The sequence below is a fragment of the Nicotiana tabacum genome, chromosome 5 (genome assembly GCF_000715075.1).
Source record: "Nicotiana tabacum cultivar K326 chromosome 5, ASM71507v2, whole genome shotgun sequence".
NCBI lineage: Eukaryota > Viridiplantae > Streptophyta > Magnoliopsida > Solanales > Solanaceae > Nicotiana > Nicotiana tabacum.
The window spans coordinates 40,513,339-40,585,427 of NC_134084.1; the positions used below are offsets into that span (position 1 = coordinate 40,513,339).

Consider the following 72,089-nt stretch of genomic DNA (forward strand, 5'->3'; position numbering starts at 1 on the left):
GTATGTTTAAGTGGAGGAGGATGTAGCGACCCGACTAGTCGTTTTGAGCGATTGCACCCGGCTTGGTAGTTTGAGCTCACGAGCAGCTTTGTATTATGTATATCGACTTGTGTGCATGGTTGGATTCAGTTTCCGGATTAATCGAAGTTGAATTTGAAGAAGGAACCTAGTTTTGGAAGCTTAAACGGTGAAAATTCGACTGGAATTAGACTTTTGAGTAAATGGCCCCGGAATGGGTTTTGGGTGATCTCAATAGCTTAGTATGGTGATTTTTGTACGTAGGTAAGCGTTCTGATTGTGTTTTGGAGGTCCATAGCTAATTTAGGCTTGAAATGCCGAAAGTTGAATTTTTGAAATTTCCGGTTCGATATTGAGATTTTGATATCGGAGTCGGAATGCAATTCCGAGCATTGGAGAAGCTCCGTCATGTAATTTTAGACTTGTCTACAAAATTTGGCATCATTCCGGGTTGATTTGATCGGTTTCAGCACAAGTTTTCGAATTTGGAAGATTTGGAAATTCATAGTTCGATTCATGCTATGATTCGTCATTTTGGCGTTGTTTGATATGATTTGGGACCTTAAGCGAGTCCGTGTTAGGTTATATGTCTTGTTTGTGCGTTTAGACGGGGTCCCGAGGACCTCGGGAGTGTTCCAGGTGGGCTGCGGGTATTTTTCCCCTTATTTTGAACTGCTGTTTCTACCTCTGGTATTCCTCTTTCGCGATCGCGAACCTCATGTCGCGTTCGCGATGTGTTGTTGTTGATCGCCTCTTTTTCCCTTCACTTCATTCACATAGAATCTCACGCGACTGTAAAGGTCTATTTTCCTCTACTTCGCGATCGCATCTGTATTCCCGCGTTCGCATTGTAAAAATTAGGAGCTGGGGGCGGTTGGCTATTTTCTCTTCGCGTTCGCATGAATTACCCCGTGATCGTTTAAGCCCCACCCATTGTTCATCGCGTTCGCGGCCCTTTTCTCGCGATCGTGAAGGGTATTTCTTGACAGCTTTGAATCTGTTCTATGCGATCGCGTCTCTTCTCCCACGATCACGATGCACAAAAATCTGGGCAGACAGAATATATTCCAAAATCAAGGGTTTCACCATTTTTATCACATTTTGACTTTTAGAGCTCGGTTCTTGGCGATATTTGGTGGGTTTTTCACGAAATTTAATTGGGTAAGTGTTCTTCAACTATAATTAAATATATTCCATCAATTTTTGTTTATTTTTATCATTTAAATTGTGTTTAGGGTTGGGGAAGGAGTTGGTTTTGAAGAAAGTTTCTAAAATGAAAAATCGTGATTTGAGGAACCAAACGGTATCAAAAGTATTGTTGAACTCGTATCGGAATGGGTATTCAGTTTTTGTATAATTTGTCAAGTTCCGAGGTGAGGGCTCGTGGGTCAACTTTTGGACCGATTTTTAGAATTTGATCAAGATTGAGACTTTATGATCCGGAATAGTCTCTTATGTGTTTTATTTATGCTTTGAAGTTAATTTGGTTAGATTTATGTTGTCCGGAGGTTTTTTCAACCGAGAAGTGTATCTTAGAGTATCAGTTTGTCGTCTTTGAGGTAAGTATCTTGCCTAACCTTGTGTGGGGGACTTCCCCTTAGGAATTGAGTCTTATATGCTAATTGTAGTCCATGCATGCGAGGTGACGACTGTGTGCTCAGACTTATTTGTGGAAAATTTGCCTCTAAGATTCTCAGGTCCTTATGTGGAAAGTATCCTATTATGATTGGGTTTCCTAGTTGTTTAAATTGCCTCTATATGCTCCATATGACGTTGATAGATTTTCTCTAATTCTTACGTGTTACATTGACCCTTAATTGCCTTGATTGAAGTGATTGTCTTCCTTATTGTTTTGATACTTCTTGATTGTGAGTTCCTCTATGACTTCGTGCAAATAGGTTACATGTCCAATTGTTGTTGTTGCTGGTGTAGTCATCACGTGCTTATTATGTCTTGTTGTTTAATTGAGGTTTCATTGTGAAGTTAATTATTGGTACAAGTTTGGTTATAGTTGATTCCCTTGCCGGGACATATTTAATTCTTATTGTTGGTTCCCTTGCCAGGACGTGTTTATTCTTGTTGTTGACTCCCTTGCCGGGTTATTGTTGTTTTCTTATTATTCCCTTACCGGGATTCTTTCGTGATTGGTGTTTATTTGTATATTAGGATCGAGTTACACGCCACAACAATATTATATGGATCGGGTTGCACGCTGAAACAATATTATATAGATCGGGTTGCACGCCGCAACAATACTATATGGATCGGGTTGCACGCCGCAATAATATTATATGATTTGGATCAGGTTGCACGCCGCAACATCACTATATGATTTGGATCGGGTTGCACGCCGCAATAGTACTATGTGTTTCTGATCGGGTTGCACGCCACAACAAGAAAGAATAAAAGTGAATATTGATTCTTATGGAGAGAACGAGAGTAAAAGCACGAAGGGTGATGTCGTGCACTTTTTGCTGTTGTGTTTAGGTTGTTATCAATTCAAATGTTTAAACTGTTTAATTCCTTTATTGCTGTGATCCTTGGTGTTAGAACCCACAATGTTTTCAATACCTTACCGTATATGTATGTATGTATGTATGTATGTATGTATATATGTATGTATGTATGTATATATATATATATACACGTCCCAATACTTCAAACTTCAACAATTGTTACATCCTTAATTCAACTAGTTTCTCAATTATATCCCCTTAAACCGTCGGAGGTTGTATTTTCTTAAAAGGGAATTCCTACTAAGTTTTACGTTGTTAACTCTCATGTTAAAGGCAATAATCCATTCGATGTTTTATTTTAAATTAAAAAGAGGTACTTTCTTTACGCAAAGGATTCCTAAAGAAATAACTTCATCTTTTCTCGCTGGCTTTTCCTAATTAGCTTAGAAATTGTAATTTTACTTATATTAGATAAATAGGACTTCTTGGACATATTGTATGCATTGTACGGACGTTATGTATTGTATTGCATGAGGATTTTGTTGTCAAAAGTGAAAAGAGAAATGAAATATGGGCGCATAAGGTGTCGTGTGTGCTGAAGTTCGGAAGTTAAGATTATGATATAGGAATCGAGGGTTGAGATGGTCGGGATTGTGTACTAGGCATGATGTGATCGATTTAGTTGCCATTGTTTTCTTTATTTGGATACATTCTTACTTGTCTCTGTTCTTGTTATGACAGTGTTGATTTACTTGGATATCTGATTTACTTGGTTATCTGATTTACTAGGTTATCTGATTTACTTGATTATCATTCGTTATTACCCGTGTTCTCCCTTATTGTTCTTATTGTTTGTATTTTGATTTCTCTTCGCTGTTGGTATTATCTCGTTAACAATATCTCAATATTTTATTATCATATCCTGTTCGTTTCATTTGACCAGTGTCTTGACTGTTCCTCGTCACTACCCCACCGAGGTTAGTCTTGATACTTACTGGGCACCGCCGTGGTATGCTCATACTATACTTCTGTATATTTTTGTGTATAGATCTAGGTATTGATCTATAGTAGTTGTTCGGATCGTCGCAGTGGAGACTTACGGTAACTTGCTGCTGCGTTTGCAATTCTTAAAGTCACCTTTATTTGTATTTACGTTTCATTGATTCCTTCTCGTTCTGAAACAATGTTGTATTTACTTTGTATAATTACTCTTAGAAAGGCTTATGACTTGTACCACCGGTTTTAGGAGTTGTAATTTGTTTAGAGTAATGTAATTTAAAGTTAGTAAGCATCAATGTTATTTCAGTTTATGTTAGGCTTACCTAGTTTAGAGACTAGGTGCCATCACGACTCCTTCGGAGGGATTTTTGGGTCGTAACAATTTATTTGCGTATCATATCTCAGTCTGTATTATTATTCACTGGTACATGATGTTTCATTGTTTGGGCTGAGTTACATGAGATATGTAAGCCCATGAGACTTAAGAGAATAATGACTGAGTTTGCCTGAGAGTCGTGTTGTGAGTGATGTTGTGGATCGGGTTGCACACCACAACAGGCCATATTGGCTTTATATATATTATTATTATGGATCAGGATGCACGGCGTAGTAGGTCTTATAGGCTTTATCTATTATTATGGGATCGGGCTGCACGCCGTAGCAAGCCATATTGGCTTTATATTAGCACTTGGGCAAGATCTGCCTCCCCCCCCCCCGGGCATCTGATGTACCATCAGTAAGTGTAGATACCATGCAATGCTGAGTGATTGAGTGTGATGAGTGGGAGTTGAGGCAGACAGATTGAATACGCCGAGAGCGTGAGTACCTGAGGTTATCATTATGATGCATTTCGCTTGACATACGTATTTGACATCTAGTCATAGAGATGCAACATTCCTAATGTTGATTTTATGCCTTTTGTCCTTAGCATGTTTCTTTTCTGTCAAAGCATATGTATGACTATTTTTTGGCCCCATCCTATTCATTGAACCGGGTCTGCTAAGCATTGACCCATATGGATAAATTGTAGTCGATTAGTTTGTTGTCCATTATACTTAATTCATCATACTAACTCAATCTTAAAACATGTTGTAAGCTATGTGACTACTACTATAAGAACATGTTTTAAGATAATTATAAGAGCTAAATAGATTTATTGCTTGCTAAAATGTGTGTTTAAGTAGAGGTAATTAGTAGTATAATTTCATCTTAGCATGCCTGCTTCTGGGAACATAATTATTGTTGGGCTGTTTTGAGGTGATAAATATGATTGGTGATAGCTAGAAATTATGGAAAATAATTTGATTATGATATGGTTTCTATATTATACATGTCTATATAGTTTTCAAGTTAATTGATGAAAGAAACATATGAAACTTGAGATTGAAATTGAAGATTAAGGTGTTTGTGCGTTTGTACTGTTTTGCAAGGGTTTTGAGCTAAGTTTTGATCTGATATTTTTGGAATATCTTTGATACATTATTGTTGATGTTGATCCTATTGTTCTGGTACTGGTTTGAGTTGGATGGAAGTGGAATCTTATATGAGAAATGTTGTATGATTTTCTATAGGTGACCTACTAACTTAGAAGCATGTTTGTAAGTCCTTCTATGGCATTAACTACAAGTGTTACTGTCTTAATGTAGATTGAGGTCTTCGGGAAGATATATGTTGAGTCGTTAAGAAAACAACATAGGTATGTTAAGGCTTATTCTTTCTTTCTTTTGGCATGATCTATATAGAACATAACTACAATGCTATTACTTTAAAAGGAACTCTATTCTCAGGATTAAAGCTTATGAACCTCATTGTTTCATATTGTTATAGTTCATGACTCTTATTGTTATTTATCGGGATCACTTCCCTCATTGATAGCCTTTGAATCCTATGTCTTCTTATGATCATTGTTGACTCTCAGGTAATTGATACAGACACCGTTACATAATGATAATCGGAGGATAACAACCTTTGAGTGTATATATATATATATATATATATATATATATATATATATATATATATATATATATATATATATATTCATCTTACATGCCGTGCTATAGTCGGACGGGTACGACACTTATATATGTACATTGTTGTAGTTGGTTTTGATATTACCGAGTTCTATTAAGGTCGGGTACGACCGAGTCCTCTTCTTGGTCGGGTACGTTATGATATGACATGAGACATTACCGAGTCCTATTAAGGTTGGGTACAACCGAGTCCTCTTTGAGGTAGGGTACGTTATGTTATGACATGATTTTCCCTAAAAAGTGGCTTGATACTATATTATATGGCCCATTGAGTGGCTTGATTTTTACAAACATGCATATATATTCATGATTGTGCTAGTGTAGGCCCTCAGAGGCTTGTTATGAGTTTCAGGTTGACTTTTGTACTCTTACTTCACATTCCATATTTTATTGTGTTACATGCTTTACATATTTAGTACATCAATCATACTGAAGACCTCTTAATGGGGAACGACGTTTCATGCTCGCACTTACAAATAGAGATTCAGATAATATTCGCAGTATGTGACTCGATTTAGTTGAAGGTTGTCACGCTCCTTTCTTTTGGGGTTGTTTAGTGAGCTGATAGGTTTGGTGGTTGTATGTATATACATAGTTGGGTATGTCGCGGTCATGTCCCGACCTTATGTTATTTATGTACTCTCTAGAGTTAGTTACGTTATGAATGTACTTAAGATTTTGGAGTATTATACATGCAGCATCTATGTTGACATTCTTACAATTATAGAAGACTCCGATATAAGTTTAAAAAAAATTGAGTCCACTTCACAAACAAAGGCCTAGCTTGTTAGAATATTAAAACATGGATGTTCCATAGCATCCATGAAAGGCTAATATAATAGCTAATACCCTGAGCCGTAGATAGAAAGATAGCTTAAGCCTACTTAAAGGCTGAGAGAGAAGATGAATCTTGAGAGTTACATCAGCTAAGTAAATCAGGATTCCGAGTATTAGACCCAGATGGTTATAGAAATCGAGACTCAATATATTTCTTAATAGCAAAAGTACAAGAGAGATAGTACAACAGCCATATTCTGTAAAGCTCTACGATAAAGTCAGTTGGAAGAGTACCAGCTTTAGAGATAACAAAAGATGGAGTGAAAATGACAGGCTAAATATGTGCCCCCACTGTTGCGGGACTCCGAGACATTATCAGGGCGAGGGAGCATCATTTTTACCATTAGAGTAAAAAACATGATCGCCAACAGAGTCGTAATTTAGAATATTGCAGAAATAAGAAGACATGATCTGAGACAAGCGACATCATGTGGTTGGTACTTCAAAGATGATCGCAGACTATAAAGTATAACACATATGAACAACTCTCCAGATCGACCGTTCAGTTTAAAAGTGTCCATTAGGGCAAGCTATGCTAAAAATAAAAATGTGCTAGCTTTTACAGAAGTACAATAATTTAAAGGATCAAGAATGTAAGTGAACTAAGATGGCAAGTCAAGTATAAATTTTTAAGAGACCGGGATAAGTCAGGAGACTAGAATACGAGGTTGAGAAGTTGAAGCCTCTCCTAAATCACTCACTTTTCAAGAGGATCAGAAATATATGTATATCTCTATACAAAGTTCGATAGAAGGGTTGAATAGCAATGTTACAAGTACCAAGCTGATAACTAAGCTTAAGAAAAGTAAAGCAAGAACTATTAGAGCCAAGGCGAGGATTATATTTGGTTCTAAGATCATCTGAATAAAAAGTATATGATGGACAAGGTCGTAAAATAAGAACTCCTAAAGTAAGAACATATGGAAAGTCATAGACGACTAGGTATTCCTAGATATATCGCTTAAGAAAGGCCTCATGAGATCCGGTAAGAAGGGCACACTTAGTCTGAGATATATGGGGCCTTACAAAGTCATTCAACGGATAGTCAGAGTAGTATATAAGCTTGAATTGCCTCCGGAGTTAGAGTCAGTGCATGAGAGACCCTTCTCAGGTTATCCCAGTAGATAATGTTCAAATTACAGAGGATCTATCCTACGAGGAAGTTCCAGTGGCTATCTTAGATCGACAAATATTTAAGTTAAGGACCAAAGAGGTAGCCTCCGTGAAGGTATTATGAAGAAATAAGAATGTTGAAAAAATAATGTGGGAGGACGCAGAGGAAATGAAATCTGAAATCCCACTGATTTCCAATTGAAGATATGGCTCGAGATGGAATATTATAGCACAGTTCGGTTCAAACCAGAAGGTCGTGGGGTGAGATCTTATTTTTGACTTGCAACACTTATGATTGACGGCCGCGTGACGCCAAGTATTGCTATTTATAGACTTTGGCCCTGTGTGGCATGTATAGTATGTTTTTCAGCTGCGTGTAGGTTGATTTTAGTCCAATGTACAGAGGAGACTCTATCAGAATTTTCACAAGTCTCTAAGAGTTAAAATCCAAGGATGAAAGTTCCTAAGATAGGAAGGATGTTACACCATGTACTTTCATGTTGGAATGCATATTAAGTGAATTAATATAAGCCAGAGAGTTTAAGACTTTACAAAGATAATGATGAATTAACACATGTGTAAAATATCATGAGAGTTGGAGGCTAAACAAATTAAAGATGTTATAACCCGTACATTTTGGGTAAAATAAGGAGTACTTAATAAGCTAAGGAGGTCATGTTTTAAGGTATTTGAATCATATAATCTTTGCATGTTAAGTTTCGAAGTTAAGCAAGTTGTAAAACAAAATTCGACAAAAATTATTGCAAGATACGTTCATAATCTTAATGAAATTTGGGTTTAATGTCACTGAGCTTTTCTCTCAATATCCTTGGACTTATGGGGTGATCCACCAGCCAAATTGAAGATTTACGAGTTTAGTGGCCGACCTTCACCTATTTATATCTCATTTTTGGGATGAGCTTTGCTCATTTTTTGACCTCCTTCCATACTCACACTCACCAAACCCTCCAAGAAGTTCCCCTAAGGCTCCAAACAAATTTCCAAAAAAAAATACACCATAATCGAAGATCAAGTTAGCTTAAAGAAGGAAGAACACCTCTACAAGATTTTGTTGTCACATTAGAGGTTGTTGTGAGCTAAGAGAAGCTTGGATTTCAAGTTGTAGTTGTTGTATAAGGTAAGTATATTATCTTCTTGCTTGTTCTTAAGTTCAATTCCATGTTGGTGAGGCTATTTGAAGCAACATACTACAAGATAGCATTGGAATAGCCTAAGATATGGCTGCTATTTTGTTGGGCTATTTTGAGGTGAAAAATATGATTGGTGATGGATAGAAATAATGGAAAATAACTTGATTATGATATGATTTATATTGTTATGCATGTCAATATGCTTATCAAGTTAATTGATGAAAGAAACATACGAAACTTGAGATTAGAAGTGAAGATTAAGGTGTTTGTGCATGTGTACTGTTTTGCAAGGGTTTTGAGATAGGTTTTGATCTGATTTTGTTGGAATATATTTGATACATTATTATTGATATTGTTCCTATTGTTTTGGTGCTGGTTTTAGTTGTATGGAAGTGGAATTTAATAGGGGAAATAATGCACGATTTTCTATAAGTGACCTACTATCTTAGAAGCATGTTTGTAAGTCCTTCTATGGCATTAACTACAAGTTTTACTGTCCTAATATTGATTGAAGTCTTTTCGGGAAAATATAGGTTGAGTTGCTAAGTAAACAATAGGGGTATTTTAAGTCTCGCTCTTTCTTTCTTTTGGCATGATCTACGAAGAATGTAACTATAATGTCGTTACTTTACAAGGAACTCTTGCTCAAGATTAAAGCTTGTGAATCTCATTGTTTCATATTGTTATAGTTCATGACTCTTATTGTTATTTGTAGGGATCACCTCCCCCTTGATAGCCTTTGAATCTTATGTCTTCTTATGATCCTTGTTGGCTCTCGGACAATTGATACAAACATAGCTACATAACGATAATCGGAAGATAATGACCTTGAGTCACTATGAGCTAAAGTAAGGATGTGATGGAGCACCCCGAATAGGCTGTGGTGCTAAATACATGGGCCTGCTAGGCTAGCCCCTCACAAACTGACCTTTTCCCCTAGGTGGGGCACTACTAAACCCACCAAATTGCCGATGCTTTTTATCCGTCGACGTGAACTTTCTGCCTTATTTGCGTATACTCTTGATCCTTCGATCTATCTCCATAACCTAGTAGTAAGGAGTACCTATCTCTACCTCTCGAGTCATAGAAACCTTAATCTCATAGTGAAAGCCCACAGTAACCTCCGCACTGTCTCTTTATCTGTGGGGAGTATGATAGCTGCATGACAAGACAACTCAGTGAATCTCACTTTATAGTTGGTCTCAGACATTTGACCAGTTGGAGCCGCTCGAATTGAACCTGTAACTCCTCCCTATGAAGCTGGGATATTCCTCTCCAAGAAGAGGTGTGGGAGTTGATCCTAAGTCAAAGGAGGTGAAACTCCTGGCCTACTCAGGAGACAAGACGGCTACCATCTATGGACCTTCCCTTCTAGCTGAAATGTGGTGAAGTCCGCCTCGTTGGACTCCACTAATCCCAAATTATGCAGTCTCTCCCTGCAATAGTCAATGAAATCATGTGGGTCCTCTGATTATTCACCGCTAAAGCGGGGAGGATGAATCCTAGTAAAATTTTCCAACCGATTCTACTCCTCAACGGTCACGACAATCTGGTCTATACTCTAGCCACTGCAACCGGCTGAACCACGACCACAAGTAATGCACCTAAGGTCTGATAAACAGTAGTATTGTACACTAACGCTTCAGGGGTAGGGGTCTGTGCTCCCCCTCTCGCCTAAGATGTTGTCGGGTCCACCGGAAAGAGTCTGCCCTGAGTCATAGAGACCACAAACCACAACATACGACCCATGACCTCCTAAAAGCCTGGTGCAATCATAAAATCTATTAGGGCGTGCTCGGCTGCAGGTACCTTATCATACTCCTCAATAACAGGATCCTCCAATGAATCTACTAGCGGTACCACTAGGGCAGCTCTAGGATGCCCTCGCCCTCTAATAGGAGCTCTGGCCCTTCCTCAACCTCTACCTCTACCTCTGACAAATGGGGGAGTAGCCCCTCTGCCGGCGGGTGATACTGTCGCGCGCGTTCTCACCATCTATGAGAGAATAAGAGAAAGATTTAGACTTAGCAAAATATCGACTGCACGATAGGAGATGAAGAAAGAGAAGTTTCCTAACACCCTATAACCTATAAAAGATAGATACGGACGTCTCTGTATCGATCCTTAAGACTCTACTAGGGCTGCTTATGACTCGTGAAACCTATGTGAACCTAGTGCTATGATACCAAGCTATCATGGCCCAATTTCCACCATTGGATGTGATGGCGTCCAACGCTGCCGTTAGGCAAGACAACGGTAAACCACCAACACAATCATCTGTTCATAACACTTTGAAAATTAAGAATTTCATTAATAAAGCATAACTAAGTTTAGAAGCCATGGAAAAATACTTCTATACCTACTAAGTCACGAAGTATGAACAAAATATAAAGTGCAATGATATAAATATTAGGTACAACCATGAACATCTACTAAAAATTCCCAAAAATCGGTGTTAGCCGAACATAAACATAAATCTAGCTAATGCAAAGACGCTCGTCACCTCGTACGTACGTAGCACCCATAAGATGAAGCACATAACAAATAAAATACCTACAGGGATAATTCCCTCTTACAAGATTAGGCAAGAGATTTACCTTGCTTCCAAGTCCACTACTCGGGTCCACAACCTAACTAATCACCTCAAATCGACGTCGAGCAACTCAAAACTACTCAAAAGCACGTACAAAACAATCAATAGATGCTCAAAAACTCATAATTCAACTATTAGAATCAATTCTCAACACCACTTGGAAAGTCAACAAAAGCCAACCCCAGGCCCACGCACCTAGATTCTGAAATTTATTGAAGATAACTATTAGCCATGGCATCATGAAGTCAAATATATAATTTATGCCGGAATTCATAGCCAATTTCGTAGTCAAATCTCATTTTTATAAAATTCTAGGTTTTTCAACAAAATTCTAAAATTCTACTAATTTTCATGTTAAATACCTCATCCATGTACTAACTCACAATAGGTATAAATCACTTAACTAAAGACACTTAGTGAAAATGGTCCTTCAAAGATCTCCCAAATAGCTCAAGAGGAAATAAGGTGAAATGAGTTTAAGTCTCGTATTACAAATCACATTCTGCCCAGGCGTTCTTCATCGCAATCGTGGTAGAACCCTCACAATCGTGAAGACCAGGTTGCCCCATGCCTAGAAATCCTTCATCACATTCGCGATAACCATGCCCCATTCACGATGCACACTGCCCCCAACCATTCGCATTCACGGTCCACCCAGTCGCACTTGCGAAGGCCTAAGCCTTCCAGCCCTTCCTTCCTCTTCCTTCTTCGTATTTGCGAAGGCAGCTCTGCGTTTGCGAAGAGGAGCCATGTCCTCCATCGCATTCGCGGGGACCTCTTCATGTTTGCGAAGAGAAAACTATTTCCCCTTCCAAAATCCTTCTCTGCGATCGCGGAATCCTCTTCACGATCGCGAAGCATACTAGCACCAGCAAAATTTACCAACCTTTACATTGCTCTGGGTGGTCCAAAACTCACCTGAACCACCCGGGTCCTCGTCCAATTATACCAGCTAGTCCATAAACATAATCCGGACCTACTCAAGGTCTTGTACCATATAAAATAACACCGCAACCAATAATCACACCTCAAACCAAATTAATCAACTTCTAATCTTCAAAGTCCTTCCAACTAACTCCGAACGCGGCGAGTCATACTTAGACAACTTGGAATAAAACCAAATTTCATACACAAGTCCAACATAACAAAATGAACTCTACTACCACACTTGGAATGACAAATAGGATTCGATAACACCAAAGTCCACCTCAAGTCAAACTTAGAAAACTCTAAAACCTTTAAAATGACAACTTCCAATAATAAGAGCCGAAAAGCTCTAGTCCAACCGAAACTCAATACAAACATATGCCCAAGTCCAAAATCACCATACGAAACTATGAGAACCTTCAAATTTCGATTCCGATGTCGTTTACTCAGAGTGTTGACTCAAGTTAAATTTGGCCACCTAAGGCCACTATTATGGAACTAAGTGTTACAAATTCATCCCGAACCCTTCCAAAACCAAACCAATCACCTCCGCAAGTCATAAAACAAGAAAAACACATACTGGATGTCTTAAGTATGGGAAAGGAAATCTATAATTCAAAACGACCAGTCAATTCATTACAGCCAACTGGTTTAAAACCATTAGTTGTTTGCACTACGTGCTCAATACAATTTTATTTATCTCATTTTTTTCTTACAAAGACCCATTTACAGTCAACTGGTTTACAATGATTAAGTGTTTGAACTACGGGTCCAAATACCTCACGCTTTGCAAGTGAATGAAATTTTGATTGAATTGCTTCTTGCCATTTTGGCCAATCACATCTGTGTCGACATTCTTCGAATGATCGAGGTTCAAGATCCTCAATGTCTTGCATAATGTTAAGGGCAACTTTATATACAAAAACCAACACTATATGCAAAAAGAATTATCTATAACTATCTTCGATTGATTTAAATTTATCCCATCATCAGTGAAACTCATTAATAATTCCTCATTCACTTATCGGATCTTGAATCTCATTATGAGTTCCTTTTATTCTTCCATCTTGATCATTTACCTTTTTCTTTTTCCTAGGATTTCTATCCTCGGAGCCCAGTGGTCTACCATGCTTCAGGAGTGCATGAGATTCATTAGCTATGGAAATAGAAGATAGTCCTGCTAACATTAATTCGGATAGGCACATTCTCTGCAAGAATATGTGTCATAGTTATTCTTTTCAAATCAGTAAATCGTCTGGCATTCGATTGGCTATATTCTGTAAATTGATGATCTTCTGGACCCCCTGATTACATATAGGGGTACGTGGATCAAAATGAGATAATGATGAAACTTTCCACATAATTTCTCTTTTGATTTCCTTTTTCCCTATCCCTAATTGTAGGAAATTTATTTCATCAAATCAATAATATGTAAATCGAGCAGTAAATAAATCTCTCATCAAGGGTTCAAGATAGTGAATAATAGAAGATGATCTAAATCTAACATATATTCCTAACCTTCTCTGGGAGCCTGTCTTACTGTGTTGTGGTGGTGTTACTGGCACATATACAACACATTAAAAAATTCGTAGATGAGCAATATTTGATTCATGACCAAAACTAATTGTGACAGAGAATATTTATTATTATGCATCGATCTAAGACGAACAAGTAATGTTGCATGCAAGATAGCATGACACCAAACAGTAGTCGGCAACTTTATTATCATAAGTAGTAGTTTGGCTATCAATTGCAAGCACTTAATAAATGACTCTGCAAAGCCATTTTGAGTATGAACATAAGCTATATGATGTTCAATTTTTATCCCAACTGATAGGCAATAACAATCAAAAGCTTGAGATGAGAATTTTACCGCATTATCAAGGCGAATAGCCTTCGAATTATTTGTGCTGATAATAATAGGCACATATAAGACCATCTTGAAGATGCATTTATTAGCACCATAATATATCTAAACAACTCACTGGGTGGGTGAATAGGTACAAACCAACACCAACCTTTATTGGTGATCGTCTAGTGATCATATTGCTTTGATAACAAGCATCACAAATAAATTCATCATTTGTAAGAAGCTTCATGTTCTTTAATAGATGCCCATCTGATTTTTCAATAATTCATGTCATCATTATTGATCCAGGATGGAGCAAGCGGTCATGCCAAAGCACAAAAGTATTTGAATCGCTAAACTTCTGGTTTACGATAGAGTGTACTTCAACTGTACAAATCTTTGAATAGTATAAGTCAAAAGATAAAATTGGTAACTTTTCTACGGTGTATTTTTTGCCAGAATCATTCTTTATACTACAAAGATATTTCACATTCACTTCATCTATTGTTTCAACATGATATGCATTCTGGCGGATAACTTTAAAACTTAACAAGTTTCTTCGGGACTTGGAAGAGAACAATGCATCGCCTATAATAAGCTTTGTTCCCTTAGGCAAAAATATAGTGGCTCTTCCGTAGCCTTCAATAAAACTTATATTACCAGAGATTGTGGAAACATTTGCCTTTTTCTTATGCAACTAAGAAAAGTATTCTGATCTTTGAATATAGCATGTGTTGTTCTACTATCAATTACACAAATATTTTCATGAATGGTCTTTAATCCAAACATAATTTGAGGAATATCCATTTTCTTCAAAATAAAATGATATAAATAAAATAAATATTATGGTAAATATCATTATCAAAGTATGACTTTTATTTAAGTACAAGAATTACATTAACATGTCCATACTATCAATACAAACAACAAAAATTAAACATTCAAATTCTAATTCATCACCAATCACATGATTGTTTTTTCTCTTTTTGGGAGTGCAAAGAAATCAGCTACATCCAAATGCATAAAATCAATATTATCTTCAGAAATAAAATTTGTTTTAGCAAATTTTCCTGTCTTCTTTAGGGAGGCTTGATAAAATTTAACCAGGTATTTTTGCATATAACATGTACGGGACCAGTGGTCTTTTCCTCTATATTTATAGCATGCACTTTCTGTATTTGTCGCTTACACCGCTTCATGCTTTTGTTCCTTTCTTTTCCACTGCTGGTGGTGGGGAGGATCCTTTGGTGCATTATAACTACCATGATTAGAATTTCTTCCTCGATCACGGCCATGACAACGACTGGGGCCACGACATTTTCCACGCTTAGCTTGGTGGAAGCTCGTTTCATTCACTTCAGGGAATGGAAAAGAATCAGTAGGTCAGCTTTTATGGTTTTTCATTAATAACCCATTATGTTGCTCGGCCACAAGAAGATGTGAATACATTTAGATATTTTTTGAATCCTATCTCTCGATATTGCTACTGCAGGAGCATGAAAAGTGGTAAAAGTTTTCTCCAACATATCATGATCGGTGATATTATCACCATATAATTTCAGTTGGCAAATAATTCTAAACATATCAGAATTATACTCACCGATAAATTTAAAATCTTGTATCCTTAAATAAGTTCAATCATAACGTGCTTGTGGAAGAACGACCATCTTCAGGTGGTCATATCTATCTTTTAAATTATTCCACAATATGCGTAGATTATTTTACAATGAGATATTCCATTTTCAAGCCTTCATCGAGGTGATGACGTAGGAATATTATTGTTTTGCCACGATCTTAGTTTGATGTCTGCTTTTTATCTTTGATGGTGTCTGCCAGACCCGTCGATAAATTTCAGCATCAAGCACCCAAGACATGTAGTTTTTTCCCGATATATCCAAGGGTACAATTTCAAATTTAGAAGATTTGTCATTATTTAGAAAAATAAAGTTCGAAGCTTTGTATTTTCAAAGCATTTGCTCGAGATAATAGAGTCTCGTGCTAATAACATGTTATAAAATAAAGACTAGAAGTAAATAAATTAGAGACAAGTATAGAGAGACAGATATATTATTCAACTTCGAACTGATGTACATAATAAACTAAAACCTCCTCTATTTATAGAAGAAAGGAACCAGCTGCAAGGTTTTTCAGGAAGTAGTTGTGAGGCTTTCTTGAGCTGCTTGTAAGTTTTCTACATGAGCTGCTAGTAACCTACTTGTTTAATAAGAAGTTGCTACAAGTCATTTTATTGAGTTGCTTGCAACCTATCTGCATCAACTGCTTGCAACCTACCAGCTTCTTATAGATAAACTTCAACGGAGTACTAAATAGCTAATCTTTTTCAGAAAAATTATCTATAACAAAGTATTAAATGAATAAGCTTCTTCAGAAAGATTATCAACAACAGAATATTAAATGGACATCCTCAATATAATATTTTCAAAACATCAAACACATAATGGAAGAGCTCTACTTATAAGATGAAGGTAAATATTAGTTTAAGGATAAAGTGCTTAAAAGAGGCAAAATGGAAAGAAGGCTCTTTGCGAAAAAGAAATCAGAAATTTTGGGTTAAAAAGAAATTGAAAATTTAGATGGCAAACTAAAAAGTCCCAATGCTCTTTTGGATAGGAACATCAACCAATTGACCACGTAAATGCTAATATCGTCAATAAAAAAATTAACAGTAAAACAGATTTTTGCAAATAGAAACCCGTAGAAAACCTATGCGATCAGGGGAAACCTGAGAAGTTTCTGTAACTAACATCAAAAAGAAACTCTTAACTTGGTAATGAATAAGCATAAAGCTAAACCACATCTTATAGCATTAATGTGTCTGTTTAATTGGTACAACACAAAGATCAAATGATTTTCATACATTAAGAAATATTTAAGCTTTGTTCCAGCATAACAACAAGCTGTACATCAACCTGCAGAAGAATGGAGAGAATACAGGAGTACATGAAAATGCACGATGACTCACATTTGCCGTTTACCATCGCCAGTTCTTACAGGCAAGTCCTACAATGCTGGATAAGTTCCCTACTTCTATACAATTGACAAGAGAAATGATACAAGAAATTGGAACATAAATTTGCAAGAGATGGAGGCAGGAGTTATTCGTTGATCACACACACCATCATTTATACTACCACACTACCTTCAGGCTTCTTGTACCTCGAAACCAGCTTCCCGAAACTCAACATTTTGTTCAATGCACCAATATAGGCTCGGACACTAGAGATGACAACGTCCATATCAGCTCCAGTTCCACTGGAAGAAGAGAGAAGACAACATTCCACGTCAAAAAGAAAAACTGATGAATTTATTCCGGTAAGCGTGGGAGTCGCCTAGAAAGATGATATTCATGTATCAACATACATGCTGGACACATGCATAGGCAGGACATGTTTTGATATACAGTCAAGTACGTAATTACTTTGTTGAGCATTTGACTCTCCTGTTTGTTGGACACACTGGGACTGGAGTTTCTTAGAGTAAGTCAACCGACAAAAGAGGAGTAGAAAGAACACTCAGGTTGACAGTTGGACGTAAACAGTGTTCGAAAGGTCCCTAATGCAGTTGTACATGAATGAGGGTTGCAGTAGCATAAACAAAAATGTGATGTCAATTTAGGATTCTGCTTAAAGTATAAATTATATTAGTTTATATTGTTTGACATTTAGCTCCTGAGATTCATCACCTGTGATATATTTATATTATATAAATGTCTGACAGATACCAAATTTTGTTACATTTCATATTTTGTATATAATTTTCTATTCTCATGTTGGCCCTAGATTTATAGCATTGGCTACATTTCACTTCCATACTGTGTCATTCTTTGGAAAATGTTCCATGTAAACACTTATCTCTGACTCGCTGTCATGTCCATGTTCCCCTATTCTACATGAAAGAACTGAAAGGGATAAAGGCAAACAATATTTCAAGTAAATCTCACACCTAAATATACGGTGATGAGTCGGTCCAATTGAACCATTGGTTATAGCATGGTCATCCTCCCCGCGGATTAATACTCTGGTTGAGGCTATGGCATCTATACCTTCTGTGACTGCATTCATGGAATACTCGAGGAGTGTTATAGGTACCTGCATAATGAGGAACAGCATATTGATGCAGTAGACGAACATCATAAAGCACAGCATAAAAGGCAAAGTTTCACAACTAAAAGTGCATTTTTTTTCACATAAGTACCGAATTGCAGGATTCTGGCTTGAAATGCATGTCTAACATAGTTTTTTCCCCACTATGACAACTTTTAGGCTTCTATGGAGAGGAATTACCCTTTCCAAGAAAAGCAAACCTAATAATTAATTCACTGACCAGGATGCTTGTAATGAAAATGAAACAGAACCCAGCTAATATGTCTATCAACAAGAACAATCCTACTTCAAATGCTTGTCCAACAAAAACTCAAACCCGATGCATTAACAAGCCAGGGAGACCATGCAATTATTATCTGTGTGGTCTTTGAATATGACTCAGCCTTACGGAGGCTTTTACCAATCAAAGCAACTGCAAAATTGGATAACATTCCTATAAAGCTGCTAGCAATAAATTGTGTCCTACTAGGGTGACAAACTACACCATTATGAGAGTTTCAGTTCCATTTTAAACCTTTACAATGAGGTCAACTGCCTTATAAGCTGCATCAACTGGTCCGGTTCCAACAGAACAAGCAACATGCTCTTGACCATCACTGTCAATAAGCTTAACAGTTGCTGTAGAGAGGCCAAGACTTCCACAGGCAATCTGTACATTGAGCAGTGAATCATTCGAATCAGCTGAACTATTCTCTTCAATCCAGAACGCGGAAATTAAAAAGACCAGCAAAAACAGAGGAAGAATTTCATGTACCTGTACATCTGCAAGTTGCCAAACAACTTGAGGCTGGAAAACTTCATCTGACATCAGTGCTATTATGTCATCATCTGTAATTTTCTGAAAGAGCAGTAGGGAAGATCAACAAATGGACAAAACATTTCCTCTGCTCCAGCTTGTATATTGCTTTCAGCCCAGATAACGTTCATGAATGAACGGAAGAAACTATGGACAACACAAATTCTAGCGTCGGGTAATGAAAATATGAACAATTCAGTTACCTTTTTCTTCTCAGCCACCGACTTAAATCGCCAGAAGAGGTCCTCCAGTTCTTTTCCCTCAATGTCATATCCAAGCTGGAGTAGGATTAAAACGATTGATCCCTATATTTATAATATACGGAATATGCAATTCATAGGGAATGTCACTTACCTCAAGCATTTTGGATTTCAATGCATGGCGCCCACTGCAAAAACTTTTCAAAATGTTATCAATCTCTTAAAAGGAAGGATGTAGTAAATAAGAAGTTACGAGGGCAAGATGGAGAATGGTAAAGATTATAAAGTTTTTGTGATACGATAGTGACAAACACGAAATTCTAGCAAGAAAATCTCAACAAGATTTTAGCTCAACATAAAAAGGAGATACTAAAGCCTGAAATACTACTTAATAACAATGGAGGACGACTTACTGTCGAAAATAACAACACTATGGAGTTCATGGAGCACTATTTCAGTACTAAAAGAAATATTTGCATGATAGCGACTAGACGGAAATAGTAAATGTAAAAGCAAAGTCTAACGGCATGGAGTTCATGGAGCTAGATTCCAGTACTAAAATATTTTCCCATATTACCAACTAAAAGGAAATATGAAATGTAAAAGTAAAGTAAAGAGCATATAATAAATATAGATGGAAGCAAAGAAATTGAATGATCTCTATGACATTACAATAATAATTATTGGCTGGAAAACAAGAGCATACCTGAGCTTCCCAAGGACAATACCGGCTTCATTAGCACGACTAAGCCCAATATCTTCAGGAGATATAATCTCATATGTATCTTTGTGTTTTAACATTCCATCCTACAGCATATAAAAAGATAAGTGAAAAGACAAAAGAGACTTAGATTATTATCGCTTCTTCTTTTAGTTGAGAACGGTACGATTATTTTTTATTTTATTTTTTGATTTGCACCGGGTGTCCGAGTCTCTTCGAGCCCCGACTAATCCCGGGGGTGCACAGGCCCTCGGCAAGAGTTTCCCGCAAGTGCACCACGGTTAATTCAGGTTTTACCCAGTCCAATGGCCCTCAGAAATTGTTTGCACCCAGTGGGTTTCGAACTTGAGACCTTGAAAGGGAGCAAACCCCAAGGCTCAAGTCAATTGCCACCAGGCCAACCCCCGAGGGTTTGAGAATGGTACGATTATTGAAAGTTAGAAAAACTAATCATTAGACAAGGAAAAAGACAGATGGACCAATGGCGAACTTACTACAAATAATCAAAGAATAATAACAGAAATAATTCAAGTCCAAGATGCATCTGAACAGTCAGCCGAAAAAATCATTGGATTGAGCTATGACGGACATGTTGAATATACATTGATAGATTAAGAGAGAGAAAATAACAGCAAATATGCACCTTTAAGTGAAAAGGCCAAAAACTAAATGGAAAATCTCAGAGATAAAAGAGTGGTTAGATCTCTTGAAGTTAAGCCCTTTATGTTGGGAGCTAAAAGCTATCTTAACCTCCTGGACTATGAGCACCAATGGTATTCTGTATATAATGGCCAAAAAATATACATGTAGGCTTCTAATGGGATGATTTGTTTCGGACTTTGGGGCTTCTCTCTTTGATGGATGAAAAGTCTCTATACTGGTTTGGCAAGCCATTGTAAGGCTTACATTCTTAAATTCGATATCGTCCTGCAGGACAAATATCATATAGGGATTGTGTTTGATACCAATAGTAGGTTTGTCTTATATTACATGAAATAATTACGTCTAAAACGTCTCTTCTTTTGTTCTCTTATCTCTCACATGGTATCAAATTATTTGTTAGAGATCGAGGTAGCTTCTGCATACCGGCAATGCCTAAAGTCGCTTGACCAGCCAAAGCATTTCTTTTTTCTTTCATAAATTTTGCATTCTTTCTTCTTTTCGGCAATCGATTTGGTGGAGATGGGCCTCTTTGCGATGATTGTTCCAATAATATTGCTCGTTTTCTAGTGAACTTTCCAGCAACATCATGCCTCTTTTGGTGACTGGTTCAGTGATATCGCGCCTCTTATTCGGTGACTCTTGCAATAGCACAGTTAGGTTTTTGTCATGATTTTCTTACCATATTTTTTATGAGTCTCTCTCTCTCCCTCTCTTGACTAACCGACGCTAACGTCTCTTAGCACCAACTCCGGCGAGTCACCGGTTTCAACAGGTAAGTAGCCCTTCCTCTTCCTCTTCTCCTATCTTCTCTTCTGCTCTTGTTGTTCTTCTCGCATCTGCTCTTCTTTTTCTTTTTCTGTTTCTTCTTCTCGTCTCTTCCTTTCTTCTCTATCTGGCTCCCCTCTTTCTCTCTCCCCACTTTCTATCCCCTCCTTTCACCTTTCTCTTCTACCCCCACCGCCGGCTACTTTTCCGGTTGCACCAGATCTGAACGATGACCAGTTCTGAGGTAACAGTGACAGCACCATCTCTCCCATCTTTCTTTTGGAATCCCACTTGCCTTTTTTTTTTTTAAGCAATCCACTGGGCATAGCCTAGGGTTAGTTTTTATTAATATATAAAAGGAGAAACAAAGTGTCATGAAATCTTAAAAAGTGCACGAAATAAATTTTGTAAACAACTACATAAGACCTATTATCAAAGTTGAGTAATGTACTCAAAGTTGATATCACACAAATTCTAATAAAATTTGTATAACTAAAATCCAGCCCATACAATTCATGCATTAGTATACGCCTTTCTCCTTCGCATTTGCTTCTATCCAGTTGCAATTTATGTCCTGCTGTTTGCATACATAACTCTTTTCTATGTGGCTTATCGATCGCAATGTCCAGTCCATTCCTCTGTTGGTGCTGCTGCATTATTCATGCGTTCGATCTGTTCTTCCAGCTTATTCATTAGCCACGCTTTATCTGCAGACAACATGTAATGTCGACCTAGTGGTGCCTCCTAGGAAACTGCACGCGTGCGCTGACCCTTCTGTCGCTATTGCTTAATGGGAGCAGTGTATTCCCACACGTATACTCTTTGTTCGATCCCTTTGCTGTTGCTGCGCCGAAGATGAGAGCACTGGCCATTGTTTAATCACTGGCCATTATTTAATTACTGCCTTTGTCGAAACACAGAGCTGGAGCCACTTGTTGCTGCTGCCACTTGCTTGGCTTTCTGTGTTCAGGTACATATTTTCCCGCTACAATGAGAGATCGCATGAGGCTCATGCGCCGACGAGAGAGCAAATTTGGTTGGCAGCAGAGTTAGGTGCGTGGAGGCGCATGGAATCTGGGATTTGATTCTGCCGTGCAGCAGCAGCTATGCCTCGTCATCCCCGACTCCAATCCAGGTTCTAGCACTCAAGAGTTGGTACCTTCTGTTCACATATTGCTTTCTACCTTCTTTCCTTGTTAATTACAATAGCTTGCCCTAGTCTTAGCACAATACCTGCTTGCTTCTCTGTACTATTAGTGCCTTTAAGTTTCTGTGTTTATTCTATTATTTTAGGCTTTTTGCTTGATTTTATTGCTAGTTTTACGTACTTTCTCCGTTAGCGATCCAGAAGAAGAAGATCAACATAGCTTGTGTCCATGAGACTAGATGGGTGGGAACTAAGGCGCGGGATAAAGACAGATTTAAGTTGTGGTACTCAGGAGGCTTGAGGGCAAGAATGGGGTAGGTATTTTGGCTGATAGGGATCTCAAGAAGTAAGTGGTAGAGATTAGGAGGGTGAATGATAGGCTGATGGTTATTAAGCTTGTTGTTCGTGGGGTTACCTTCAACATTATTAGTGAATACGCACCTCAAGCGGGTTTGGACGAGGAGGTCAAGAGGCACTTCTGTAAAGATTTGCACGAGGTGTTCGAGATATTATGCACTCTGAGAAGCTACTCTTTGGAGGAGATTTTAATGGACACGTCGGTATGACCTCTAGGGGATATGACGATGTGCATGGTGGCTACGATTTTGGGGATAGAAGCGAAGGAGGGAACTCACTATTGGATTTCACTAAAGCTTTTGATTTGGTGATAGCTAATTCGAGTTATCCGAAAAAGGAGGAGTACTTGGTCACCTTCTAGAGTATGACGGCCAAGATCCAGATTGATTACCTTCTTCTCAGGAAGGGTGACAGAAGTTTATGCACGGATTGTAAGATTATCCGTGTGAGAATCTCACGATTCAACATAGACTCTTGTTTATGGACTTGGGGAAGAGAGATAGGAAGAAGAGGGTTGTGTATAGTAAACCTAAGATCAAGTCGGGAGCCTTGACTATGGATAGATCTCAGGAGTTGGGGGAGAAGTTGACGGCTATGGAGGCCTAGACGAGTAGTGGGGATGCGAGTAGTATATGGACCAGGAAAAAAAAAAAGGAAAAAAAAAGTTGCATCAAGGAAGCAGCTAGAGAGGTGTTAGGAGTTTCGAATGGCTACTTTGGTCTGGTGGTGGAATAGAGAGGTCCAAGGGAAAGTGAAAACCAAGAAGACTCCATATTTGAAGTTGGTGGAAAGCAAAGGCGAGGAGGAGATGAGAACAAATAAGAAGTTGTACAAGACGGACAAGAAGGAAGCAAAGTTAGTGGTTACGGCGGCGAAGACGACGACATTCGGACGATTAAATGAAGAACTTAGGGCCAAACGCGAAGAGAAGAAGCTGTATAGGATGGATTGACGAAGATGTCACACCGTATTGAAGCAGGATGGATGAAACAGAGGCTTGTTTCTGGTGTCTTATGTGATAAGAATGTGCTACCAAGAATTAAAGGTAAGTTCTACAAAATAATGGTTAGACCGACTATGTTGTATGGGGCGGAGCGTTGGCCAGTCAAGACTCTCATGTCCAAAAAAATGAAAGTAACGAAAATGAAGATGTTGAGGTGAATGTGTGGGAATATAGGAGGGATAGGGTCAGGAACGAAGATATTCATGAAAAGGTAGGGATTGCCCTCGTGGAGGATGAGACGCGAGAAGTGAGGCTGAAATGGTTCGGCCATGTGATGAGGAAATGCACGGACACCCCAGTAAGGAGGTGTGAGAGGTTGAATATGGTGGGTATAAGGAGAGGTAGAGGAAGGCCGAAAAAGTATTGGGGAGATACGATTACATGTATTTAAGTTTCAGGAACACTGAATCAAGTGTCCACTGTCTCAAAAAGGCAATAAAACACAATACATTAGTAGATTAACGAATGGATCTATCAACTTAAATAGCTAAATGTTATGTTCAGCCTTAGCAATAAGAAGGAAATATTTACAACATCAAATCTAGGTGCATCCATGCTATAACTAGAGAAAATAACACATACCTGATGGATGCCACTTTCATGAGCAAATGCATTAGCTCCAACAATGGCCTTATGTGGCTGCACTTGAAGCCCAGTGTACTCCTCTACCTGCATAGCTATATATCAGCAATAAAACATACAGAAAACACAGTTTAACTGGTAAAGGTCTCTAGAGGATTAGGATGAAACTAGGGGTCTGATACCATTTTGCTCGTCGGGATAATGTGTTGAGTATTAATGCCCGTGTAGAGGCCACCTAATACTTTCTCTCCGCGACATTTTAAGGCCATTACAACCTATTTCAGTACAGGAAAAGGGTAAAAAGTTAAAACAAAATAAAGAAAGCACAAGAATATGACCAAACAGAAAAATGTACCAAAGAGGTAAAAGAATTCATACACAAGTCAGTTATTTGTCAATTTTCAACTGTCACATAAAATATTCCACTATTAGTTGCAAGTTTGCACTATTCTTGTCATATGATTTGTCTTCAGTAAAACAAATAAAGAAAAGTAGTTGGTCCGTCATAGGTCACGAAAGACCTACCAATCCTTGGAATCAATGAAGACTTAGCTAAAAATAGACATAATGGAAGAAGATGATCTATAAAGGTGATATTTGCTAGCTGGGAATAGGGTTTAGAGTTGTTAGAGAACTTCTAATATGATTTTTCACTTTTATTTTATTTTGTATGATGATCAGTGTTAAAAATAGCGTGAAGCGAGGAAAAGCGACAACCCCCATTTCACGAAAAGCGAGAAGCGAGAAGTGAAGCGTCCGCTTTTTTGAAGTGAAGCGGAATTTTAAAAAAAAATTAAAATAAAGGCAATAAGAACTAAGAATAAAAAATATATAATTGGGCAGAAATTGGGCAGAATTTTTCTGAAAAAAATTCGCCAGCATTTCAACGCTTTTTGGACGTTTAGAAAGAAAAAGAAAAAGAAGAAGAATGAAAATAAAAACATACATGCTGAAACTTGAAAGCTATTGTTGTAATGTTGTTGAAGAAGAAGAAGAAGAAGAACCCTAGTTTGCTTCAACAAATCGTTGCTTCATGTAAGGAAGAAATCGCTGGTTTTTTTGAGGAAGAAAAAGCTGGTATAGAACCCTAGTTTGCTGCTGAAGAAGTGTCTAAAATAGAAGACTCAACGATTTGGGTCTTTTAATTGAAAAAGACTCGTTAGGGCCTGTTAGGGCCTTTTAATTCAAGAAGCGATCGCTTCTTCCGCTTTACTGCTTCACGCTTTTTAGAGAGAAGCGGTCGCTTTTCTGTACCTGAGCCGCTTTTAGTTGGGGTAGCGACCAACCCATCGCGTGGTCGCTTTTTTTAACACCAATGATGATGAAATGAGTTGAGTTTAAATGAATGAGTGAGGATTCATATAGCCGACTGCAACTTGTTTGGGATTGAGGCATAGTTATTGTAGCTGGTTCATTCATATACTAAGCAAATATTACACAAAATTCAGTATGAAACCAATTGGAAGATGAACAAGCATTTACCAGGACGGGAAGAGTTGGGCAACAAACAGACACAAGTTGATCAGGGCTTAGATTTTACCGTGTGAACCCTTGTCACTACTTACACGTCCTATTTTGACATTGCTTGTCCTTTTTGGAATATTTTATGTGAATTACTTGACATTAGATGGCAGATCACAGAGTACTAAAACTTCACTAATCCTTTTTTCCAAGAGTTCAAAAAGGAAAAAATTAGAGCTAAAAAAAATAGAAAGTGACATAGTATTAGTCGTAGCTAGGAGATACTCCAAAACAGAAAGCCAAACATTTCAATTTGGGGCATAGGGAGTACCAACTTCAAGAAGAGGGTATTAGATCAGCATTTTATCATTTTCATTTATCCGAAGTTTTCTTTCTTTTTATCCTTTAGCTGCTGCACATCATGCCTCGTCAAATTATCAGAGGGAAGGGAAAACATACAACTAAACGGTTTCAGCAATCTCAACAACAGCGGAAAATGTACTAAAGGCAACGTGATCCTCCATATTTTTTGGAGCTTTGATGCAGAAACATGAAAACATATAAATGAAAACAGGCACCCTTACTAGATATTTCATGAGCAAGCTCATCTTTGTAAGTAGACCAACATACACTCCTTTGACACCATATCAAATGTCCTGATTTGACTGGAAACATACTCTAAAGAAAGAGTTCATAGTTATAAAGGAAAGAGGGACCAAATTTGAATATACAGCTAACTCGAACAATTACTACTATCAAGGTGATTGTATATCGCCTTTTTAGAACTATGCAACCGAGAAAGTTCTAATTAATAGTACAGGGAATAAAGCCTTTATTTCTTACAAAACTACAGATGTTTTTTGAACAGGTATAAAAAAGGGAAAAAAGCCTCCCTTATCTCAAATTAAGTATTGACCCTGTTTTCTTTTTTTCCTTATCGAAAAGAAAAGTACCCATCTTTCTTTCGTTTTTAGTTAATATAGGAACATTATAAAACCTATTATATGGCAAAAAAGTTAAACGTACGTACTTGTTTTTACTCTTCTTCATCCAACTTTTTTTGTCATCCAATTCTAACAAAGAAAATAATAATTTCCATAAATAAGCATTAAACAGTTACACTATTTCTACTCCTTTGTTATTGAGTGTGAAGGACTAGATTAAGACATCCTTTTAATTTGGAAAAGACTGGAAAGACTCATGATACCGTAGATAAAACATTTTGGGGACTCATTTTTGGTATTGCAGAAATGCATCAATGGAAATTCACAGCCTACGCTGTATAATCTCATTAATTCCTTTTCTTACCACCCACTCCTGACCCCCTTCAGTTTGTGGACCTCAAATCATGCAAGTAAGAACCTGAAGTTTCATTACACAAGACCCTCACCCACCTCCTCCAGCGAAGCATTTCCAGCTCTTTCACCAATGCCATTGATGGTCACTTCTACTTGTCTTGCCCCTGCACAAGCTCCCTGAAATTGAACATGCTTCAATTTTCATACAACTTAAGCTAGCATATAACCATTAGGCACAGGAGAAATTGAGCACGTACAGCTAAAGTGTTGGCCGTAGAAAGTCCAAGATCATTCTGGCAGTGTGTAGAAATGATCACATTTTCAATTCCTGGGGTATTGGCTTTTATATCAGCAATTAACTGTCCAAATTCAGTGGGTACAGTGTATCCAACAGTATCAGGTATGTTAAGGGTTGTTGCGCCAGCTTTGATAACTTCTCCAAGGATATGGTAAAGGAACTCACGCTCAGACCTATAAACAGGAAACAGAGATTCAGTCTAGAAGAGAAAGTTGGTCAATAGATCCAAGCAAGAAGGATCAAGAAAGTGTTTTACTTTCCCAATTTCAATACTATTAGGGGCCGTGTGGTTTGCAAACAAGTTATACTGGAATTACAAATGTGGTTTATAATATGGGGATTCAATAGTACCCCTGCGTCCCAAAAAGATTGACACATTTCAATATCGAGAGTCAAACTTCTTAATTTTGACCGAGAATTCAGACGTAGAATCGTTGAGCTTTTTGAAATAAAATTTACAATTTGTAAACTACATAAAAAATACTATAAGTCACAATAATTAACAATTTAAAATATTTAAAAGGCATATGAAAGAGTCACGGTCGAAAAACAACTCGTTTGACTCTTGAAATCTAAAATATATAATTCATTTTGAGATGGAGCGGAATGAAATTATTTAATGGAAAAATATCTTTTTTGGTAGATGTTTAGTTCATTGGATTAAAACCATGTGTTTGGTTTTATAATAGATAAATTTGGATAAATTTTTATTTTCAATTTTAACCTTGGTCTTAAGGAATTTCCATTTTGGAAGAGGAACTTTAGAGCGTGTTTTATCGCAGGATTAATATCTCTTATTTCATGAATCAAACGACACATTAGTAAAGTAGTCTTTAAGCTTTTAGATGTGAAAGCAACAGCAAGTTTGGTTCTTTAAAGTTTAAAACTTTTTTTATAATTGGTAGTATTTGAATCAATTTGTGCGCACCTCGACCATTTCAATACTAGTTGTCTCACACTAATATAGACAAGGTAAGGTTCAAAACTTTTCTTTGAGATCAGAAAGAATCTTCAAAGTTCACACCACTCATTGGTACAAAAAGGCACGTTAACACTGACGAGTAATAATTATTATAAAGTTTTTCCACGAGACTAGAAAGCATTACTATATTGCAAAAATAACTAAATGCACTCGTATATGATTCTTAGAATAATGCAATCAACTGTCTTTAGTAAACAAACCAATTTAAAGAGACTCCAGAGAATATGGCCTTTTCAAAGTTTTAAGGGCCATATACCAACTATATTCTCACCATTTAAATAAACATCTAAATTCATCCAGGACTGTCCACCAAGCAATTAACTAATTAGTCAAAAGAAGAATAACCTTAGACTGCGTGGATAGTAAGCTGAATACAATAAAACAACCAAAACAATACGTTCTACCCACTCCACATTCCCAAATTCACAAACTCTGTCCATAGCCTATACTTAGGTGGAGTGTTTCAGTGATACTAAATTGAATCAGAAACTTTGGTTCATGAAAATTGCAAAACATTTTTGCCCAAATTAAAAAAAAAAAACAGTTTTTCAACCAAACACCACTAATAAAAGTTTAGTTGCAAAAAAAAAAATGGAAAATTTATTCTTTAAAATTTTTGAAACAAACACCACATAATAGACATTTTCATCATATCATAAAACAAAAATATCCAAATGCAATAATTATGCCCTGCGAAAGTGGGGTCAGCAATATGAAGTGAAAACTTAAAAGCAATGACCTAATGGTTCAGAAAACAGGGGTGCATTTGGTACAAGAAAATATTTTTCCAGTAGAAACTTTGTCTCACTGTCCAACACTTTTTTAATAATTTAGAAATTATTTCAAATGGACTATAGAGAAAAACACAAGCAAAGAATATCTTTTTTCCCTTTTAATAACAGGAAAATATTTTTGGGAATTGGTTAACAGAAACTATGTTATTTTCTTAAAATATTGTCCTTCCTACCAAACACACACTATATTGAATATCATAGGCCAAATGTGCATTATTTTCATCTGCATAAGTTTTCGTGGTGGACAGAATAAAGAAATGCACACAAAACTCCGCGCATGAAAGGTTAATAAGGTCAATGCAAGTACAAATGCAAACCTTCCAGCATCTTCAGGGCTAAATTCAACATCCTCACATCCCAAGCTCCTCGCATAAGCAACCATACTCCGCGCTTTCTCCACTACTTCTTCTTTACTCATCTTCAACTTATACTTCATATGTATCTCACTCGTCGCTATAAACGTATGAACCCTAGGTCTCTTCGCACACTTCACAGCTTCCCACGCTTTATCAATATCCCTCTTATTACACCTCGATAATCCACAAATCACCGGCACATAATCACCGTCGCTATTATTATTACCAATTTCCTCTGCTATTAATCTCACAGCTTCAAAATCAGCTTCAGATGATGCTGGAAACCCAGCTTCGATTATGTCAACTCCGAGTTTCGCTAATTGACGGGCAACATCTAATTTTTCTTTCGTAGTCATCGTAGCACCCGGGGATTGCTCTCCATCGCGGAGAGTCGTGTCGAAAATACGTACGTATTTGTGGTTGGAGATTTTACTCGGTATATATTCAGGTCGCTTTTGAATTGAGCACCGGATAACTGTATATGGGGAATAAGAGTGTGTTTTGATTGAAGGAAAGAAGGTAAAGATGGTGTGAAAAAGAGGATTTTTGGATTGGAAGGAAATATTAGAGCTGAGAGTAGTTGCAGAGTTTGAACGGAGAGAAGACATTTTTTTTTTCGGGTAGAAAAGACAAGAGAGCAGAGATATGCGCAAAGATTGCAGAAAATGGAGTCAGCACAAAGAAGAAAAGTGGGTGTGGGCGGGGGTTTTAGCGGTGGCCAATGGGAGAGAGAAAAAGTAGAATATGCTTCAAAAAGGAAAGTAGGATGACACGTAAGACAAGAAAGGAAGAACAAATAAAATGTTAATTTCAATTTAGGCAACTTGTTTTACTAGACATGATGTTTCTTATACTTTTTGAAATGGACTTATAAAAATTTTATTAAGAATAGAATTGGAAATTTAAGTAAAATTATTTTTAAATTTAGAAAGAAATTATTTTTTGAAACGGATTAAAAAGAAAATATATTTACCTAAAATGTAACGAAGGGAATAGTATGTTAATCTATGTTCCATTTTATGTAAAATGAGTATTAGTATATTTTTATGTTGGCGAAATACAATCAAATAGACACTTCAATTAGAAGACGCACTTATAACCAAAGAGGCGTATATGGTCAATGGCATTATTAAAATATTTATCGGATTGTCGTGGATAGTTTAAAGGGGTATTAATGTATTTTGCCTTTATATTTGAATTTTTTAATTTTAAAATTTTTATTTTACTTTTAATAATATACTCTTATAGTCATATATACGTCCTGGCACATCTCATACCACAAGTTTTAAAAATATTTTGTTGTTATGAAACATAGTGATATTCGGTGGTGGAGGCAGGATTTTAGCAAAAGGATTCAAAACATTAAAAAAAAATAAACGAAAGAAACTAAGGAATATATATATATATATATATATATATATATATATATATATATATATATATATATATATATATATATATATAGTTATAAATAGAATTCTATTTAAGGTGAATGTTTATATTTTAGAGAGATTGTAAGGATTTTACTTGGTGGCTAAGTCACCCTTTCCCTATAAATAGAGGGATCTTATTCCATTGTAATTCATCCCAAATCAGAGAATTCTCTCTGTCTACTTTTCTCTGCAATGCTCTTCTTCTTCTTTTGTTGTTTCATAACACGTTATCAGTACAAGACTCTAACCAATTGAGTAGAAGCTTTGGGATTAAGCATAATAATTGTCAATTATTGCATAATTTCCTTCATGATTAAATTATAGATTTAAGGTAAGTATTTTACTTTATTTTCTTTTTTAAATTCTTGACATTCTATAATTTAATTTTAAATACAAGTAAAGACAATAAATTTTGATTGTAACTCTAATGGAGTTTGTAAGAAATTATAACCACTCGAAATGGTAAAATTTCTCTGTCTTGTCATGATCGAATTCATGTATTATTATGAGCAAAAGAAGTGGAAACACGTCCCATTGAATTTGCTTAATTCTCGTTCCCTTAAAAGAATGTGATAACAATATGTATTAAGTCTAAAAGAAGATAAAATATTACTGTGAAGGTATCAATGGATGTGGATCTCAAATTACAGACATTACCGCTAAAATCGAGAGACTCTATCTGGATCTAGCATAATCCAAGCTCTGTTACCATGTTAACAACCAGATTCATGAACAAAATCTCTCGATTAAAATGAGCAGAACCCTAATTTTTGTATCTGCATACTGAAATGAAACGTGGAGAGAGAATGTGAAAGTGGAGTTTTATTAAAATAAAATTTTGATTTAATACATTGTACATCTAACTATATATATATAGAAGTGGGTCGGGTCACAAACATAAAATAGATATACAGTTGGCCTAAGCTTAACTACTGTTGTCACGACCCTAAAACTTGCCCGGTCGTGATGGAACCTATCGTGAAACTAGGCCAGCCAACACAACTTCCGAATTAACCATTTAATCATTAACAATCATTTTTAAACCTTTAATTAATCAGATATCTCATGTAAGTCTAAATGAATAGTGCGAAATAAATACACAAGCCCGACATCGGGGTGTCACAAGTCACGAGCATCTACTAAGGTCTGAATACAACGAAGAGTCTAAAAATGTACTAAATACAGTCTAAGGAAGAAAAGAGGGAGAAAAGCAGTGCTGCGAACGTTGGGCAGCTACCTTGCTAACTCCGATGACTCTACCACTGAGCAATCAACACCCACTACCAGGTTCAGAAACACCTAAATCTGCACACAAGGTGCAGAGAGTAATGTGAGTATGCCAACTCAGTAAGTAATAAAAGTAAATGAAAGCTGAGCAGTAAGAAAACACATAAGCCACGTCATAACGCTACCGCAAATGCAGTATATTTCCAAAATAGTACAAAAGTCATTTAATTCGTAAATCAAGCTCCGTATCAATAAAACCTTTTAAAACAACTTTCAATAGCTTCAAACGAGTGATAAAACAATGAGTAAAAAAATGATGGAAACATAAACAGTCTCTCGTGCAATCATGTACCATAAACTACCCCTCGGGCATAATATTCACAGAACCAGCCCCTCGGGCTACCTCACAATAACTCGTAATCAGCCCCTCAGGCATAACATAAATCAAAAACCGCCCCTCGGGCAACAACATGGAACAACATCAGCCCCTCGGGCTACATCACATCTCACACTGGGTACTCGCACTCATTAGGAGTGTACAGACTCCGGGAAGGTCCCCTTACGGCCCAAGCGCAATATCAAGACATCTCATGGCATAATCATTAGGCTCTCAGCCTCATATCAAGCCACCTCGTGGCATAACAACTCAGTCCCTCGGCCTCATAATCATAAATCAGTACAACACTGTTGCGGCATGTAGCCCGATCCCATAATAACCTCACAACACAGGCCCTCGATCCTACTCAATCAGAAATATCTAAAAGCCACTCGGGCATAGTAAAATATGATGCTCAGCTCAAAATATCATTTAAGATGTCAAACAGAGTAAACATGGCTGAGTTATAAAAACAATAGAATATAACATGACTGAGTACAAATATATAAAGTCAAACAGTGAGGAATAGTAGTAAAAATCACCTAAGGGTCCAAAAAAGTTGGCACGAGACCCAAATATGGCATTCAGCTCAAAACAGGATGATAACAAACAGTTTTCAATCAAATACGCAGTTAAACAGTCATACGGGATGGACTAAGTCAATCCCCAATGGTGCACGACCCCACGCTCGTTATCTAACGTGTGTGTCACCTCAAAATAGCACAACGATGTGAAGTCCGGGGTTTCATACCCTCAGGACAGACATTTACAATCATTATTTACCTCTATCCAGAGCTAAAACGACAGCTTTTGCTCGTCTGTATGAGGAGCTAAGGAACAAAGGTGGGGAGAAGAAATTATTCCGACTCGCTAAGGCGAGAGAGAGGACAACTCGGGATCTGGACCAAGTGAGGTGCATAAAAGATGATGACGGCAAAGTTTTGATGGGAGATGACCAGATTAAGAGGAGGTGGCAGACCTACTTTCATAAACTTCTAAGTGAAGAAGGGGATCAGGATATTATACTTGGGGAATCGAGGAATGCCGACAGTCACCATGAAGTAAGTAATTATAGGGACATTGAGATCGATGAAGTCATGGAGGCAATGCGTAAGATGAGAAGGGGCAGAGCTACCGGGCCAGACGAGATTCCGGTTGAACTGTGGAGGTGTGTGGGTCAAGCAGGCTTGGAATGGCTTACTGCATTGTTTAGTGTTATATTCAAGACTAATAGAATGCCTGAAGAGTGGAGGTGGAGTACAATGGTCCCGTTGTATAAGAACAAAGGTGATGTCCAGAGCTGTAACAACTATAGGGGCATCAAATTACTAAGTCATACCATGAAAGTTTGGGAGAGAGTGGTAGAAATGAGAGTGCGAAGGACGGTGTCTATTTCAGACAACCAGTTCGGGTTCATGCCGGGACGATCTACCACAGAAGCTATCCACCTTATTAGGAGGATGGTGGAACAGTACAGAGATAAGAAGAAGGATCTCCACATGGTGTTTATTGATCTGGAGAAAGCGTACGATAAGGTTCCTAGGAAGGTCTTATGGAGCTGCTTAGAGGATAAAGGGGTCCCGAGTAACTATATTAGGGTGATTAAAGACATGTATGATGGAGCTAAGACTCGGGTTAGGACAGTAGGAGGCGACTCTGAACACTTTCCAGTTATTACGGGATTGCACCAAGGGTCGGCGCTCAGCCCATTCCTATTTGCCCTAGTGATGGATGCACTGACTCATCATATTCAAGGGGAGGTTCCATGGTGCATGCTATTTGCTGATGACATTATTCTAATTGACGAGACAAGAGGCGGCGTCAACGAGAGGCTAGAGATTTGGAGACATGCTCTTGAGTCTAAAGGTTTCAAGTTGAGTAGGACGAAGACGGAATACCTCGAGTGTAAATTTGGAGTTGAACCGACAGAAGCGGGAGTTGAGGTGAGGCTTGACTCTCAAGTCATTCCCAAGAAAGATAGTTTCAAGTACCTTGGATCGGTTATTCAGGGGATCGGGGAGATTGACGAGGATGTCACACACCGTATAGGGGTGGGGTGGATGAAGTGGAGGTTAGCGTCGGGAGTTTTGTGTGACAAGAAAGTTCCACCGTTACTAAAAGGTAAGTTTTATAGAGCAGTAGTTAGGCCTGCCATGTTGTATGGAACTGAATGTTGGCCGGTAAAGAACTCACACACCCAGAAGATGAAAGTAGCAGAGATGAGGATGTTAAGGTGGATGTGCGGGCATACAAGGATGGATAAGATTAGGAATGCAGATATTCGAGAGAAGGTGGGTGTGGCCCCCATGGAGGACAAGATGCGGGAAGTAAGACTCAGATGGTTTGGGCACATTCAGAGGAGGAGCACTGATGCACCGGTGAGGAGGTGTGAGCGACTGGCTGTAGTGGGCACGCGGAGAGGTAGAGGGAGACCTAAGAAGTATTGGGGAGAGGTGATCAGACATGACATGACGCGACTTAGGATTACGGAGGACATGGCCCTTGATAGGGAATTATGGAGGTCGAGCATTAAGGTTGTAGGTTAGGGGAGAGGGTGAATATTTCTACAGCACAACTGAGAGAGACTATCTAGTTAGGAGTTAGACTAGGAATGTCAGTGGTCGTCTATTGATGCAGGGCTTTACCTTCTAGTTGTACTATACCAGCCATCTAATTCGTATTTCGTATTTCGTATCCTGTGTTTCATATTTCGTATCTCCTATATATTGTTGTTATTTTATTACGCATTTTTATGGTACTAATATATTATCTCCTATTGCTTTTTTTGAGCCTTTTGAGCCGAGGGTCTCCTGGAAACAGCCTCTCTACCCTTCGGGGTAGGGGTAAGGTCTGCGTACATATTACCCTCCCCAGACCCCACTTGTGGGATTATACTGGGTCGTTGTTGTTGTTGTTGTTGTAAACTATGATCTAAACATTACAAAAATCCTATCTATATCATCAAACTTAATCTTGTGTCCAAATGCTCCAAATCTAACCAAAATCAGAATTACACCATTAAAATATGCTAAGGGAACAAATCTCACTCGAAAATAACCAATTTACATCACAAATCCTGAAATTGGCCAAACCCGACCCCGGGCCCACGTCTCAGGATCCCATAAAAATTACATCAATAAAATCCTTATTCTCTCATGAGTCTATCCATATCAAACTCATCAAAATCCGACCTCAATTGCCCATTCAAATCCCCAAAAGAATTCTCAAACCTTTCTCCCATTTCCCCCCAATTTCCACTCTAATTTCTCAAATTAAATGATGAAATTCAAGACTAAATCATGGAATTAAACCAAATATGAATGAAGAATACTTACCCCAATTGCTTTACTGAAAATCTCCTCAAATTTCACCTTCTCCCGAGCTCTCCAATGGTTTTTGTGATATTAGACTCAAACTCTCGATTTTTAAATATAAACTCTCTGCCCAAACATTTTCTTCATCGCGAACGCGACAGCACCCTCGCGTTCGCGAAGCACAAAACTTCACTGACCAAAATTCCTTCTACGCGAACGCGACACCCCTAACGCGAACGCGAAGCTTCAGCTCATCAAAGCATCGTGAACGTGACTACCGGCTCGCAAACGCGAAGAACAACTCTCTAGGACCCCATATGCTCACCTTTCCTTTACGCGAAGGCGTCAACACCCCCGTGAACGTGATGACCACTGACCTCAGCCCTTCGCGAACGTGGGACCACCTCCGCGAACGCGAAGACCAACTCCACTGCCTCACATCCTAACCCTTCGCGAACGTGGGACATACATCGTGAACGCGAAGGTCAAAAACCTGCAACGCCAACAACAGTTTTTCTGCAACTTTTTCCAACATGAAATGATCCGTTCAACTACCCGAAACTCACCCGAGGCCCTCGGGACCTCAACCAAACATGCCAACATATCTCATAATATCATGCAAACTTGTTCCAACCTTCGGAACGCTCAAGACAACATCATAACACCAAAATCACATCGGATTCAAGCCTAAGAATTCCAAAAACTTCCAAATTCCGCTTTCGATCAAAAATCTATCAAACCTCGTCCGAATGACCTGAAATTTTGCACACACGTCACAAATGACACAACAGACCTACTCCAACTTCCGAAATTCCATTCCGACTCCTATATCAAAATCTCACCTATCAACCGGAAAACGCCAAAATCCCAATTTCGCCAATTCAAGCCTAAACCTTCCACGGACCTCCAAAATGCATTACGATCACGCTCCTAAGTCCCAAATCACCTAACGGAGCTAACCTGATCATAAAAATTTCAATTCGAGATCATATACTAACAAATCAAAACTTGGTCAAACCTTTCAAATTGTAAGCTTCAAACTAATAACTGTTCTTCCAAATTCATTCCAATTACCCTGAAAACCAAAACCGACGATTTACATAAGTCATAATACATCACACGGGGCAAATCATGCCCAAGAACTGACGAGCAAAGTGCAAAAGCTCAAAATGACTGGTCGGATCATTAAAACTATATTACACTACTATATTTCAAGGAGGTTTGGGCTCATGTCTTGTGCAAGCAGGTTTGGCCTACCAGAAATTAAGTGTAGCTCTAACAATATAAGTACGTAATTTTTCAGCGAAAGAGTTTTGAATGAATCCCATTTCTCTCGGGGTGCCAGATAAACCCGATCATATTAATTAAAAAGAAAGAAATAAAGTTTTACAAAATAAAAAATAAAAAACGGAAAAGGAATTCGGCAAAGTAATGAATGTTCTAATCGTCAATCCAACGTGAAAAAACAGTTGAAATCTCGCAAGCCTTGATTTTCAGCCAAAAATTTACGTAATCCATCGTAGAATTTGATCTCAATCACTATCATCTACTTAATGATTTTTTATTAAGTTTATTTATTTATTTATTATTATATATGCAATATTATTATGAAGAACTCAGTAGTTACTTTCTTTTATTCTTTCCATTGCCTAATTTATCAACAATTACTTCTTTAATAACTCCTATTACCATAGTTGAGTAATCCTTCTCTTTAATTTTTTTAATTAGCTTCCATAACTTATCAACTTCCTGCGTCAAATTATTATCCACTTGCAATGGCCAAAACAACTCATGTCATTTATATGATGATATGATTTGAATCTGTACGAAATTTAAGAAAATATTAAGAAAAACTAAAACTTATGGTTTAGAACATGTATGTTATTGTATTTGTGTATCTTTAAAACCTTTGGCCTTAATTATACTATAACTTGTATGTGGTTATAAAGATTAAATGAGAAGTGTAAATTTAATTGTTTTCAAATTTAGAAGTGTGTCATTTTATCCGAACATATTAAAAAGAAAAGTATGTAACATCAACCGGATTGGAGGAAGTTAATAATAAGAATAGTAATTCAATACAAACTTAAATGATCAGTTAATATAATGAAGACTTTTAATAGTTTAACTTCTATCTACAGAAAATTCAGAAAGAATTACACCATCATCTTATAATTGAGATCTCGAGATGACTTTAAGTAATTGTTCATAATAAATGGAGCCAATAACATTACCAGGATCACGAACAATAGCGTGAACATTATAGCCACGTTGAAGGAGTTTCATAACAAGCCAAGACCCAATAAATCCAGCTGCTCCAGTCACACAAACTGTTGGTCCTGGAGGAGAATTAGGGGCATGAATACTGGCCATTTCGGAAAGAAAAAAAAAAGATATAGAAGAGTAAGTTGATAGAAGCTAATAATTAAAGATATCAACTTATCGCCATTTGCAAGTGGCGATAAGTGTGTATGCAAGGAACAAAGATCAAATTACAAAAGTGGAGAATCGACAATCAACAATATTTTCTAAGAGATACAAAGTCTTTTAGTGCATCTAATTAAAATCCAAACATAAATTTGGAGTCTTCAAACGCGTTTATGGGTTTATTGTGCTTCTTTTTTACTTTGTTTTAGTGTTTTATATTTTCTTTGAATATTTAGGTGTATACTAAAAGTGGAAAGCCTCTATCACTAAACTTGAATTACGAAAATACCCACATTTTGTCCTTCAATGGAACACTTTCAATATTTTTGTATAAAAATATATATATTCCTTCCGTTACAATGTCCACATTTTGTCCTTCATTAGAACACTTTCAATATCTTTTTAGAAAAGAAAATAAATATTCCTTCCGTTACAAGTACCCATAATTCAATAAATGAATAAATATCATTCCTTTCATATGTCAATACATTAATTAACCACACTTGCATTAGCCAACCGCTTCATTTCTGTAGAAAAAGTTGGAATATTTGAAGAGGCACATGGAATTATTTATTGTAGACTAATTCAACAAAAAAATGTTTGGGAAAGTTCAAGCAACACCATCCAACTGAAAAAGGAGGATATATATAAAGGCAAGAAAATGTTCTATCTCCATAAACTCTGCTTCTCTAGTATTATTGGCTCTGACGACGTCAAAGACTCTTTCTATTAGATCTTTCTCAATTCTTCAAATTACTCTTCTTTCCTATATAAAGAGCTTTAGAAGTAAAGCACATCACTAATTTTAAGGCAAAAAACTTTTTATGTCAATGATGATAATTTAAAGGTATAAAGTGTAGTCCTGAAATTTTTCTATATCATACTATATTATAGGGGCGAGCCCTTAAGTTTAAAATTAAAGTACCATAATACCCTTTAAAAGTTAAAAGACCATTTTGCCTTTCACCAGAAAGTAAAATTATCTTCCATTAAGTAAGAAATCTGAACTATACTGGTAAATTTACATTCTACAATAATAAATACAAATAATGTTCTAAATAATGTACAATGAATTAGCTAAACGGTAGAGACGCAGAGCTGGAACCGTGAGGCATTGGATAAACGAATGTCTGTTCGATATTCAATATGTTGCTTTCGTCTTCCAACATTTATTATAGTATTAACTCTTGAATAACGTCTACATGCATGATGCATATAATCAATCGAGCTAAGTTAATTCTCTAAAAGTTTCTTGTGTTAAAGTACCATATGTTGCTTTCATCTTCCGACGATGATCCCGAAGAATTCATAGTACATATAATCATAGAAACAAAGTTATTTTGTATAGTAAATTTGATGTGGTTTCAGAATCATACTTATCGGTACCTCTAAGATTACAAGCATTTGTATTAGTATAGCGTATAATCATTTTCAATCAGCAATCTCCTTTGCAACATATATATGGAAGCATGATTATCAAGAAATACATTACCTTTAGCTGTTATTTATATTTTGTGTCTTCACAATGGTATATTTGAAATCAACCTTTTCTATTTAAATTTCTTTATCTAATTTTATTTTCGTTTCTCTTCAGAACCTAATGATTAGTTCTATGATATTTTCATCAAATTTCCTAGGTGACTTGATCTTCCTTTTGGCAGTGATAGAATTGATACTGTTTGATCACAGTCTTCGAACTCAAAAATACCATAGTAGTCATTGTAAGTAATATTATTTCACCATTTTTATTTTACTTTATTTTAATTTAATTCTAGACGTGTATGATTGTGTTTGTACTTGATTTTTTGAGTTATACAAAAAAAAGAATATGATTAAGTGAATTTCTCAACCTAATTCACATGTACTATAAATTTGTAGAGGCATATGTAGAATCCTAAATAAGATTACAAAATAGATTCCATTTTTATCTATGATTTGTCTTACGTATACTCCATACTTCTTTATGTATTATAATTTAAAAATTCTTAAATTTGTATTAAGAAAAATAATTGCCCGTCTCTTTTAAAGTTTATGTATAATTATTATATACTGAAACATATAAAAAGTAATGTTGAACTCAAGCACTTTAGAATATACATGCAGTATAGGTGATATTTTTTTTTTAATTTACTACAATTAATTAATGATGGGTGCTGGGTATATACGTGCGAAACATGTATCCGAAAACTAGTAAGCTTAATATGCATGTGACTTTTTACATGTTTTTTTTTTGCATTAATATCATTTTTTTTCTTTAAAAATCTTACAAGAACTAAAAAAAGAAAAAGAAATTACAATTTATAAGCAAATATTACTGTCTTAGTTTTTGAATTCGAATTGTAATGATTCGGCCGGTTGTTTGATAGTTATAGCTCCGATCTCCTATTAACTGCTCCCCCCCGTATATTTTTTTGCTTATGTGACTTGCCGGGAGGTTTTGCTTTTGGTTTCGGAGTGTTTTGGGACACTTAGCCCCTAAAATGGAAGCTTAAGCCTTAGCATTTTGACTGAAGTCAGAACTGTATGAAGACGACTCCGGAGTGGAGTTTCGTCAATTCCGTTAGCTCCGTTGGATGATTTTGGACTTAGGGGCGTATCTGGGTTGTGTTTTGAAGGTCTGTAGCCGATTTATGATTGAAATGGCGAAAGTCGAATTTTTGGAAATTTTGACCGATAGTGAACTTTTTGATATCGGGGTCGTATTCCAGTTCTGGAAGTTGGAGTAGGTCCGTAATATTAATTATAATTTGTGTGCAAAATTTGGGGTCAATCGGACGTGATTTGATAGGTTTTGGCATTGGTTGTGCAAATTTAAAGTTTCAAGTTCTTTAAGTTTGAATGAGAGGGTGATTCTTGATTTTAGCATTATTTGATGTGATTTGAGGGCTCAACTAGGTTCGTATGATGTTTTAGTACTTGTTGGTATATTTGGTTGAGATCCCGGTGATCTTAGGTGAGTTTCGGATGCTTAATGGATTATTTTGGACTGGTGAAAGATAGCCAATTTTCTGGTATTTTTGTTGCAGACTTTTCTTCATCGCGTTCGCGAGAGAGGTCTTGCATTTGTGTAAGGCATCTGGGAGGCCAGCTAATTTGTTCTTCACATTCACAATGAAGTTCCCGCATTCGCGTAGGTGTGGAATATTGAGTCTTCAAGTTCGTGATATGATCCTTGCGTTCGCATAGAGGATTAGTCAGATGGGGCTTCAGGCATTTATCCTACGCGTTCGCGAAAGGGGGTCCTGCATTCGCGTAGGGTAAGCCAGTGGAAGGCACGTATTCATGAGAGTTCCCTAATGTTCGCGAAGGAGGAAGTTTGGTCGGTGAATTTTTGTTCAATATGAACGCGAGGGTTTGACCACGTTCGCGAAGAAGGGAGCACCTAGGCAGAATATAATATTTCAAAGCGAGGGTTTGGCCATTTTTATCAAAACTTGACTTTGGGAGCTCGGATTTGGACGAGATTTTGGGAGATTTTCAGAGATATCAATTGGGTAAGGATTCTATATTTGATTTTGATTATATCCCACTACTCTATCATTAATTTCATCATTTAATTTCGGATTTGGGTGGAAAATTGGGGAAAAGTGGGAAGAAGTTCTTCAACTAAGATTTTGGATTTTGATTAGGATTGTGATATCGGATTTGGATAATTTTGGCACGAGTGAACTCGTGAGTGAATGAGTGTTCATATTTTGTGACTTTACCCCATTCCGAGACGTAGGCCCGGGGAAGCTTTTTAGGCCGAATTTCGAATTTCATATTAATGTCTTGATTTCATTAATTAGATTAGTCAATTATAGTTATACTTATGATATATAATTGCTTTTTGCTAGATTTGGGCCATTCGGAGTCGGATATTCGTGGAAAAGGCGTTGTTACCGATTGATTGAGCTTGGTTCGAGGTAAGTGGCTTGCCTAACCTTGTGTGGGTGCTCCCCTTAGGATTTGGTACTATTTTGATATGTGGGCGTCGTGTACGTGAGGTGACGAGTGCGTACGGATGTCGCCCAAATTCACACCACAGATTGGGATTGTGAAGCGGTCGATGCAATTATAATTAGCCCAACTTGGAGTCGGGATCGATTCCTCAGGGAGCTTATATGGGATTAGGTATATACTGGAACTAAGCGTATAACGTGCCTAAAATGCACTTCCACATACTTTGTTATTTTGATCTACTTCTAATTTATGCTAATGTGTGCAATTATAAAGCTAGAGAACGATATTTTTGGTGATGTTGTTTTTCAAGTTTATAAAAGATCTATGACTTCCACATAGGTGTTTGCCTAACGGGTTGTGAGTTTTATGGCAGGTTTCGTTGATCGGGTTTAATATAGAAATCAATACGCAATTACCCACTCGATACCTCTCGGTAATAGAGTGATTTTGTCCAATTTGGCTTTCTCAAGTTCAAATGGGTAATTCACAAAACCGTTGATATATGCTCAAGTCGGATTTTACTATCTCTAGATTCAACTCTTTAATTAAGATTATCAATTTCTTGAGTTCACCCCAATTTCTGGTTAGCCAAGTTTTCCTAGACTCAATCTCTTTTTCTCAAGTAGAGACTAAATCAATTAGGCATGAATCAGTGTTTGTAACCATTAATTCTTAAATTAAAGCAAGAACTAGACTAAATATCACACACCCAACCTTAAACAAGTCATAAATCAAATACCCATTAAGTACTCACACTAGGGTTGGGTAACAACCCTAACTAGAAATTTAGCTAATTATAGATAAAAATGAAGAAATTAAAGAAGAAAAGAAGATTCAACTCATATTAGATGATAAAGTGATGAAAATCCAAAGTAAAATAGACAAACTATCACAGAATTTCCTAAAGCAGTAAATAAAAATAGCTATCTGCTTTCTGAAGTTCCAACTTAACCTAATTTTGACAAAAAAGACTATTTATACACAACTAAAAATTTTGGACAAAATTGCCCTTTCGGAGGTTCTGCGGCTGAATAATTCTGTGAGCAGTCCGCACTTTGAAGATGTGCTTGACAGGAGGAACTTCTGTGGCTGCACAATTTTGAATTGCGGTTGCACTTCTTCAGGTTCTGCGGACAGCACATTTCTGATTGCGGTCGCACTCTGGACTTTTGCGGTCGCACAATAATAGTGTGGTCCGCACTTCTCGATGGACTTCAAGTTATCACTCTTTGATCTTCCTCTTCTGCAACCTACAATTATTGTGCGGTCCGCACATTGCAAAGTAGCACTATCAAAATTCCTTCACATTCTGCGGCAGCAGACAAAATTCTGTGGTCCGCACTTTGCCACTTTTTGCTTAGTTTTAGTCCTCATCCAAAAATACTCCTTCTTGAGTTGAATTTCATCACGTTGGCTCTTTTTTCAATACTCCTGCAAGAAAGCACATTTTATCAGTTTTCGGGAATACCTTTAAGCATTTTTGAGCTAAAAAAAAAGTAAAATGGTGCAAATAAGTAGTCAAAATCCTTAATTATCACGTACACAGGCTATTGGTTGTAAAACTCCATTTTTTTCACTAAGTAATACCTATTTTTCCTTTAATTGAGTTATACTAGTATGTGTAATTATCCTGTTTAGCCTAGAATAACATGTCTACGTGTTTAAATGCTTATTCGAACTCTGTGCGTCATGCGTAGTGCATTTCCTGTCTTACCTTGATTTGTGCTTAGCCTAAACTGTAAGATTTCATGTTGTAAGCTATTATTTCCATTGTTTGAGATGTGTATTTACTTTGGGACTATTTAACAGTATTTCGGGAGATCCCCCTGCATATTTATTTTGGGACTACGGAACGGTATTTTAGGAGAACCCCCTGCATATTTACTTTGGTACTATGGAATGGTATTCCGAGAGATTCCCCTGCACATTTATGTTTGGGACTACGAGACGGTATCTCGGGAGATCCCCTTTTGTTATCTCTGTGTACTGAGCTATTATCGTTAGATGAAATGTACGTTGGTGCTCGGCAAGTATGGTCGGGTGCTAGTCATGGCCCTCCAGTTTGGGTCGTGACAAATATTTTTGTTCCGTCTTACTATATATATATACCAGTAGGGCCCTGACCTGACCTCATCACTACTCGACCGAGGTTAGACTTGGCACTTACTAGGTACTGTCGTGGTGTACTCATGCCTCTTCTACACATGTTTTGTTTTAGGTACAGACAGGTACCTCCTACCAGCCTCGAGTTTAGTTGCACGGTTGCTGCTGTTCAAGAGACTTCAAGGTATATCTGCTACATCCGCAGACCGCAGAGACCCCCTCGATCCCCTTGTGTCGATTCTTCCCTTATTTTTTTAGACATTAATGTGTAGAACATTTAGAAATTCTTGAAAGCTTGTGACATACGGTGTTCCGGGTCTTGGAAAAGTTGTGCATATTTTGAGAGTTGATTATTGTATATGCCGAGCGACATCTGAAATGCTTATTTAAATTATCTGTTATTGTTAGTTGTTAACTTTTATGTTTTTCATTCCATTTCCGCAGATGTTAGGCTTACCTACTCGTAGAGATTAGGTGCCGTCATAATAATTTACGGAGGGAGAATTTGGGTCGTGACAAGTTGGTATTAGAGCTCTAAGTTCATAGGTATCGTGAGTCACAAGCCAGTTTATTAGAATCATGCGGATCGGTACGGAGACGTTTGTACTTATCTTTGGGAGTCTATGGAACTGTTAGGAAAAATTTCACTTCTTTTGATTCCTTGTCGTGCAAAATTATTGACTTCTAAATTCTAAACTTCTATCTTCTATTCTCTCACAAATAGTAAGGACACGTGCAACCGGAGATGACCAGGCACCCGCGCCTCCTGCTAGAGCCGTCAGAGACTGGGGTAGAGGCCGAGGATGCCCACGTGGTGCAGCCAGAGCACCGGAGCGAGCTGTTACAGAGGAGCCACTAGCAGCTCCAGTCGGAGCGCAGGCACCTGAGACACCTACTACTACACCACCAGTTCTTCAGGAGACCCTAACACAGTTCCTGAGCATGTTCGATACTCTAGCTCAGGTAGGGTTGATTCCCTTTGCTCCATCCACATCTCAAGCTGGGGGAGGAGCATAGATATCCGCCGCTCGCACCCCAGAGCAGTAGGTTCAGGTCGATAAGATTCTAAAGGTTATACTGGTTCCATATGTAGCCCTAGTTCAGCCCGAGGGTAGGGCCGCAATTTTTGAAGAGGAGCAGCGTAGGCTCGAGAGGTACAAGAAGTACCACCCTCCTATTATCAGTGGTCTAGTGTCTGAAGTTGCTCAAGGATTTCTATAGGAGTGCCACCGTATCCTTTGCACTATGGGAATAACAGAGTCGAGTGGGGTTTCTTTCACTATATTTCAACTTAGGGGAGCAACCTATCAGTGGTGGCATGCTTATGAGTTGGACAGTCCGACTGAGGCAGCTTACCTTACATGGACTCAGTTCTCAAATAAGTTTTTGAGAGAGTATGTTCCTTAGAGCCTCAGAGATGCATAGTGCGCGGAGTTTGAGTAGTTGCGCCAGAGGGCTATGACTGTGTCAGAGAATGCAATTTGTTTTAGTGACTTGGCTAGACATGCACCGACCTTGGTTTCTACCGTTCGAGAGAGGGTTTATCGGTTTATTGAGGGGCTCATCCCAACATTAGGACTAGCATGCCCAGGAGTTAGAGATGGATATCTTGTACCAGTAGGTTGTGAGTATTACTAGGAGGGTGGAAGGATTGCTTGCTCGGGATAAGGAGGAGAGAGAGTTCAAGAGGTCTCGAGAGTCTGGCCATTATTCTGGTGCTCGTGCCCCAGCTGCAGTTCGACATGGTAAGGGCTATGTGAGTTTCCCTGTTCATTCAGCTCTTCTAGCCGCCAGCTATATTCCGGCTCCCCCTAGGCCCCAAGAGCCTTATTATGCACCTTCAGTATCTAGTGTGCCTCCTGCACGAGGTGCTTTTAGTGATTAGTCTAGCAGACCTGGCCCAAGTCAGCCATAATAGCCACATCCTCCCATAGCTTGTTTTGAGTATGGCGACACTCACCATATGGTGAGGGATTTCCCCAGACTTAGGAGGGGTGTACCTCCACAGACTTCTCAAGCACCGCATGCTCCACCGGGTCCTCATGCCACGATTCCAGCACTAGATACTACTCCACCTGCTTAACCAACTCGAGGTGGAGGTTGGGGAGGTAGAGGTCACCCTAGAGGGGGAGGCCAGGCCAGATACTATGACCTTCCTGCTTGTATAGAGGCAATTGCTTCCAACTCTGTCATTACAGGTGTTGTTCCAGTCTACCATAGAGATGAATCGGTTCTATTCAATCCAGACTCCACTTATTCCTATGTGTCATCTTATTTTGCCCCGTATTTGGGTATAGCTCGTGATTCTATGAGTTCTTAGATTCATTTGTCTACACCCGTGAGAGATTCTATTGTTGTTGATTGTGTGTATCGGTTGTGTTTGATTGTTATTAGTGATTTTGAGACCAAAGCTGATTTATTATTGCTTAGTGTGGTAGATTTTGATATTATCTTGGGCATGGACTGGTTATTGCCCCATTATGTTATTCTTGATTGTCACGCCAAGATTGTGATTCTGGCTATGCCAGGTTTGCCACAATTAGAGTGGAGGGGAATGTTAGATTACACTCCCAACAGAGTTATTTCATTTCTTAAAACTTAACGAATGGTTGAGAAAGGGTGTGTTGCGTATCTAGATTATGTGGGAGATATCAGTATTGATACCCCTAAAATTGAGTTGGTTCCAGTAGTGTGGGATTTTCCTGATATATTTCCAGCTGATCTTCTAGGCATGCCGCCCGATAGAGATATCGACTTTGGTATTGATTTATTGCCGGGCACTCAGCCCATCTCTATTCCTCCATATCATATGGCCCCTCGTGAGTTGAAGGAATAAGTACGAGAATTGCTTGATAAGGGCTTCATTTGGCCCAGCGTGTCACCTTAGGGTGCTCCTGTCTTGTTTGTGAAGAAAAAGGATGGTTCTATGCGTATGTGCATTGATTATCTCCAGTTGAACAAAGTCACAGTGAAGAACAAGTACCCTTTGACTTGTATTAATGACCTATTTGATCAGTTACAAGGTGCCAGAGTGTTTTCCAAGATTGACTTTTGTTCATGTTATCATCAGTTAAAGATTCGGGAGCTAGATTTCCTGAATATTGCTTTCAGGACTCGGTATGGTCATTACGAGTTCCTTGTGATATCATTTGGGTTGACCAACGCCCCAACAACATTTATGCATTTGATGCACAGTGTTTTTCATCCCTATCTGGATTCGTTCATCATTGTGTTTATTAATGACATTCTGGTGTAGTCTTGAAGTTGAGAGGATCATGAGCAGCACCCAAAGAAAGTGCTTCAGACCTTGAGAGAAAAGAAGTTATATGCAAAGTTCTCAAAATGTGAGTTTTGGTTGGATTCACTGGAATTTGTAGATCATGTAGTGTTGAGTAAAGAGATCAAGGTAGATTCGAAGAAGGTGGAAGCAGTACCAAGTTGGCCCAGACCGTCCTCAGCTATAGAGATCTGGAGTTTCCTTGGTTTGTCAGGGTATTACCGTCGATTTGTTGAGGTATTCTCATCTATTGCAGCACCTATGACTAGGGTGACCCAGAAGGTGCTCTGTTCAGGTGGCCAGAGGAGTGTGAAGAGAGCTTTCAAAATCTCAAGACAACTTTGACTACAACCCCAATATTTGTATTGCCTACAGGTTTAGAGTCTTCTACTATTTATTGTGATGCTTCACAGATTGGTCTCGGAACGGTGTTGATGCACGACCGTAGGGTGATTTCCTACATGTCTAGATAGCTGAAGGTGCATAAAAAGAACTATCTTGTCCACGACCTTGAGTTAGAACCTATTGTTCATGCCTTTAAGATTTGGAGGCGCTATTTGTACAGTGTCCCTTGTGAGATCTACACTGATCAATGGAGTTTGCAGCATCTGTTCAAGCAGAAGGATCTTAACTTGTGTCAGCGGAGGTGGTTAGAGCTGCTTAAGGATTATGATATCACCATTTTGTACCATCCCATGAAGGCAATTGTGGTGGCCGATGCCTTGAGTCACAGGGCGGGGAGTTTGTGGAGCTTAGCATATTTTCTAGCAGCAGAGAGGCCATTAGCACTGGATGTTCCGGTTTTAGCCAACCAATTTGTCAGATTGGATATTTCTAAGTAGAGTCGAGTTTTGGCTTATGTGGTCTCCCAGTTTTCTCTTTATGATCGTATCAGGGAGCGTCAGTATGATGACCCCTATCTGCTTGTCCTTAAGAATACGGTTCAGCACGGTGATAGTAAGAAGGTCACTATTGGGGATGATGGTGCATTGAGGATGTACGGCAGGCTAAGTGTGCCTAATGTAGATGGATTGTGTGAGTTGATTCTTCAGAAGACTCACAACTCGCGGTACTCCATTCATCCGGGTGCCACAAAGATGTATCAGGACTTGAGGCAGCATTATTGGTGGCGTAAAATGAAGAAAGACATAGTGGAATATGTATCCCGGTGTCAAAATATCCAACATGTGAAGTATGAGCATCAATGGCCGGGTGGATTGCTTCAGAAGTTAGAGATTCCGGAGTGGAAATGGGAGCAAATCACTATGGATTTCGTTGTTGGACTCCCACGGGCTCAGCAGAAGTTTGATGCAGTATGGGTGATTGTGGATAGGATGACCAAGTCAGCTCATTTCATTCCTATGATGACTACTTACTCTTCCAAGCAGCTGGCTCGAGTTTATATCCGTGAGATTGTCAAGTTTCATGGCGTGTCGGTATCCATCATCTCCGACTGGGGTACACATTTTACATCACGATTCTGGAGGGTCATACAACAAGAGTTAGGTACTTGGGTGGAGTTGAGCACAACATTTCACCCTTAGACGGACGGACAATCTGAGCGCACTATTCATATTCTTGAGGATATGCTTAGTGTGTGTGTGATGGAGTTTAAAGGTTCTTGGGATTAGTTCTTGCCACTTGCGGAGTTTGCCTACAACAACAGTTATCAGTCCAGCATTCTGATGGAACCATATGAGGCTCTGTATGATAGGTAGTATTGGTCCCTAGTGGGTTGGTTCGAGAAGGGAGAGGCCAAATTATTGGGTACGAACTTGGTTCAGGATGCCTTGGAGAAGGCTAAGGTGATTCAGGATAGAGTTTGCACAGTCTAGTCCAAACAGAAGAGTTATGCGGATCGGATGGTTCGCGATGTTGCATTCATGGTTAGAGAGCGGGTGTTGCTCCAGATTTTGCCTATGAAGGGCATTATGAGGTTCAGAAAGAAGGTCAAGCTGAGCCCATGATTCATTGGTCTATTTGAGGTGTTGCGGCGAGTTGGGGAGGTTGCTTATGAGCTTTCCTTTCCTCCCAGTCTAGCAGGATTTCATCCAGTATTCCATGTTTCTATGCTCCGGAAGTATCACGGTGATCCATCTCACGTGTTGGATTTCAACTCAGTCCAGTTGGACAAGGATCTATCTTATGTTGAGGAGCTAGTGGCTATTTTGGACAGACAAGTTCGAAAGTTGAGGTCAAAGAACACTACTTCGGTGAAGGTTCAGTGGAGGGGTCAGCCGATCGAGGAGGCAACTTGGGAGACCGAGCAGGATATGCACAGTTATTATCCTCATCTTTTAACCACTTCAGGTATGTCTCTATGCTCGTTCGAGGACGAACGACTATTTTAAGGAGGGGAGGATGTAACGACCAGACCGGTTGGTTTGAAAGTTATAGCCCCGATCCCCTATTAACTGCTTCCTCCGTATCTTTTTCTGCTTATGTGACTTTTCGGGAGGTTTTGCTTCTATTTCGGAGTGTTTGGGACACTTAGCCCCTAAAACGAAAGCTTAAGCCTTAGGATTTTGACCATAGTCAGAACTATGTGAAGACGACTCCGGAATGGAGTTCCATCGATTCTGTTATATCCATTGGATGATTTTGGACTTAGGGGCATGTCTGGATTGTGTTGTGGAGGTTTGTAGCTGATTTAGGCTTGAATTTTTGTAGTTGAATTTTTGGAGATTTTGATCGGTAGTGGAATTTTTAGTATTAAGGTCAGATTCTGGTTTCGGAAGTTGAAGTAGGTATGTAATATTGATTATAACTTGTGTGCAAAATTTGAGGTCAATCGGACATGGTTTAATAGGTTTCAGCATCGGTTGTGGAAATTTGAAGTTTCAAGTTCTTTAAGTTTGAATGGGAGGGTGATTCATGATTTTATCTTTGTTTAATGTGATTTGAGGGCTCGACTAAGTACGTATGCTGTTTTAGGATTGGTTGGTATATTTGGTTGAGGTCCTGATGGCCTCGGGTGAGTTTCAGATGCTTAACGGATCATTTTGGACTTGTGAAAGATAGTAGATTTTCTGGTATTTTTGTTGCAGACTTTTCTTCATCGCGTTCACGAGAGAGGTCTCGCATTCGCGTAAGGCATCTGGGAGGCCAGCTAGTTTGTTCTTCGTGTTCGCGATGTAGTTCCCGCATTCACGTAGTTGTGGAATATTGAGTCTTCGCATTCGAGATATGGTCCTCGCGTTCACATAGAGGAAAGGTCAGATGGGGCTTCAGGCATTTAGCCGACGCGTTCGCGAAGGAGGTCCTACGTTCACGTAGAGTCAACCAGTGGAAGGCACACATTCACAAGAGGTCCCTCGCGTTCGTGAAGGATGATGTTTGGTCAGTGGATTTTTGTTCAACACGAATGCGAGGGTTTGACCGGTTCGTGAAGAAGGGAGCACCTCGGCAGAATATAACATTTCAAAATGAGGGTTTGGCCATTTTTATCAAAACTTGAATTTGGGTGCTCGGATTTGTACAAGATTTTGAGGGATTTTTAGAGATATCAATTGCGTAATTATTCTACACTTGATTTTGATTATATCCACTAATCTATCATTTAATTTCGAATTTGGGTGGAAAATTAGGGAAAAATGTGAAGAAGTTCTTCAACTGAGATTTTTGATTTTGATTATGATTTGGACATCGGATTTGGATATTTTTGGTACGAGTGAACTTGTGAGTGAATGGGTATACATATTTTGTGACTTTTACCCGATTCCGAGACGTAGGCCTAGGGAGACCTTTTAGGGTGAATTTCGAATTTCTTATTAAAGTCTTGATTTCATTAAATAGATTAGTCTATTATAGTTATATTTATGATATGTAATTGCTTTTGGCGAGATTTGGGCCATTCAGAGTCGGATATTCGTGAAAAAGGCATTATTACTGATCGATTGAGCTTGGTTCGAGGTAAGTGGCTTACCTAACCTTGTGGGGGGGGAACTCCCTTAGAATTTGGTGCTGTTTTGATATATAGGCGCCGTGTACGTGATGTGATGAGTGCATACACAAACTATTTGTTGTAAAACTCCATTTTTCACTAAGTAATAACCTATTTTTCCTTATATGTTACTATTAGTTATTAACTTTTTTGTTTTTATTTCATTTCCGCAAATGTTAGGCTTACCTAGTCGTAGAGACTAGGTGTCATCACGTGTCACGACCCAGGTTCGCCTTGCTTGAACCATCATGACGGCACCTAGTCTCTATGACTTGGTAAGCCTAAATTGCGGAAGAAAAACCAAAATTTGCGAAAGTAAAACGATTTAAAACCGGAATAAAGTAATAACAGTGTTTAAATGTGCCGCTCGGCATACACCATGTTTAACTCTCAATACCAATACGTAAATCCAAGACCCCAAAACCCACAAATCATAAGCTAATAAAAACACTACATAGCTCTAACTTTGGAATGTCTAATAAGAATAGACAAAAATACAGAAGGGCATAGCAAGGGACTCCTAGGTCTGCGGATGCAGCAGATGTACTTCGAAGTCTCTAAAGCAGTCGCCTCCATCAAGGATGGTAGACCTGAGTAGCGGTACCTGGATCTGCACATGAAAAACATGCGCAGAAGGGGCATGAGTACACCACAACGGTACTCAGTGAGTTCCAAGCCTAACCTCGTTCAGGTAGTTAAGAGGAAGTTCAGGGCTCTACTGAGATTAAATAAATAATAAGATGACAGGATAAGATAGGCAGTACTTTTGAGAATCTATAGTAAGAATCTATACAGGATGATAAAAGTACAATAACAGAAATAGAGATAAAGGCAAACCACAATGAAATACCATTCATAGCAAGGATGATAACCGGGGGATCTCTTGGTATCCCGAGGATATCTTGGTATCCTCAATATAGGCTAGAGATCTCTTGGTATCCCGAGGATCTCTTGGTATCCTCAATATATGCTAGGGATCTCTTGGTATCCCTAAGATCTCTTGGTATCCTCTATATATGTGCCAGGGATCTCTTGGTATCCCGCACCTCAGTCCAGATCATAAATATGTACAGGGGATCTCCCGAGATGCCGTCCCGTAGTCCCAGATTAAAAACACACAGAAGTAACACAAGAATACTCAATTTAATGTTAATTTCGTACCAAGTAAACAGTTAATTCTAGCCCAACATGCTGCACAGAATTCAGGTAAGGCAGGTTGAGCAAATAAAGCAATTAAGTCACTTAGACATGCTTTTCTAAACTACAGCAGGCTAAATTCGCTAGTAGGATAAAACAGGAAAAAGGTACTCAATTGAAATACTTAAAGTAAAACCGGATTTTCAACAATTAGCTCAAGTACGCACTCGTCACCTCATGTACAAGGCATTTCAATTATCAAATATATCATATCCTAAGGGAAAGGTCCCCCACACAAGGTTAGACAAGCCACTTACCTCGAACCGGCTCAAAATCAACCCGAAACCATGCTCTTGCCACGAGTACTTGACTCCAAATGGCCCAAATCTATTCAATTCAATTTCATAATGTAAATAACACTTCAAGTAACTGATTCTACAATTAAATTCTAAGATAATGCGCGAAATTATGTAAAATGACCAAAATGCCCCTCGGACCCACGTCACGGAATCGGGTAAGATTTATATTACCAGAATCCTCACACTCTCACGAGTTCAGTCATACCAAAAGCATCAAAATCGGACCTCAAATGGTCCCTCAAGTTATCACTCAAAGGCCTCCAATTAGTCAAGCCCTAACCCCCAATTACCACTGATTGTCCTTAATTTTTCATGCTTAAATTGATAAAAATCATTTCAATAACAGGTTTAGGGACCAAAGACCTTACCCCAATGAACTCCTCTGAAAATCCCTCTTGAAAAGTGCTCCCCAAGCTTCTTCCTGTTTTGAAAAGATGAAAAATGGCTAAATTTTGCGAAGGCAAGAATTTATATGTTCTGCCCAGCGATTTCCGCATTTGCGGCCCTGGGACCGCATCTGCGGTCCCGCTTCTGCGGAGCCTAGGTCACATCTGCGACTTTCACTTAAAGGACCATTTTTCGCATCTGCGGTTACCCTCCTGCAGGTGGGGTACCGCTTCTGCGGTGAACTACCCGCATCTGCGGTTCTTGAGATGGCCAAATTCCGCTTCTGCGTCCACTTAGCCGCTTCTGTGGCGCCACACCTGCGGAACCCAAACCGCAGGTGCGGTTATGATAGAACCAGCAGTTGAGGCTGCAACTTTAATTCCAAAATCTTTCCGTCAACCATCCGAAATCATTCCGATGCCTCCGGGACCTCAACCAAAGGCACCAACAAGTCACAAACCACTATCCAAACTTGTACCAATCCTTAAAACAACTAAACAACATCGAAACCTTGAATTAACCATGGATTTAAGCCTAAGAACTCCAAAACTCTCAAAAATACACTTTTGATCAAAAAGTCTATCAAACCTCATCCGAACGACCTGAAATTTTGTAAACACGTCACATTCAACACTACAGAGCTACTCCTACTTCCAGAATTCCATTCTGACCCTCGGATCAAAATCTCATTATCATACCGGAAACTCCAAAAATTCAACTTTCGGCATTTCAAGCCTAAATTAGCTACGGACCTCCAAAATACCATCCGATCACGCCCCTAAACCCGAAATCACCCAACGGAGCTAACGGAACCATCAGATTTCCATTCCGAGGACGTTTTCACACTGTTCCGACTACGGTCAAATTTCCAACACTTAAACTCTCATTTAGGGACTAAGTGTCCCAAAACTCTCCGAAACTCAAAACCGAACATCCCGGCAAATCAAAATAGCAGAAATAAACTCGGGGAAAGTAGTTAATAGGGGATTAGAGCGTTAATTCTTAAGACGGTCGGCCGGGTCATCACATCCTCCTACACTTAAACATTCGTTCATCCTCGAACGAGCATAGAGACATACCTGAAGTAGTGAAAAGATGAGGGTAACGGTTGCGCATATCCTACTCGGTCTCCCAGGTCGCCTCCTCGACCGGCTGGCCCCACCACTGAACTTTCACGGATGCAATGTTCTTTGACCTCAGCTTTCTAACCTGTCTGTCCAATATTGCCACTGGCTCCTCAGCATAGGATAGATCCTTGTCCAACAGGACTGAACTGAAATCCAACACGTGCGACAAATCACTGTGATACCTTCGGAGCATCGAAACATGAAATACCGGATGAACTCCGGCCAAGCTGGGAGGTAAGGCAAGCTCATAAACAACCTCCCCAACATGCCTCAATATCTCAAAAGGGCCAATAAACCTCGGACTCAACTTCCCTTTCTTCACAAGTCTCATAACGCCCTTCATAAACGAAACCCAAAGCAGAACCCACTCTCCAACCATATAGGAAACATCACGAACCTTCTGGTCTGCATAACTCTTCTGTCTGGACTGGGTTGTGCGCAGTCTATCCTGAATCACCTTAACCTTCTCCAAAGTATCCTGAACTAAGTCTATGCCCAATAATCTGGCCTCACCTGGCTCAAACCAACCCACTGGGGATCTACACCATCTCCCATATAAAGCCTCATACGGTGCCATCTGAATGCTGGACTGATAGTTGTTATTGTAAGAAAACTCCGCCAATGGCAAGAACTAATTCCAAGACCCTCCAAACTCAATCACACACGTATGGAGCATATCCTCAAGAATCTAAATAGTGCGCTCGGACTGTCCATCCGTCTGAGGGTGAAATGCTGTGCTCAACTCCACCCGAGTACCCAACTCATGCTGAACGGCCCTCCAGAACCGTGATGTGAACTAAGTACCTCTATCTGAAATGATGGACACTGGAATACCATGCAGACGGACAATCTCCTGTATATAAATCTCCGCCAACAGCTCCGAAGAATAAGTAGTACACATATGAATGAAATAAGCGGACTTGGTCAGCCGATCCACAATCACCCAAACAGCATCGAACTTTCTCAAAGTCCGTGGGAGTCCAACTACAAAGTCCATGGTGATTCGCTCCCATTTCCACTCCGGAATCTCTATCTGCTGAAGCAACCCACCAGGTCTCTTGTGCTCATACTTCACCTGCTGACAATTAAGGCACCGAGCTACAAATCCAACTATATCTTTTTTCATCTTCCTCCACCAATAGTGTTGCCTCAAATCCTGATACATCTTCGTGGCACCCGGATGGATGGAATACCACGAACTATGGGCCTCCTCTAGAATTAACTCTCGAAGCCCATCAACATTGGGCACACAAATCCGACCTTGCATCCTCAATACCCCATCATTACCAATAGTCACATCTCTGGCATCACCGTGCTGAACCTTGTCCTTGAGGACAAGCAAATGAGGGTCATCATACTGTCGCTCCCTTATATGATCAAATAAGGAAGACCGAGAAACCACGTAAGCTAGAACCCGACTGGGCTCCGAAAGATCCAATCTCACAAACTGGCTGGCTAAGGCCTGAATATCCATCGCCATAGGCCTCTTCGATGCTGGTAAATAAGCCAAACTCCCCAAACTCTCCGCCCGATGATTCAAAGCATTGGCCACCACATTGGCCTTGCCCGGGTGATATAGAATAGTGATATTATAGTCTTTCATCAACTCTAACCACCTCCTCTTGTGCAAATTCAGATCCTTTTGCTTGAGCAGGTGCTGCAAGCTCCGATGGTCAGTATAAATCTCACAGGGAACCCCATATAAATAATAGTGCCAAATCTTCAGGGCGCGAACAATGACAGCTAACTCAAGGTCGTGAACAAGGTAGTTCTTCTCATGTATCTTCAACTGTCTTGATGCTTAGGCAATCACCCTACTGTTCTGCATCAACACTGCTCCGAGGCCAACCCACAAAGCATCATAATAGACCGAATAAGACCCCGAGCCTATAGGCAATATCAAAACTGGTGCTGTAGTCAACGCTGTCTTGAGCTTCTGAAAGCTCGCCTCACACTCCTCTGTCCACTGGAATAGAGCACCTTTCTGGGTCAGTCTAGTCATTGGGGCTGCAATCAATGAAAACCCCTCAACAAAACGACGGTTGTAACCCGCCAAGCCAAGGAAACTACAGATCTCTGTAGCTGAGGATGGTCTGGGCCAACTCTGCACGACCTCAATCTTCTTCGGATCCACCTGAATACCCTCACTCGATACCACGTGACCTAGGAATGCCACTGAATCCAACCAAACTCACATTTCGAGAACTTAACATATAACTTCTTCTGTCTCATAGTCTGAAGCACTGTCTTCAGGTGCTGCTCATGATCTTCCCGACTCCGAGAATACACCAGAATATCATCAATAAAGACAATGATGAACGAGTCAAGATACGGCCGAAACACACTGTGCATCAAATGCATAAAGGCTACTGGGGCATTGGTCAGCCCAAATGACATAACAAGGAACTCGTAATGACCATACCGAGTCCTGAAAGCAGTCTTCGGGATATCCAGCTCCCGAGTCTTCAATTGATGGTAACCTGAGCGCAAGTCAATCTTAGAAAACACCCATGCGCCCTGAAGCTGATCAAACAGATCATCAATACGAGGAAAAGGATAACGGTTCTTCACTGTAACCTTGTTCAGCTGGCGATAATCAATACACATACACATAGAACCATCTTTTTTCTTCACAAACAAGACAGGAGCACCCCAAGGTGATATACTGGGCAGAATAAAACCCTTATCAAGCAATTCCTGCAACTAATCCTTCAACCCCTCAACTCAGGAGGAGCCATACGATATGGAGGAATAGAAATGGGCTGAGTGCTTGGCAATAGATCAATGCCAAAATCAATATCTCTATCAGGCAGCATGCCTGGAAGATCAGCTAGAAACACATCGGGAAAATCCCGTACTACTGGGACTGAATCAACTGAAGGGGTATCAATACTGACATCTCTCACATAAGCTAAATAAGCATCATACCCCTTCTCAACCATACACTGAGCTTTAAGAAAAGAAATAACTCTACTAGGAGTGTGATCTAAAGTACCCCTCCACTCAACACGCGGTACACCTGGCATAGCCAACGTCATGGTTTTGGCGTGATAATCAAGAATAGCATAATGGGTGACAACCAGTCCATGCCTAAGATAATATCAAAATCAACCATGCTGAGTAACAATAACTCAGCTCTAGTCTCAAAACCACGAAGAGTAACCAAACACGACCGATAAACGCAGTCTACAACAAGAGAATCTCCCACATGAGTAGAAATATAAACAGGGAAACTCAAAGAATCCCGAGGTACACCCAAATGAGGAGCAAAAATAAGAAGACACATAAGAGTAAGTAGAGCCTGGATTGAATAGAACCGATGCATCTCTGTGACAAACCAATATAATACCTATGATGACAGAATCGGAGGCAACAACCTCGGTACGGGTAGGAAGGGCATAGAATCTGGCCTAGCCTCCCCCTCTAGGGCGACCTCCACCTCTAGCTGGCTGAGTAGGTGGGGTAGCAACTGGAGCTGTAATCATAGCCTGGGAACTTTGCGGGGCACGCTATGGCTGAGAAGTCTGTGGAGGTGCACTCCTCCCAAGTCTAGGGTAATCCCTCACCATGTGGCGTGTGTCACCACACTCAAAACAAGATTTGGGAGGACGTAGAGGCTGTGATTGGCTAGGGCCAGATCTGCTGGACTAACCTCTGAAAGCACCCCGCACAGAAGGCGCGCTAGAAATCGGAGGTGCATAATAAGGCTCCTGAGGTCTAGGAGGACCTGGAATACGACTAGCTGCTGGAAGAGCTGAATGAACATGGCGACTCATATAACCCCTACCATGACGACCTACAGCTGGGGCACGGGCACCGGAGAAATGGCCTGACTCTTGAAACCTCTTGGCCTCCCTTTCCTCTCTCTCTGGCATGCATACCCTCAATCCTCCTAGCAATGCTCACTACCTGCTGATAAGAAATATCCATCTCCAATTCACGAGCCATGCTAGATCTGATGCTGGGAATAAGGTCCTCAATGAACCAGCGAACCCTCTCGCAAACAGGAGAAACCAAGGCTGGTGCATGCCTAGCCAAACTAGTGTAACATATAGCATACTCTAAGACAGTCATAGCACCCTGGTGTAAATGCTCAAACTCGGCACGCCATGCATCCCTGAGGCTATGAGGAACACTCTCTCTCAAGAATAGATCTGAAAATTGAGTCCAAGTCAGTGAAGCAGCCTCATCCGGACTGTCTAACTCATAGGTGCGCCACCACTTATAGGCGGCTCCTCGAAACTGGAAACTAGTAAAGGAAACTCCGCTCGATCCTGATATACCTATGGTACGGAGAATGCGATAACTCTCACCTAGAAATCCCAAAGCATACTCCGATGCTAGACCGCTAAATACAGGAGGCTTGTACTTCTTGAACCTCTCAAGCCTCAGCTGCTCCTTCTCGAAAGCAGCTGCCCTGTCCTCGGGCTGAACTGGCACTGCAGGCGGTACAGGAATAATCTCAGGGACCTGCTCAACATGCACTCGCTGCTCAGGAGTGCGGGTGGCGGGAGTCTGTGCTCCTCCCCCTATCTGAGATGTGGCTGCCGCAAGAGGGAGAAACCCTGCCTGAGCCAGAGTGGTGTACATGCTCATAAACTGTGCCAGAGTCTCCTGAAGAGCTGGAGTAGTGGTAGCAGTAGGCGTATCAGGTGCGTGGACTCCGGCTGGAACTGCTGGTGGTACCTCGGCGGTAGCTCGCGCAGGTGCTCTAGCTGCAACACGTGCGTGTCCTCAGCCTCTACCCCGGCCCCGGCCTCTAACTACTGCAGTAAGGGGTGCAGGTGCCTGAACATCTCTGGTAGCGCGTGTCCTCACCATCTGTGAGAGAATATAAGACAGAAGTTTAGAATTGTGATGTCAAAATATCGCACGACAAGGAAATCAAAAGAAGTGGCAATTTTTCCTAACAGTTACATAGCCTCTCGTAGATAAGTACAAGCGTTTCCGTACCGATCAGCGAGACTTTAATAAACCGGCTTGTGATCCATCACTCCTATGAACCTACAGCTTTGATACTAACTTCTCACGACCTCAGTTCACCCTCCATGAACCATCATGATGGCACCTAGTCTTTACGGCAAGCCTAAATTGCGGAAGAAAAACCAAAATTTGCGGAAGTAAAATGATTTAAAACCGGAATAAAGTAATAACAGTGCTTAAATGTGCCGCTCAACATACACCATGTTTAACTCTCAATACCAATACGTAAATCCAAGACCCGAAAAACCACGAATCACAAGCTAAAAAAAATACTACATAACTTTAACTCCGGAATGTCTAATAAGAATAGAAAAATACAGAAGGGCTAAATACTAAAAGCAGGAATAGAAAGGGACTCCTCGGTCTGCAGACGCGGCAGATGTACCTCAAAGTCTCTAAAGCAGTCGCCTCTCTCAAGGATGGTAGGCCTGAGTAGCGGTACCTGGATCTGCACATGAAAAACATGCGCAGAAGGGCCATGAGCGCACCACAGTGGTACTCAGTAAGTGCCAAGCCAAACCTTGGTCGGGTAGTGACGAGGAAGGTCAGGACCCTACTGAGATTAAATAAATAATAAGATGACGGGATAAGATAGGTAGTACAATTGAGAATCTACAGTAAGAATCTATATAGGATGATAACAGTACAATAAAGGAAATAGAGATAAAGGCAAACCACAAGGAAATACCATTCATAGCAAGGATGATAACCGGGGGATCTCTTGGTATCCCGAGGATCTCTTGGTATCCTTTATGTATACAAGGGATCTCTTGGTATCCCGAGGATATCTTGGTATCCTCAATATAGGCTAGAGATCTCTTGGTATCCCGAGGATCTCTTGGTATCCTCAATATATGCTAGGGATCTCTTGGTATCCCTAGGATCTCTTGGTATCCTCTATATACGTGCCAGGGATCTCTTGGTATCCCGCACCTCAGTCTAGATCATAAATATATACAGGGGATCTCCTGGGATGCCGTCCCGTAGTCCCAAATTAAAAACACACAGAAGTAACGCAAGAATACTCAATTTAATGCTAGTTTCGTACCAAGTAAACAGTTAATTCTAGCCCAACATGCTGCACATAATTCAGGTAAGGCAGGTTGAGCAAATAAAGCAATTAAATCACTTAGACATGCTTTTCTAAACTACAACACGCTAAATTCGCAAGTAGGATAAAACAGGAAAAAGGTACTCAATTAAAATACTTAAAGTAAAACCGGATTTTCAACAATTAGCTCAAGTACGCACTCGTCACCTCACGTACAAGGCATTTCAATTATCAAATATATCATATCCTAAGGGAAAGGTACCCCACACAAGGTTAGACAAGCCACTTACCTCGAACCGGCTCAAAATCAACCTGAAACCATGCTCTTGCCACGAGTACTTGACTCCAAATGGCCCAAATCTATTCAATTCAATTGCATAATGTAAATAACACTTCAAGTAACTGATTCTACAATTAAATTCTAAGATAATGCGCGAAATATGTAAAATGACCAAAATGCCCCTCGGGCCCACGTCTCGGAATCGGGTAAAATTTATATTTCCAGAATCCTCACACTTTCACGAGTTTAGTCATACCAAACGCATCAAAATCAGACCTCAAATGGTCCCTCAAATCATCACTTAAAGGCCTCCAATTAGTCAAGCCCTAACCCCCCCAATTACCATTGATTTTCCTTAATTTTTCATGCTTAAATTGATCAAAATCATTCCAGTAACGAGTTTAGGGACCAAAGACCTTACTCCAATGAACTCCTTTGAAAATCCCTCTTGAAAAGTGCTCCCCAAGCTTCTTCCCGTTTTGAAAAGATGAAAAATGGCTAAATTTTGCGAAGGCAAGAATTTATATGTTCTTCCCAGCGATTTTCGCATTTACGGCCCTAGGACCGCAGATGCGGTCCCGCTTCTGCAGAGCCTAGGTCGCATCTGCGACTTTCACTTAAAGGGCCATTTTCCGCATCTGCGGTTACCCTCCCGCAGGTGTGGTACCGCTTCTGCAATGAACTACCCGCATCTGCGGTTCCTGAAGAGATGTACAAATTCTGCTTCTGCGGCCACTTAGCCCCTTCTGTAGCGCCGCACCTGCGGAACCCAAACCACAGGTGCGGTTATGACAGAACCAGCAGCTGAAGCTGCAACTTTAATTCCAAAATCTTTCCGTCAACCATCCGAAATCATCCCGAGGCCTCTAGGACCTCAAACCAAAGTCACCAACAAGTCACAAACCACTATCCAAACTTGTACCAATCCTTAAAACACCTAAACAACATCGAAACCTCGAACTAACCATAGATTTAAGCCTAAGAACTCCAAAATTCTCAAAAATACGCTTTCGATCAAAAAGTTTATCAAACCTCGTCCGAATGACCTGAAATTTTGCACACACGTCACATTCAACACTACGGAGCTACTCCAACTTCCAGAATTCCATTCCGACTCTCGTATCAAAATCTCACTATCGAACCGGAAATTCCAAAAATTCAACTTTCAGCATTTCAAGCCTAAATTATCTACGGACCTCCAAAACACCATCCGATCACGCCTCTAAGCCCGAAATCACCCAACGGAGCTAACAGAACCATATGATTTCGATTCTGATGCCGTCTTCATACTGTTTCGACTACAATCTACTTTCCAACACTTAAGCTCTTATTTAGGGACTAAGTATCCCAAAACTCTCCGAAACTCAAAACCGAACATCCCGGCAAATCAAAATAGCAGAAATATACTTAGGGAAAGCAGTTAATAAGGGATCGGGGCGTTAATTCTTAAGACGACCGGCCGAGTCATCACATCACGACTATTCAGGGAGGGAGAATTTGGGTCTGTCACGAATATTGTTTTTATTAGTTAGTTGTGCATTCAAATTTATATAAAGAGCATATTGATATATCTTTCGTTTTCTTTTGATGGAACATTTTAGCATTAAAATCTTAGCTCTGCCTTTGGCTATCAAGACCAACAATCATGTATCTGCAAGGTGTCTTATGTATGGACTTAACATGAATAAGTGTTGTAGCATGAAAATCTATTTTGTTGGTGGTAGGCTGGTAGCATTTAAAAGAAATTCTCTCTACAATCTCTTTCAATTACCTGGCAGGGAAAAGGGTCAAATTTGCTCCTCAAAAACCAATTGTTGTACTTATTAAGTTATGCACAAATTATATATGTCAACAACACGACTTTTTTGTATAGCTACTTGAACGGATCGTTATTCACAAGTGGCAGTAGTCAGTACGTGGTAGAGCTAGAATTCTCACAATATATAAATATATATATATATATTTGTGTCTTTTTCTTATCATTTGCACTGCTATTGTTATTGGTGAAATGCCTAGAAAATTATAATATCTTGACTCACCATGTAAATATATTATAATTTTTAGGACATTTTTCGCCCCTAACAATAGCAGTGCAAAAGAAAATGACATTTCTTTTATATTATCTTATGGTGGTTATACATGCAATTTGTTTAATTCTTAGAAATCTTCATTTTCTTAGTGCATATAAAATAAAAACTTGAAAATGTTTTAGCGAATCCAGTATTTGCAATTGCTTTATGATTTTTGCAAATCTTATTGGAAGTATATTTCAATTTCAAAGTCAAAAATTTCGGTACTAATAATGTGACAAATATATTCATTCCTGTGTTTCTGACTATATATGTCATGCATCAACTCTTTTTTTTAATACTTTTTTCTCTTTAACTATATAAATAAATGTCATTTTCTTAAAATTTTAAATCAATTAACATGGAATTTCACGTGCAAAGCACATATCCAGAACTAGTATATAGATAAAAATGAGAAGCTCTTAAGTCATAAGTCAAATTATCTATTTACCCTTCTTAATCTAAAACCTAAATACCTTAATTAAAAAAAACTATGCCTACAAACAACCCCAACCCAACATTTGGTATTCCTCACCAAAAGTCACAACTTTTAATTCAAAATTTAACTTCTCACGTCCAATTAATATTTTTTAGTATTATTTATTGAGTAAGTTGTGTCTTCTTATAAAGTGATTGCTTTTCTAAACTGTCTACGAATGGATCGAATTCCACAGGAAGTTTCACGTCGAGCACTAATTAATCTCCAGTGCGTCAAATAAGAAGGCCACTAAATTACAGAAGTTCAGTTAACACTTAATGATAAATTTTCAGAATCTTATGCTTTTATAGCCAGACTCCTAAGATTGAAAGGAAATACTCTAAAGAAGGATTAAACACTCGTGCCTCAATGTAGAGTAATCAAGAAAAGCGTTCTTCTTAGATAACTACTCATCAAGTAGGACGTTAGAACAAGTTTGGATAAATTAAATAATGTGTTTGTTTGCATGTACCCTCTTTTGATAGTGTGAGTTTGGCGTCGTCTTTTATTAATTACTACTGGATAAGTGCTGCTACTGATAAGAATGTGAAAGAACTTGATATCCACAGATTAAACATTAATTTAATATTAATGGAGATTATTTTTCTGCTCGTGATCGTAAAACTTTAACCTTTCATGTATGATAATGTGAAATGTCTTACAATTTTGATAGCATTCACTAACATTTATATTGGTTTGTAATTTGTTGAGATGATTAATCGAAAAAAGAACCTGTACCGTATTAGAAATGTGAACCACAAACTAATAAGTTTAATTTCTTAAATGCTCTCTAATTAACCTAAATACCTTGCTCTAAAAAGAAAACCTAACCCCTTCAAACTACTCCCAATAAGCCATCTGCTTCGTGTGCTTCATTAACAGTCATACCCCTTGGGAAAAAAACCTAACACCTACAGGTAACTCCCAATAAGCCCACTTCATATTTGGATAAATTGCCAATTTCGTTATTGAAGTTGTGCTTTAAATATTTATCAATGTCTTCTTTTCTTTCAGTACTATCTTTCCAATCGGGTCACATAAGTATGTAGATTTCTTCTTGCATCTGTTCTCACATAATCTTTTTGTGGTTGTAGGAGGTGAGAGGCATCGCATTATGATATTGTCAATATTTTTGAAAGTATTGGGATGATTCTTTATATTTTCATCTTCCTCTCATAAATTGAACGGCAAAGGCAATTTATTTCAAGTGTTGTTCTTGATTTCTCCATTGGTTTTTCATTATTGGATTTTCAATAAATTTATAAGTAATTTTTCTGAGATTTAGTTTTCACCTTGCAAGGCGATTACTCTCTCGAACTTGTACATGCATATTGATTAAATTGATTATTACTTGATGTAACCATCCGACCAATCGTTTTGAACATTTGTACTTTGCTCGGTAGTTTACGGGCATGAATAGCTCCGTATGATGTATTATGACTTATGTGAATCGTTGGTTTTGGTTTTCAGGTTATTCAAAATTGATTTGCAAGAATGATTCTCAATTAGGAAGCTTTAAATTGCAAGAGTTGACCAAGTTTGACTTTTTAGAATATGACCTCGGATTGGAGTTTTGATGGTTTCGTTAGCTCAGTTGGATGATTTTGGACTTAGGAGCGCGTCCGGATTATGATTTGCAGGTCCATTGTAGAATTAGGCTTGAAATGGCGAAAATTGGAATTTTGGAAAGTTTGATCAGGAGTGGACTTTTTGATATCGCGGTCGGATTTGATTCTTGAAGTGGGAGTACGTCCGTAATGTCAAATGTGACTTTTGTGCAAAATTTGAGATCAATCGGACGTGATTTGATAGGTTTTGGCATCGATTGTGGATGTTTGAACTTTCAAAGTTCATTAATTTTGAATTGAGGCGTGATTCATCGTTTTGATGTTGTTAGGCGTGATTTGAGGCCTCGAGTAGGTCCGTGTTACGTTATGGGACTTGTCAGTATATTTAGACGGGGTCCCGAGAGGCTCGGGTGAGTTTGGGATGAGTTTCAGACCATTTCTCATTCTCATTTGGTTGTTGGTAGCTGCTGGTACTGGTGTTGCGCACCTGCGGTTGAATTTGCGCAAGTGCGATGGTCACAGAAGCGACAAAGCAGTAGTAGAAGCGAGGGAGTGCTAGCTAGGGAGGCATCATAGAAGCGGATCTTCAGGAACAGATGCAGATCTTCAGGCGTAGAAGTGCGAACACAGATGTGACCATGGCCATCGCAGAAATGGCCTGTCTCACAAATGCAATCCTTTTCCCGCAAAAGCGAAGGTCGCAGATGCAACTTCTTGTTCGCAAATGCGGAATCTGCTGGGCAGAAGCTATAAATTGAGGTTTTGGTTCTTTTATCATCTTTTGAGCTATGGACTTCTGAATGGAGCGATTTTGGAGCAAATTTCATCACAAAGATTAGGGTGAGTATTCTCCACTTAGTTTTGATTACATTTCATGAATCCATCTTAATTTTTAGCAATTGGTTGATGAATTTAAAGAGGAAATTGGGGGGTTTTGGCCTAAATTTTTATAATATGAATTTTTGAGTTTTGAACATCGAGTTGGAGTCGGAATTGTCTGAAACTAATATTATTGGACTCGTAATGGAATGGGTTATCAGATTTTGTGAGTTTTGTTGGATTCCGAGGCACGGGCTGGTTGTTTTGATCTTTATTATTTGGAATTGTTTCCTTGGGCTTTATTTGATATTTTTGAGTTACTTTTGGCTAGTTTTGAGCCGTTCGGAGGTTGGTACACGCGAGATGGTATTTTTGGAGCATCGCTTGGCTTGGTTTGCTCGGTATTGAAATTGGCTTGTTCAAGGTAAGTAACATTTCTAAACTTAGTACTGAGGATATGAAACCCTGAATTACGTGTTATGTGATTAATATTGAGGTGAACACACATGCTAGGTAACAGGCGTATGGGAGTGCACCGTGTGAATTGTGACTCAGTTATTTCTATGGTACTGTGTAGTTCCTTGATCTTACCTGTAACCATAAAATTTATACGTACTTGAGCTATTAAGCTGTGATCTATGTAGAACTTCATGACTAGGCTACATGCTTATCCTATTGGGACCCACCAAGGTCATTTCTGCTGTTGAACTATCTGTTTTCATTGAATCACATACTCAGTCATACACATTCACATGCATATTACATCTCAGTCTCTGTTACTATTTATTAATACATCACATAATTATTTTTGGGCTATTATTTCATGACATTGAGAGCTCAAGAGACTAGAGAAATTAATGACTGAGTGAGGCCGATGACCTGATTGTGAGGATATTGATACTATAGCACGTGAGTTGTCCATGCAGTACGTGAGTTGTCCGTGCAGCATGTGAGTTGTCCGTGTGGATTCTGATATTGATATTATAGCACGTGAGTTTCCTGTGTAGCACGTGAGTTATCTGTGCAGATTTTGATATTGATATTATAGCACGTGAGTTCTCCATGCAGATTATAGCGCTTGGGCTGAAGGAGCCCCTTCGGGGTCTCTACACACCTTAGTGAACGCAGGTACTTACTGAGTGCCGAGTGCTGAGTGCCGAGTGATTGGGAGCATTGAGTGGATATGAAGACTGAGTGACTGTGAGGTCTGAGTGGTTGTGAGGACGGAGTGACTGGGAGGACTGAGTGAATTGATACTCTGAGAGTATGCATATGATTTTTATCACTGATTTGCATCGCATTTTGCATGCACACTTGACATACAGGCATAAAGATGCATTTTTCCTCATGTTGCACGGTATCACCTCATTCATGACTTCTCACATATCTTGACATATAGGCACAAAAAGGTATTTTACACTTGCTATCTAAAAAGAAAATGAAACATCAAATTGATTGGTGAAAGGATTTTTGGGAAAAACACATAGTTGTCAAACTTACTAGTATTTTCAACAATTTCGCTAAAGGATTTGGGTTTTCACTAATATACTTGAAAAGCGGAACTATTTTTGGGAATTACAAATAAGCTAAGCATTTTAAATTTCGAGTTACTTCTTTTATTACTTGCCTTACATTGTTATGAACTTCTATTGATTATTGGTGTTGGACCCAACCTATATTCCAGCTCGTCACTACTTTCAACCTAAGATTCGGTTTGTTACTTATTGAGTACATGAGATCTGTTGTACTCATACTAAACTTTTGCACCGTGCAGATGTTGACTAATGATGTTGCTGTGATCGACGGGAGCTAGGATTGAAGATGTACATACATTCTGGTTGTAGCTGCCTCTTGTCCATGGTAGCCTTAGATTCATAAAACCCTGTTTATGTACTTTTAAACAGATAATGTATTTACTTCATATCAGCTTTGTAAACTCTATCTTAGAAGCTCATGATTTGTATTACCAGACCTTGGGAAATGTATAAGATTCAGATAATTTCTTTTGTTTAATTGTCTTATTAAATATTATTAGAATTTGATAGTTATTAGTTGGCTTACCTAGCGGGTTGAGTTAGGTGCCATCACGTCTAGTGGATTTGGGTTGTGACAGATTGATATCAGAGCTCTAGGTTCATAGGTTCTATAAGTCATGAGCAAGTGTCTAGTAGTGTCTTGCCTATCTTCGAGAGGCTACAAGACATTTAGAATATACTTCCCATCTTTCTTTCCTTATCGTGGGGCATTGAATCAGCTTGAAGCGTAAATCTTTGAATTCCTTCCACGCATTCGTATGCAAACATGAGTGCTTGATATCAGTTGTGCATCGATGGCTTGTGATTCCATGGATGAGGTGCGAGATGTGATTTCTATGTGTTGATGATGGACCAGTCTGGAGAACTTGAGGCCGGGCTTTGACTGTAGCTTGAGCACAGAGATTTTGATTGTGTGAACACGTGCTTTTGGACTTATATGTCCGATAGTGTCCCTATTAGTGAATTTGTGACTGGATGACTATGTGATGAGTATGATGTGACTTCAAGATGAGTTTAGATTGTTCGAATGTGACGAGAAGAGTTTGCTTGAGATGTAGAAAGGACTATTGGGTGCTTGATTTCTATCTTGATTTGACATATAGTCTCGAGTTATGGGTGCGTTGAAGGATCCTTCATGTTGTTTAGTTGTGGAGTGAAGTAGATTTTCATTTGGTGATATGAGTTCAGACTCATGAAGATTATGTGATAAGTATTATTTATGAATGTGGAAGGGTATATAGAGATATCAATTTGAGGCAAAGCTGGTGGGTTATCTCCTACGGGGTGTCCTGAGGCTTGTGTGATCCCTATGTTGTTTTGTAGTGAGTTCTCTTTTACCAGTGAATTATATGTGTTGTAATTTGAGTTTGGATTGCTTATGAGAGTTGGCTTGACTGTTACAAGGGTGAATGCGAGATTTGTAGATGATTTGAGATATTAGATGGTTTGTGTTACATGAGCTTATGAAGGATTTAGTTGAATCTCACTGAGGCATTATGGCAGTAAAAGAGTGTATGCATTGTGAGTTATTATGTGTTTTGATCTATGGCTTTGATCTAAGTGCGGGAGTCTTCTATTGATAAGTTGATTGCATGGTTATGTGTTGTATTGGTTTCGGTTTGAGGTATACTTGTGAATAAGTTATGATTTGCAGAGGTTGAGATCGAGGATGACTCAAGTAAAGGAAATTTTGGATACGAGTTGTATTATGCTTTATGGGTATATAGGAAATATTGAATGATTGAGTTGTTATTCGTAAATGATGTAGTGTGCATGGAGTAGGGGTTCACTTGGTTGCTTAGAAGTGTGGATTACTTCTTAGGCTGTTGGTGTGCAAATGGGGCACATGTTGTTCGGTCCGTTTGATTGGTTTAATTGATATTTTAGCTGAGTGGATGATTCTCAAGAAGGTTCTAATAGATTCAAGATTTATATCTAGTAATTGAGAATTTTTGCGAATTTGTATATGGCTAGAATCTGAGATTTAAGTTGGATGGTGTCGAGACTTGTGAAATTTCTATATCATTATGGATTCTACATTATAGCATCAAGAGGGTGAAGGAAACAGTTTTGGATTCACAGAAGGTCTCCTCAGAGTAGATGTCTCGGTCGTGGTACTTCTGGGGTGCTTAAGAAGGGATACAACGGTTTATTGGCCTTCGGGCACCGTGGTTTCATGCTAGGGTCTTGTGTGGTGAGTTTTGGTTGAGGATCGTGGGATTATGGCGAGGAGGAATATCAATTTAGAGGTAATTTGGAAGGAACTCGGAGAAGTAGGACAACTTGATAGTAGGTTGGATTAGCGTATTAATGGATATGATCGGTTTTTTGGGTACTTATGACATGGCAAGTCTCTACAGGTGTTTCGCGGTAATTCTCTTGAGTTTTGGTAACCTGCGTGACTTGGTTGAGTTAGAGAGATTCGGTTATGATAGTCTGGTTATGTGCAAATAGATTCCAAAGAGTTCTCAGTGTTTTTTTACCACAGTTTGAGGTGTATATTTCCTACTGGTGTGTGGAATGTGTTGCATATTATGATTTCCTCCTGGATAAGATCAAACGGAAGGTTTCAGGCTAATTGAGTATGTAGTTTTCTTGTGACTCAGAGTTGATTATGAGATTCTCGTACTTTTTGTATGATGGCATAATAAGGGTGGTATGTTGTGTAGGATTGAGATTTGCATGTGCAAGGTCGCGATTCGGTCTTGAAAGGAAGATCCTGAATTCTTAGGCATTATAGACGGTTTCAGATGACTAGGTGAATGATATTACTTTTTGGTATTGCTTGAGGAGAGTGTACATTTCAGAAGGCGCACTTTGTTTTGATTTATGGATACTTCATTGGTGTTGCGGCACTCTCCTAGTTAATCGACTGCTGATTTTTAGATATTGCTCTGTGGCATGGTTAAATTATAAAAGTATTCCTCGTGGGATGATGGTGTATGAGAGATGTGTTAGACATTCGGGCGGTGGAGTTGGGATCAGATATGGTGATTCGTGCGTTCTATAGATTTGGATACTGGGAGTTCTCAGGAGCAGATTATTTCATGGTTGTGGATTGTGAAGTCATGGCCAAAGCTAGCAAAATGATAGTATGTGTTATGATTCAGTCATTGTAGAATTTCAGAGGGTTATTTATCTATTTTTGGGTGACTAGAGTTGATTTGGTGGTCCATTGGTAGGCCCAATTAGGATGTGTATTCTACACCGAGTCGGATTGGTTGGCTCCATATTGCTATTGCTGAGGGATGTGCCATTCGATTGTTGTTGAGCTTATTCATGTTTTGAAATGATCTGTGAGTTACTCTTCTATGCTACGAGGAGTTGTGATTCCCGGGTTATATGCACATGGTGCAGTTTTATCGGGGTCTTATAGCGGAATTTAAGCGAGATAAGTAAGGGTATTGCATGATTGATGGCGTATTGGTTATGTCCTTTCGTGTTTTGGGTGGCATTGTGTCATTTGATTTTCTGTGGTTATGGTAATGCACTTTGAGTACTTGATGTCAAATTTTGCGTGGTTATTGATTTTGAGCAGGGTGGCTCGAGGTAGATAATATGGACCAGCGTTTGGATGGGGTCATGTATTGCAACAGAGTTATGTTGAGGTATGAACCTTTGTGTTAGAATCGTGTGATGGTTCTACAATGTGTGATGGATTTTCAACATTTTGTTGTGGCAGTGCTTGTTAATCATGTGGGGCAGTTCTCTCGTTTGAATTTTTTTTCATGATTGAGTGCATTAGAATGTTTCTTATTAGTGCATGGATTGCACGAGTTGTGGGTTTAGATTGTATTGATGTGACATGGCACTAGAGGGGTCGTGTTGGATGAGATTAGGTCATTGGACCTAGAATGGATACTATCAGATTTGATTACAACATGGTTGGAAGGATAATATTGAAAGTCGGCTTAGAAATCGACTATAATTCTTGTCAAAGGATAGGGAACTCCATGACTTGTTGATCTGATGAATGTTTATGAGTTCCGCATGTTTCTTTCATCATCGACAATGTACAAAGTTTTTAGAACGAGACTTTGTGTCACAACCCGGATTTCCCACCCTCGGGAGTCGTGATGGCGCCTACAAGTGAAAGCTAGGCAAGCCAACCATTTATGTTATTTACCTTTTTCCCATTTTAATCCTTTAACAATTAAGAACCAACATTATGTAAACAGCGGAATTTAATAAGCCGAAGAACAAAATATAACCATTTAAATATTACCAATACAATTCCTAAACATAAACTACCAAGAACTGGTGTCACAATTTCACAGACGGTCTAGGAATACTACAAATAAGGGTCCGAAAAATAAATACAATGCTGTATCTGAAATACGTAAATAAAACAGGATGAAAGGATAGAAGGAGACGCCAGGGCCTGCGAACCCCTGCAAGACTACCTCGGATCTACGAATGGACTGAAGGCAGCAACCCAAAGCTATGGCCCATATGCTCCATTACCGGGATCTGGACACAGTGCATAGTGTAGTATCAGCTCAACCGACCCCATGTGCTGGTAAGTGCCTAGCCTAACCTCGGCGAAGTAGTGACGAAGCTAGGACCAGACTACCAAATATACCTGTGCAGTTAAATAATATACAGCGAAAAATAAAAGCAAAACTTTACAATCAAATATAGGAAGGGGGGATCATGCTGCGGGGAACAACAAGTAGCAACAAAAACCAACAGTTAAATGTAAAGTAAACCATAACTCAATTATCAATAGAA

At 39.0% G+C, this 72,089-nt stretch overlaps 1 protein-coding gene across 2 annotated transcripts; it reads right to left on the reverse strand.

The window, feature by feature from the left end:
• Positions 1-16,820: 16,820 nt before the first annotated feature.
• LOC107822963 (2-isopropylmalate synthase A) lies at positions 16,821-30,335 on the reverse strand. Of its 2 annotated transcripts, none has more exons than XM_016649548.2 (12): positions 29,485-30,335; positions 27,351-27,564; positions 27,190-27,270; positions 24,517-24,609; positions 24,335-24,421; positions 19,803-19,903; positions 19,251-19,284; positions 19,100-19,174; positions 18,855-18,938; positions 18,615-18,749; positions 17,940-18,085; positions 16,821-17,249 (listed from the first exon to the last, which is right to left on the reverse strand). In XM_016649548.2, the coding sequence occupies exons 1-12, from the start codon at positions 30,129-30,131 to the stop codon at positions 17,120-17,122; spliced, it is 1,827 nt and encodes a 608-aa protein (XP_016505034.1). In that variant the 5' UTR covers positions 30,132-30,335; the 3' UTR covers positions 16,821-17,119. The 2 variants fall into 2 exon arrangements, with proteins under 2 accessions (XP_016505034.1, XP_016505033.1); XM_016649547.2 differs by having other exon boundaries at positions 19,251-19,293.
• Positions 30,336-72,089: the final 41,754 nt, after the last annotated feature.

Coding starts and splice junctions, on each gene's coding strand:
- LOC107822963 (XM_016649547.2), bottom strand. CDS start 30,131: ATGTCTTCTCTCCGTTCAAACTCTGCAACTACTCTCAGCTCTAATATT. Junction 19,175..19,250: donor TGAAATCCAAAATGCTTGAG/GTAAGTGACATT, acceptor ATCCTACTCCAG/CTTGGATATGACATTGAGGG. Junction 18,750..18,854: donor GGCAACTTGCAGATGTACAG/GTACATGAAATT, acceptor CTCAATGTACAG/ATTGCCTGTGGAAGTCTTGG.